The sequence below is a fragment of the Oncorhynchus clarkii genome, chromosome 13 (genome assembly GCF_045791955.1).
Source record: "Oncorhynchus clarkii lewisi isolate Uvic-CL-2024 chromosome 13, UVic_Ocla_1.0, whole genome shotgun sequence".
Classification (NCBI taxonomy): Eukaryota; Metazoa; Chordata; class Actinopteri; order Salmoniformes; family Salmonidae; genus Oncorhynchus; species Oncorhynchus clarkii.
Window position 1 is genome coordinate 27,135,225 of NC_092159.1, and position 72,089 is coordinate 27,207,313.

A 72,089-nucleotide genomic window follows, 5' to 3' on the forward strand; every position below is an offset into this window, starting at 1 on the left:
CAAAATATTTTAATAAATATTACTTTCCAAAACAAAACAAAGACTTGCCAGGAACAACCTCCCCCCAAAAATACTTTAATTCTTAAGTACTTAACACACTAAAGTGAAATGTACACATACTTTCTTATATCATGATTTTCAGGGCAAACAAAAAATAAATAAAAATGTTTACAGCCTTGTGGTCTCCGTCCAATCCAGAAAGGCTATGTGTCACATGACAGTTCTACAGTGTTCTTATTGGATCTCCTCGCTTCAAGTATCTCAATGGTCGAGTTAGTTTTGCATGGCCCAGTGACCCGAATTTGCTCATTGAAGACCATTCCATTGGTCCTTAAGTGAAATCTCCACCCACCTGGGGCATCGGGTCATGCAAAACGAATTCCACCATTTATTAGAGTTCATTACCATATATGCAAAGTAATCACATACACCGAAAGTTATTTTTTTTTACAAAGGATCTAAGGAAATGTTTTCCTGTTCTTGACACTTGTTATGCTGTACATTCAAACATCAGGCTACAAAAAAAAATAAAAAAATCCCTTAAAAGTATTTAATTGGCAAGCAATGTGTCTGCCACATTGCGTTGTTTCAAATGACCCTCCATGTTATTTTATCCTTTCCCCTGCCATTCCATTTCCATTTAAGTACTTACAAAATAGTCCTGGCAAATATACCATAGAAATGGTTTCAAACAGACATTGTACAAAAACATTTTTTTTTTTTTTTGTGTGGACAAAAATGGCCATCTAATTGTTCAAAAATAAACTATTCTTTCAAGAACACTTTTGGCATTTATGAAACAAAGTGAGGTTCAAAAGTATTTGGACAGTGAAACATTGTTGTTTTGGTTTTGTACTCCAGCACTTTAGATTTGAAATTATACAATGACTGAGGTTAAATTGCTGACTGTCAGCTTTAATTTGAGGGTATTTTAATTGATTCATGTGGATGCTACCATGATTACAGAAAAACATGAATAATTATGTGTGAGAAAGTTGAGGCATATCTCACACCCTCCACAAAATATGCTTTGCTCACGTTATTGGTAAGGGTGAGAAGTTAGCATGTTCTTGGTATAATCTGTGTGCTTCCAACATTCTCACTCATCATTCACAATTATATGTAATCATGGTAGCATCCACATTAATGTAGAAGTGTTCAGAAATATTCTATTCATATTTACAATAAGTGACTCAAATGACATTAATATTTAGTTAATTTAGCAGACGCTCTTAATCAGAGCGAGTGCATACATTTTGTACTGGTTCATACTGCCCCCCCCCCCCGTGGGAATCAAAACCACAACCCTGGCGTTGCAAGCGCCATACACATGGGACATTATTTACCATTCAATTCTATTGGGCAGAAAATAATCTGAAACAACAAACAGAAACTGCATCCAACAAGTTTGTAGAGTCACAAGCTTGATGTAGTCATTGCGTGCCAGGAATATGGGACTAAATACTAAACTTAAACACACATCAGTGAATTTGTCCAAATGCTTTTGGTTCCTTGAGGGGTAGATGGGTAGACCATGTAGAAAAAGTTCATTTAAAAAAAAAAAAAAAGGTTCACACGATATGGATGAAAATACCCTCAAAGTAAAGTTGACCGTCTGCACTTTAACCTCAGTCATTGTATAATTTCAAATCCTAATTACTGTAGTACAGAGCCAAAACAACAAAAAAAATGGTCAATGTCTGTATATATTGAAACAATATTTTCAAAAATAAGGAAGTTGTAAGCTTACAAAGCTGTCAAACCTTCAAATCTAAACAATGCATATAAATAAAAGGAATGATATTAAGGCTCTTGATTATTAAGTTAATAAATCAAATATACACAATGATTAATAAAAAAAATATTTACAGATCTATACATCATTCTACATTGACACAAATTCTTCATATCGGCAGCAACTGCTGACAGACTCAACCTGCCCCAAACAAAAATAAATAATCATGTTTTGATAGTTGCTGTGGTATGGTGCTGCGGAAGCGCGTACAAATACAAAACCAGTTAGAGGCTAAACCCACATTAATATTAAATTGTACACTTCGTATGACTACCGGGTAAAAGCCTGTAAAAAGCCTTCGACAGCAGCTTACCGAACAACGTAGAGATGTTCTTACACGTACATCGAAATGTCCATTTACAGAAGTGCCGCCTCGAAGTTAACTGGTTTTTCAAAAAAAACGCAAACGCAGCACCCGGAAATCCAGCCAAACCACAGCCAACCGTTATTGCCAGTGTGAGCCAGCTTGTCGAAACATAAATTAAACACATGGAAATTTGTCTTCTTTGTGAAGGGTAAATCACAACTTTTTGATTCAAAAATATGACAACAGCATCAACAACTTTGGAGCGCCCCTCAGCTGACCTTCCAACGATGAGAAACCAGTTGAAGTGGTCGGGCCAAGGTCGCCAAGCTGTGCGCTATACAATGAATTCCATTCGGTTTAAGCTCTGCGCCGACTCCAAGTCTCTGTTGTCCTGTTTGTTAATCCAGTTGGGGTGTTTGCCGGCCGTGCGGAGCGGCTGTGGGCTCCGCTCCTCCCGGTCCACTAACGTATATGGCGTATGCCTTGGGAACCTAGCCTTCTGAAACCTCTTCTCAGACTCCTCGTCATCCGAATGGTGGCTACCCACGTCAGAGTTGTTTGTTCTAATTTTGGCATTGATAAGAGAGTTCTTGTCCTCATAGTGATAGTGGTGGTGGTTGGGGTGTTCTTTAACTGGGGGTAGGCCATTGGTCAGACCGTGTTTATCGATGGGATTCTTGATCTGGTTGAGCTGCTCGCGCACGTTGTTGACTGCGTTGTTGGTGTCTTCGGCTGTCGTCGCTGGGGACGACGACTGGGTGTTGACACCCGTGTGGGTGCTGGGCTTTCGGCGCCGCTTGAGGCACCAGATAAAAGCAGAGACCACAGCCAGGAGCCAGATGACGATGACTACGGACACCAGCAGGGGGACCAGGTAGTCTGCTGGAAGGAGAAAGGGAGGGAAGGCGTTAGTTATCGAAGACTAGAACAAAGGAGGGAGACTCCGATATCGAGAACTATAGTTTAAGCAGGAAGTTGACAGCAGCAGAAATATGATCTACTCCCTCTTCCAATTAAAACATTTGAACTGCAAAATACTTCAACCAGGATTTCTGGAAAACATGAGAAATGCTCAGGAATTTTTCAAACCTAGGTACATAAAACCATCCCACTACTAGTGAAGGTCCTTGCAGAAAAAAAAATGGCTGCCTGTGCGCTCACCATTGGGGTTGTGGCTCTGCCTCCTCTGGACGCGGACCTCGATGACGGCTGTGGTGATAGTGCTGTTGCCGTTTCGCTTGCTGACCAGGTCTATGAACTTGTCCGTGATTTCCTTGATAGGGGCCTTGCCTCTTCTGGGGTCCTCCGTCGACTAAAAAAAAAAAAAGAACTAATAGAGTTAAGTCTTCGTACAAGAAACTTGTAACTTTCATATATCGCATTTGAAAGAATATTGCGTATATTGTGAGAAACAGGACAAATGAATCCTTATGCGAATGTAGTTATTCTTAGGATAAGACTGACTGCTAAATGACTAATGTATGTTTCAAAATGGTCATTTGCTTATTCTTGACAATCATTGAATTGAGGGCTACATTTTTGCCAAGCGGTACTTACGATGGCTACATGGATCTCGTTGTTGGCTGTGGCCGATGGCTCGCATGTCATGGACACCGAGTACTCTGACGAGAGGTTCCTCACCACATACAGACTCCTTAGCTCGCTGCAGATGTTCTCAACAGTCAAGCCCTGCCACACACACAGAGGTCAAAAGGTTAAATGAATAAGTTCACAAGTATTAAAGTATCGGCATCACAGTTAATCAAAAACTGCAAACTGCTCCTAGTCTTACAAAGGAATATGAAATGCTGCCAAACTGGATGTGACAATGGTTTTGCCATTGGTTAAATTGACTTCCTAGTTTAAGTTTGAACAAATGGTTTTTATGATGTGGCTTGCACCAACTCACCTGTGGCATGGTGTCCTTGTTGAAGGTGAAGGTGACATTGGCACAGTTGCTCTCGGGGTGGCACTTTGCGTGGGGCTTGGGACTGTGGGAGGCCGACCAGCACTCGCCCTGGCTGGGGCATGGTTTGACAAAACAGCACTCGTCCCGAACGGGCACACACATCTGACCGACCGGGCACTCGCCACCACTGTGGCTTTTACTGTGGACCCGGCAGGATTTGGGACCGCACCAGATCTGGAGGGGGACAGGAATGTGGTCAGTGGTGGTGATAATTTGTGGTCATTCAATGCATAGCTAGCTCACATCCCTATGGTGATTGAATACAGTACAAACAAAACAAAAAAAACCAGCTTGTCGTAAAACCTGTGGTTTCGTACCATTGTACAGGTGACCTTCCCATTGTGGCACTGGCAGGTGTTGCAATCGTCGTCCCATTTGGTCCCGTCCACGGCCACCAGACCACTGACAACACAGGGTCTCCCAGCAACTGCAAAGCAGGAGGTGGCGATTTTAGTCTCATCAAGATAGAACCTTAACATTTGCTATAGATGCCCAAAATCCTAGATGTACTGTGCTCTCTACTTCCGGCGCCAACAGAGATGGCCGCCTCGCTTCGCGTTCCTAGGAAACTACGCAGTTTTTTGTTATTTCTTACATTAGTACCCCAGGTCATCTTAGGTTTCATTACATACAGTCGAGAAGAACTACTGAATATAAGATCAGCGTCAACTCACCATCAGTACGACCAAGAATATGTTTTTCGCGACGCGGATCCTGTGTTCTGCCTTACAAACAGGACAACGGAGTGGATCCCATGCAGCGACCCAAAAAAACGACTCCGAAAAAGAGGGAAACGAGGCGGTCTTCTGGTCAGACTCCGGAGACGGGCACACCGTGCACCACTCCCTAGCATTCTTCTTGCCAATGTCCAGTCTCTTGACAACAAGGTTGATGAAATCCGAGCAAGGGTAGTTTTCCAGAGGGACATCAGAGACTGTAACGTTCTTTTCTTCACTCACTGGAGAGACGCTATCCGAGGCGGTGCAGCCAACGGGTTTCTCCACGCATCGCGCCGACAGAAACAAACATCTTTCTGGTAAGAAGAGGGGCGGGGGCGTATGCCTTATGGCTAACGTGACATGGTGTGATGAAAGAAACATACAGGAACTCAAATCCTTCTGTTCACCTGATTTAGAATTCCTCACAATCAAATGTAGACCCCATTATCTACCAAGAGAATTCTCTTCGATTATAATCACAGCCGTATACATCCCCCCCCCAAGCAGACACGTCGATGGCTCTGAACAAACTTTATTTAACTCTTTGCAAACTGGAAACCATTTATCCGGAGGCTGCATTCATTGTAGCTGGGGATTTTAACAAGGCTAATCTGAAAACAAGACTCCCTAAATTTTATCAGCATATCGATTGCGCAACCAGGGGTGGAAAGACCTTGGATCATTGTTACTCTAACTTCCGCGACGCATATAAGGCCCTGCCCCGCCCCCCTTTCGGAAAAGCTGACCACGACTCCATTTTGTTGATCCCTGCCTACAGACAGAAACTAAAACAAGAGGCTCCCACGCTGAGGTCTGTCCAACGCTGGTCCGACCAAGCTGACTCCACACTCCAAGACTGCTTCCATCACGTGGACTGGGATATGTTTCGTATTGCGTCAGATAACAATATTGACGAATACGCTGATTCGGGGTGCGAGTTCATTAGAACGTGCGTTGAAGATGTCGTTCCCATAGCAACAATTAAAACATTCCCTAACCAGAAACCGTGGATTGATGGCAGCATTCGCGTGAAACTGAAAGCACGAACCACTGCTTTTAATCAGGGCAAGGTGTCTGGTAACATGACCGAATACAAACAGTGCAGCTATTCCCTCCGCAAGGCTATCACAGAGACAAAGTAGAATCTCAATTCAACGGCTCAGACACAAGAGGCATGTGGCAGGGTCTACAGTCAATCACGGACTACAGGAAGAAATCCAGCCCAGTCACGGACCAGGATGTCTTGCTCCCAGGCAGACTAAATAACTTTTTTGCCCGCTTTGAGGACAATACAGTGCCACTGACACGGCCTGCAACGAAAACATGCGGTCTCTCCTTCACTGCAGCCGAGGTGAGTAAGACATTTAAACGTGTTAACCCTCGCAAGGCTGCAGGCCCAGACGGCATCCCCAGCCGCGCCCTCAGAGCATGCGCAGACCAGCTGGCCGGTGTGTTTACGGACATATTCAATCAATCCCTATACCAGTCTGCTGTTCCCACATGCTTCAAGAGGGCCACCATGGTTCCTGTTCCCAAGAAAGCTAAGGTAACTGAGCTAAACGACTACCGCCCCGTAGCACTCACTTCCGTCATCATGAAGTGCTTTGAGAGACTAGTCAAGGACCATATCACCTCCACCCTATCTGACACCCTAGACCCACTCCAATTTGCTTACCGCCCAAATAGGTCCACAGACGATGCAATCTCAACCACACTGCACACACACTGCCCTAACCCATCTGGACAAGAGGAATACCTATGTGAGAATGCTGTTCATTGACTACAGCTCGGCATTCAACACCATAGTACCCTCCAAGCTCGTCATCAAGCTCGAGACCCTGGTCCCGCCCTGTGCAACTGGGTACTGGACTTCCTGACGGGCCGCCCCCAGGTGGTGAGGGTAGGCAACAACATCTCCTCCCCGCTGATCCTCAACACTGGGGCCCCACAAGGGTGCGTTCTGAGCCCTCTCCTGTACTCCCTGTTCACCCACGACTGCGTGGCCACGCACCACGACTGCGTGGCCACGCACGCCTCAAACTCAATCTCTCCAACTCTTGATTACCAACAACGACGAGACGGCCTACAGGGAGGAGGTGAGGGCCCTCGGAGTGTGGTGTCAGGAAAATAACCTCACACTCAACGTCAACAAAACTAAGGAGATGATTGTGGACTTCAGGAAACAGCAGAGGGAGCACCCCCCTATCCACATCGATGGAACAGTAGTGGAGAGGGTAGCAAGTTTTAAGTTCCTCGGCATACACATCACAGACAAACTGAATTGGTCCACTCATACAGACAGCATTGTGAAGAAGGCGCAGCAGTGCCTCTTCAACCTCAGGAGGCTGAAGAAATTTGGCTTGTCACCAAAAGCACTCACAAACTTCTACAGATGCACAATCGAGAGCATCCTGGCGGGCTGTATCACCGCCTGGTACGGCAACTGCTCCGCCCTCAACCGTAAGGCTCTCCAGAGGGTAGTGAGGTCTGCACAACGCATCACCGGGGGCAAACTACCTGCCCTCCAGGACACCTACACCACCCGATGTTACAGGAAGGCCATAAAGATCATCAAGGACATCAACCACCCAAGCCACTGCCTGTTCACCCCGCTATCATCCAGAAGGCGAGGTCAGTACAGGTGCATCAAAGCTGGGACCGAGAGACTGAAAAACAGCTTCTTCTCAAGGCCATCAGACTGTTAAACAGCCACCACTAACATTGAGTGGCTGCTGCCAACACACTGACTCAACTCCAGCCACTCTAATAATGGGAATTGATGGGAAATGTAAATACATCACTAGCCACTTTAAACAATGCTACCTTATATAATGTTACTTACCCTACATTATTCATCTCATATGCATACGTATATACTGTACTCTATATCATCGACTGTATCCTTATGTAATACATGTATCACTAGCCACTTTAACTATGCCACTTTGTTTACATACTCATCTCATATGTATATACTGTACTCGATACCATCTACTGTATCTTGCCTATGCTGCTCTGTACCATCACTCATTCATATATCCTTATGTACATATTCTTTATCCCCTTACACTGTGTATAAGACAGTAGTTTTGGAATTGTTAGTTAGATTACTTGTTGGTTATTACTGCATTGTCGGAACTAGAAGCACAAGCATTTCGCTACACTCGCATTAACATCTGCTAACCATGTGTATGTGACAAATACAATTTGATTTTATTTTATTCAGGTTGACTGTTTACGCCAACAGTGACTCTTGTTAAGACTTAGGTTCTTGTGATTTTAATAAAGATATTGTACCGTACACTTATACATTGTTAATCTGATGTCCTGTTTATAGTTCGGTAAACACCACCTAAAGAGCTACAGCACAAGGAACAAAAATTTAGACTAAAAGTTTCCAACTAAAATTACAGTCCATTGTCATGGCAAAATCCAACAGGGATAATTACACTGCTGCTCATGATGGAAAATGTATTTATTGAAGCCAGTATGAGCCGCCAAAGGAACACATGGAGGGATATAGGTCTTACCTTCTTGGCATCTGGGGCCGGCCCTCCCTGGTGGACACAGGCAGCGGTAGCCGTTGATCTCATCTACGCAGGTGGAGCCGAACGCACAAGGCGACGACTGGCACTCGTTGATGTCTGAGGGGACCAGATTGGCAACTGTTAGGGTACTACTCCATTTCTGTCACTTCATCAATCTATATGCATCAGTCCATCTAGCCTACTGACTAACAGACAGTGACTACAAGACAGACTTCCAAATGAAAAACGATACGTCTTGGAACCATTTTCCTTAGACTGATATTTTTCCCAGAGCCACAGACCAAACTGTGCTAATTACAAAGTAGTATAACTTCATAACAAAAAAAAAAACATTTGAAGATCAAATACTTTCAAACTCTACCCTAGTTTCATTCCTAGTTAACAGTTGGACTAACTCTGGGTGGTCAAGTTATCATTGGGAATGAGTGCAGGTGATCAACTTCTCCATCTGAGCTCTCTTTAACTGGATCAAAGGGTTAACCGCAGCGTGAACTTTTCTAGCCATCTCATAAGACTCATCCTCCATTGTGTTGTCCTACAAGCACCACCAAATCCAAAATACAAACCTGATTCAGCCCCGACTTAACTGACGTTTGACACAGCTTAAGAATAGTAAGTGGGGTGGGGGGAGAGGAACGCAAATTGTTAACACTCACTAATCCTGCAGTCTGGTCCTGCGAATCCTGCGGCACACTCACACCGGTACCAGTTATCTCCGTCCACACAGGTTCCACTGTTATAGCTGCAGGGAAAAGGATAGAGACAGAGGTCAGGGGGTCATAGCTCTTAACCAATAAGAATTTACTAAACGGGTTGGAAATGTAATTCCATGTTTTAGGAAGTATCTAAATAAGCATCACTCAAGAATTCCCCTCTGCATTAAATGATTTCACCATAAAAACAGTTTAACAGATACATTTATATTATTCTTAAAAATGGCATTGGGTCGAAGAGGAAGTGGCTCAAGGTACAATGTCTGATTGTGAAGGCTTGAGCAAACAGGGTTACGTGAGTTGTTTGTGGCTCTTTGTTGACGACGAGTGTATGTGTGTTATCAGCAACAGGACATTCCTGAGGGCAGATATGTTTACTGGGTCTAACTTGGCTTGGGATTGACTTACCAAGGGTGAGGATTGCAGTCGTTGGAATCTGTAAAATGAGAAATATAAGAAAATTGTGTTAGACACAGTAGAGGTTGACTGATTAAAAATCGGGCCAATTAATTAGGGACGATTTCAAGTTCATATAACAAAAATCGGTAATCGGCCTTTTTGGACGATTACATTGCAATCCACGAGGAGAATGGGTGGCAGGCTGACCACCTGTTACGGAAGTACAGCATCAAAAGGACCTTGTGGCTGCAAGGAGCCAAGGTAAGTTGCTCGCTAGCTTTAAACTTACCTTGGAAAAAAAGCAATCAAGCAATCAAGCTTCACATAATCACCAGTTAACCTAGTAATATCATCCATGTGTAGTTAACTAAATTGTTTTGCGGTGCCTGTTAAATCATCATCATCGAATCACAGCCTACTTCAACTTTCCCAAACAGGTGATGATGTAATGAAGGCGCTTTCATGTAAAAAGCACAATCGTTGCACTAATGTACCTAACCATAAACATCAATGCCTTTCTTAAAATCAGTACACAAGTATATTATGTTTTTACCTGTATATGTAGTTAAAATAAATTAATGTTAGCAGGCAATATTAACTAGGGAAATTGTGTCACTTCTCTTGCGTTCAGTGCAAGCAGAGTCAGGGTATATGCAGGAGTTTGGGCTTGCTGGCTCGTTGCGAACTGTGTAATGACCGTCATTAATTTGCCAGAATTTTACATAATTATAACATTGAAGGTTGTGCAATGTAACAGCAATATTTAGACTTAGGGTACCACGCATTCGATTAAAAATGGAACGGTTCCGTATTTCACTGAAAGAATAAACATTTTGTTTTCGAAATTAGAATTTCCGGTTTTGACCATATTAAATGACCAAAGGCTCGTATTTGTGTGTTTATTATATTACAACTAAGTCTAGGATTTGATAGAGTAGTCTGAGCGGTGGCAGGCAGCAGCAGGCTTGTAAGCATTCATTCAAACAGCGCTTTACTGTGTTTGCCAGTGTAACAGTATAACTTTAGACGGTCCCCTCGCCCATACCCGGGCGCGAACCAGGGACCCTCTGCACACATCGACAACAGTCACCCACGAAGCATCGTTACCCATCGCTCCACAAAAGCCGCGGCCCTTGCAGAGCAATGGGAACCACACTTCAAGGTCTCAGAGCAAGTGATTTCACCGATTGAAACGCTATTTAGCGCGCACCACCGCTAACTAGCTAGCTATTTCACATCCGTTACACCAGCAGCTCTTAGCAATGCTTGAGACAGAACTGTTTATGACTTCAAGCCTATCAACAACTCCCGAGATAAGGCTGACAATACTAAAGTGCCTATAAGAACATCCAATAGTCAAAGGTATAAGGTACAAATGGTATAGAGAGAAATTGTCATATAATAAGTATAACCTAAAACTTCTCAACTGGAAATAATGAAGACTCATGTTAAAAGAAACCACCAGCTTTCATATGTTCTCATGTTCTGAGCAAGGACCTTAAAAATGTTGGCTTTTTTACATGGCACATATTGCACTTTTACTTTCTTCTCCAACACTGTTTTTGCATTATTTAAACCAAATTGAACATGTTTCATTATTTATGTATTATATTAAATTCAAATAAGTGTTCATTGTTCATTCAGTATTGTTGCAGTTGTAATTGTCATTATTACAAATATATAAACTGCTCAAAAAAATAAAGGGAACACTTAAACAACACAATGTAACTCCAAGTCAATCACACTTCTGTGAAATCAAACTGTCCACTTAGGAAGCAACACTGATTGACAATAAATGTCACATGCTGTTGTGCAAATGGAATAAACAACAGGTGGAAATTATAGGCAATTAGCAAGACACCCCCAATAAAGGAGTGGTTCTGCAGGTGATAACCACAGACCACTTCTCAGTTCCTATGCTTCCTGGCTGATGTTTTGGTCACTTTTTAATGCTGCCGGTGCTTTCACTCTAGTGGTAGCATGAGACGGAGTCTACAACCCACACAAGTGGCTCAGGTAGTGCAGCTCATCCAGGATGAGACATCAATGCGAGCTGTGGCAAGAAGGTTTGCTGTGTCTGTCAGCGTAGTGTCCAGAGCATGGAGGCACTACCAGGAGACAGGCCAGTACATCAGGAGACGTGGAGGAGGCCAACAACCCAGCAGCAGGACCGCTACCCCCGCCTTTGTGCAAGGAGGAGCAGGAGGAACACTGCCAAGATCCCTGCAAAATGACCTCCAGCAGGACACAAATGTGCATGTGTCTGCTCAAACGGTCAGAAACAGACTCCATGAGGGTGGTATGAGGGCCCGACGTCCACAGGTGGGGGTTGTGCTTATAGCCCAACACCGTGCAGAACGTTTGGCATTTGTCAGAGAACACCAAGATTGGCAAATTCGCCACTGGCGCCCTGTGTTCTTCACAGATGAAAGCAGGTTCACACTGAGCACATGTGACAGACGTGACAGTCTGGAGACGCCGTGGAGAACATTCTGCTGCCTGCAACATCCTCCAGCATGACCGGTTTGGCAGTGGGTCAGTCATGGTGTGGGGTGACATTTCCTCCATGTGCTCGCCAGAGGTAGCCTGACTGCCATTAGGTACCGAGATGAGATCCTCAGACCCCTTGTGAGACCATATGCTGGTGCGGTTGGCCCTGGGTTCCTCCTAATGCAAGACAATGCTAGACCGCATGTGGCTGGAGTGTGTCAGCAGTTCCTGCAAGAGGAAGGCATTGATGCTATGGACTGGCCCGCCCGTTCCCCAGACCTGAATCCAATTGAGCACATCTGGGACATCATGTCTCGCTGACTTATGCACCACAGACTGTCCAGGAGTTGGCGGATGCTTTAGTCCAGGTCTGGGAGGATATCCCTCAGGAGACCATCCGCCACCTCATCAGGAGCATGCCCAGGCGTTGTAGGGAGGTCATACAGGCACGTGGAGGCCACACACACACACACTACTGAGCCTCATTTTGACTTGTTTAAAGGACATTACATCAAAGTTGGATCAGCCTGTAGTGTGGTTTTCCACTTTAATTTTGAGTGTGACTCCAAATCCAGACCTCCATGGGTTGATAAATTTGATTTCCATTGATAATTTGTGTGATTTTGTTGTCAGCACATTCAACTATGTAAAGAAAAAAGTATTTCATAAGAATATTTCATTCATTCAGATCTAGGATATGTTATTTTAGTGTTCCCTTTATTTTTTTGAGCAGTAATATATATATAACACTGGGCGTGCAAAATTATTCAGCCCCCTTAAGTTAATACTTTGTAGCGCCACCTTTTGCTGTGATTACAGCTGTAAGTCGCTTGGGGTATGTCTCTATCAGTTTTGCACATCGAGAGACTGAATTTTTTTTCCCATTCCTCCTTGCAAAACAGCTCGAGCTCAGTGAGGTTGGATGGAGAGCATTTGTGAACAGCAGTTCAGGTCTTTCCACAGATTCTCGATTCGATTCAGGTCTGGACTTTGACTTGGCCATTCTAACACCTGGATATGTTTATTTTTGAACCATTCCATTGTAGATTTTGCTTTATGTTTTCGATCATTGTCTTGTTGGAAGACAAATCTCCGTCCCAGTCTCAGGTCTTTTGGAGGCTCCATCAGGTTCTTCCAGAATGGTCCTGTATTTGGCTCCATCCATCTTCCCATCAATTTTAACCATCTTCCCTGTCCCTGCTGAAGAAAAGCAGGCCCAAACCATGATGCTGCCACCACCATGTTTGACAGTGGGGATGGTGTGTTCAGCTGTGTTGCTTTTACGCCAAACATAACGTTTTGCATTGTTGCCAAAAAGTTCAATTTTGGTTTCATCTGACCAGAGCACCTTCTTCCACATGTTTGGTGTGTCTCCCAGGTGGCTTGTGGCAAACTTTAAACGACACTTTTTATGGATATCTTTAAGAAATGTCTTTCTTCTTGCCACTCTTCCATAAAGGCCAGATTTGTGCAATATACGACTGATTGTTGTCCTATGGACAGAGTCTCCCACCTCAGCTGTAGATCTCTGCAGTTCATCCAGAGTGATCATGGGCCTCTAGGCTGCATCTCTGATCAGTCTTCTCCTTGTATGAGCTGAAAGTTGAGGGACGGCCAGGTCTTGGTAGATTGCAGTGGTCTGATACTCCTTCCATTTCAATATTATCGTTTGCACAGTGCTCCTTGGGATGTTTAAAGCTTGGGAAATCTTTTTGTATCCAAATCCGGCTTTAAACTTCTTCACAACAATATCTCGGACCTGCCTGGTGTGTTCCTTGTTCTTCATGATGCTCTCTGCGCTTTTAACGGACCTCTGAGACTATCACAGTGCAGGTGCATTTATACAGAGACTTGATTACACACAGGTGGATTGTATTTATCATCACTAGTCATTTAGGTCAACATTGGATCATTCAGAGATCCTCACTGAACTTCTGGAGAGAGTTTGCTGCACTGAAAGTAAAGGGGCTGAATAATTTTGCACGCCCAGTTTTTCAGTTTTTGATTTGTTAAAAAAGTTTGAAATATCCAATAAATGTCATTCCACTTCATGATTGTGTCCCACTTGTTGTTGATTCTTCACAAAAAAATACAGTTTTATATCTTTATGTTTGAAGCCTGAAATGTGGCAAAAGGTCGCAAAGTTCAAGGGGGCCGAATACTTTCGCAAGGCACTGTATATAATTTAAAAAATAAAAATTGTCCGATTAACCAACAGTCTTTTTTTAGTCCTCCAATAATCAGTATCGAAAAATGATAATCGCTCGACCTTTTGAATATTAACTCAAGATGAGTGTGTGGCTAGCTGAGGCCACATACCATTAATCTAAGAAATAAAAAAAAGTACATAAAACGTTTCCTATTGTTAAGATTTAGCTAGATACATTCTTTACATAGTGGACGAAGGCCAGACTGTACTCATCTACTATGGCAGATTAAAATGTAGTGCAACTGAATATTACACTATCAAGTTGTTATGAACAACTAATAGTGCAAAAAAAACTACAATTCTCTACTAAAAATGTATTATCTACCGCAGTCACTGGGACAAGGGAGGACACACTCTGGGATCACTCACTTTGGTTGCAGGTCAGGCCCTCCCAGCCCTCTTTGCAGACACAGGTGAAAGAGTCTCCACTGACCACACAGGTGCCTCCGTTCTCACAAGGGCTAGGCAGACAGCTGCTGTTCTTAGCTGGAGAAGCAAACACAACCTTTAGCCAACATGCTAGCGAGCTGGAAAATGCTACAGAGCTAGCTGCAATAATTTAGCACTGCTGGCTATGCTACATACCTATATTACAGGTGGAACCCTCCCATCCGGCGGCACACATGCATTTGAAGGTGTCCCCTTCATCGTAGCACGTTCCGCCATTGTTGCATGTCGCCTCGTCACACTGGCTCTCCCCTGGAAGCAAAAAAAGACTACATGTTAGCAACTGTTCATAGTCAATGTCAGGAAACCATTAGGCCCTAACACATACAGGTTTAATTTATGCACAAACACACCCTTTCGAACACGTACAAGCATGCACACATGCTTACATCACAACACACGGCCGTCCCAGGGCGAAAAAATAAAATTAAAAAAAAGTGCGATACTGTAGTAAAGGGGGGCTTACTTGAGTGACATGTCTTGCCCTTCCATCCGTTCTTACACTCACAGTAGAAGTCGTTCACCAGGTCCCGGCACGTGCCGCGGTTACGACAGGGGTTGGTGTTGCAGTCGTCAATGTCTGAGGAGGCAAGACAGAGACAAACATGAAATGCCAAAACTAAAAAAAACTGCCTGTTCGGCTTTCACGGATAAAGAAAAACATGCAGAGATTTTTCTGCCATTTTAATCCTTGCCGGGCTGCCTAAACGCAGTTTTTTTTCAGGTCGCATAAGTCAAATTTTCAGAATGGAAAAACACTAAGTGTAAAATTCAATGACAACATCTGGTTTTCAATTATGTATAAAAGATAAATGGACCTATATATTTTTTTCATAACGTTATCTTTGTTAGTTCTCAAATCACCAAAATAAAAGCTAGACAGTCAGGGAGAATAAAACATTATTTTGGGAATTAACTCAGCAGTATTTCTTTTGTTATTATGTTTGAGCAAAAGAGCACCACATGATCCATGGCAAAAATGCATAGAATTGCAGGAAACTAGCTTTAAAACTGAAACATTTTCTCTCAACTGTATGGCAAAAATGTTATAATTCCAAGAAATTAGCTTTAAAACTGCAAACAAAAGAATCTCAGCTCCATGGAAAAATGTGTAGAATTGCAGAAAATTGGCTTAAATTCTAAAATGCCTCTACAATTTTCTCTAAAATGTAGCTGCGCCGACAGCTGACATCGCTCATTGCCACCCCCAACACCTAATCCTTTTTTTTTTTTAAACAGAAAAGTTACAACATGGGCCTAATGATCATCCCTATCCCCAGTCACTTGAAGGCTTGAAACAAGCGGAATTATTTGGTAGCACTGTGTGTTGCCTATGCATTAGGAATGCAATATGGAAGTGTTATGTTTAGCCTACCAGACGTTATAATGCGGATAACAAGTCTTCAATATTAAGAAGCAAGACAGATGAAGTCAATGCACTCTTCCACCTGCATGTAATGCATAAGCACATGTATAGATTTGTGTACCACTGTATGAATACCTTTGTAATAATACAAACAAAAAGAACCATGAGCTTTTACGAACACTTGTACCACGTTGTGGGGTGATTGTAGGCAACTTGTATATAACTTCAATAACGATGTATTATCCACCGGTGGGTCGAAGAAAGTGAAATCCATTAATTCATATAAACAAATACGACTACATAACAGTGCGGCGAGAGGAAAATTAAACTTACTGTTGTCGCAGTTGGGTCCCTCCCAACCCTCGGCACAGATGCACTGGTACAGGCTGACTTTGTCAATACACGTTCCCCCGTTCTGACACGGGCCGCTTTCACAGTCATTTATATCTGAGAGCGTGTGAAAGAAAGGGGGGAAACATGAGCAAAAGACTGAGGAATATGCACAATAATCAAGCCACGCCATCAAGGCGTGCACCATGAAATCCCTTCAAGGACTTATTTACCATTTCCATTTTTTTAATACAGTTTCTTAGAACACATGAACGATTCACATTGTTTCCACATTACACATCCAACGGAGGCCTTGCCGTTTCCCTAGTGCTCCATTTATTTTAGCCGTCGTCTCCGGTCAAGTAACCTCCCACCAAAAACCCCCATTCCCAAAACTCCCTCTTCTGTCACCCAAAACCACAACAGAGAGCTTGGTGTTGGGTGTGTGAGTGCGTGGGAGAGACAAGGCCAGGCAAGAACAGGCAGACTTCCTGGCTTAAGAAAATGAGAGTTAGGGGTGGGGAGGCATGGAACCCCCCCCCCCCCTCATTTAACAACTTCCCCACCCCTTGACAGGCTAGCGAAGGCTGGACAGGGTCATTAATCAAGGACTGCGTCTGAGAGACAGAATAGGCCTCGCCTGGGGCCTCCAGTCCTCCATTAGAGCTGATAACCCAGTGACTGGCAGGGCCAAGTCTAGCCCGCCTGACCTCTCTGGGCTAGGGAGCTGGCAGCTAAAATGGCCATCCATCAAACAGGGAGCTAATAATTATCGGGGGGGTCACCACTCTCCCCTGAAAGAAGTGTTGGTGAGAACAAAGTCACCAGGTTTGGGGGGAGCGAGAGCACGCTTTGAACCCAAGGATGCGTGTGTATTGACAGAGAGAGAGAGATCTTGTCAAGCGCCAGGAACAATCGTTATAACGGGGAGGGAGATTCTTGTGGTGTACTTGTGGTCGGAACGAAGCAGGGTTTTTAAAGAAGATCCGCTTCTCAAGAAGGGCCCATCCTGTCCTCTACCACATCTGCAATACCATTCTCCATCCATGCTCTGCCCTAGCCACCTCATAATTCTGCCACATTTTCTCTTCTATCCATGCCTCCATCACACCCCGACATTGATCCCTTAATTCACACATTAGCCATCCACCATCTAGCCAAGGCTCTATCCATCCACCACCCTAGCCATCCTCCAGTCAGCCATTCATCCACCGTTTTTCACCCATTGGAACTGGGGGAATCACTTACTCTCATGGCAGTATGTCCCAGTGAAGCCCTCCTGGCACTCGCAGCTGAACTGGCCCCCAGCCTGGCTCCGGCAGCGCCCGTGGGGCCCGCACACATTGGACGAAATCAGACGCATGCCCCCAGGGGTGCTGTTGGATGCCACGGCAACCGTGCAGCTGTCAATCACTGAGGGAGAGAGGGTGAGGTCAGGACAGTGTGCATATATGGCAATCACAAATGTTGATATGTATTGCACAGAGCTGACATTGCCACACATCGTATAAACATTCACAAGCACTTTGGGTGCTAAAGCTTCTAATAAATAAATATTCAACACATGCCAAAGTCCTCCTAACTTCTTCAATCTGTGGTGTGTGTTTTGATAAAAGTAGTCCAACTAAATACAAGCGTATAAACCCTTATCAGACTGTCGTAATTACTCAAAAAAATGTGCGCGAGCACACACACAGAGAGAGAGAGAAGATGGGGGTCTATTGTGTTTTTAGCAGGAAGAACACACACAGAGCACTTCAGTTTGCCAGATTTTTCTGGGGCGTTTTGGAGACAAACACAGTCTAGAAGGGAGGAGAGGAAAAATTTAAGAAGCAGAGGCAATTTGTCAGAAGGAGAAATGGGCGGAGGGTTCTTAAAAGGGAGTGTCCTGTCAAAAACGTAGTCTGGCAGCAGTAGCGGCTCGAAAACATGAAACCAAATCTTAACTCTTCCCATGGTAACGAGGCCCTGGGGGACCGGCGGAGAACGGGTTTGTGCCGCGCGGGCTTGCTCACCTTAGGTCTTCACACACTGGTGTGACACACACCCAGCACAATGGCCTCAAGTTAGCGGATTAGATTACAGGCTCTGCTGGTTAAAAAGCCCCCCTCTCAGATTTACAGTAAAAAAGCAAAGGGAGATGAGTGACCTAAATTTGTTTGGGTTAGCCTTCATTAGTATTAGCCAAGCTAGACAAAACTGGCTAGGCTAACACTGAAAACCAACAGACTTTTACAGCAATGTAAAAACTGCACAAGGCTGATCCAAAAAAGCAAATAGGAACCTTTGCAGGGTGTGGTACGACAGTGGTCCTTCAAATGGGAACAGTTCTTGCCCTCATAGTCTTCGGGACATTTGCAGAAGTAGTCAGTAGCCAGGTTGAAACACTGGGCCCCGTTTTGACATGGGTTCGGCATGCAGTAGTCGATATCCAGCTGAGAAGGCGAGAACAAAAACAGAGAATGGTTTAGACATAAGCCATGTAAAGTAAGACGTGCCATTTGACCTTTTCCATAATAACCCATTGTAGACTTCACCACAGAAACCTGCTAAAGACCCATAAACAAACGCTTAGCGGTGGGGAGTTGGAGGAGACGGGAAAAGAGAAGACAGACTTAGCCCAGACGGAAGGTTCACAAGTGTTAACAAGCGCGACAAAGCTCCGGTTTTGAGTTGCAAAGAGAAACGATTGCAGAGAGAAACACAGGTGCGATTACAGTGGGGTGGATGGAAAGGTGGCACAAAAAAAAAAAAAACTATTGAAGAGGATATCAATGAAAACAGATCATGGTGAGAAGATTCATGCAGGAGAGGGGGAGGTAGTCAAGGAAAGTTGGCCCTAACCACCAACCTAGGATCTCCAATCCTAACCTTAACCATTAAAAGGTATGGGGAAATACAGTATCTGACTGTGGATCAGTGGTTTGAGGTGACTGCAACTTACTCTGGATTTATTCAAGATAAGTTGGCCCTAACCACAGATCTAGGATCAGCTTATGCTACCTCCAATCCTAACCATAAACCATTACCAGGATGCAGCCATATCTGCTCCTGGATCAGTGTTATGGTTTGAGGTCACTTGAACCAACTCTGAGTAGGCTTCTGGGCACAGTGAGGGGGTGTGGTGCCAATCTCTGCTCACCTGACAGAAGTTGCCAGAGAAACCGGGCAGGCACAGGCACTGGAAGCCGTTGACGTCGTCCTTGCAACGGCCGCCGTTCAGGCACGGGCCACTGGCACACTCATCTACATCCTTCTCGCAGTGCTCACCGCCGAAGCCCGACGGACAAACACAGCGGTACCCGTTCACCATGTCCTAGGGAGGGGAAGAAAACAGAGAAAGGAGAAGAAGAAAAAAAGTGAGTGTGTGGTACAGAACGGTAAGGAAAACAAGCCATTGTGAAAGGGTTGGAAAATAATTAAGACATTTCTTTTTCCTGGCAGGGGACGACAATGTTTATGGTAATCTGATCTATTGTAGTCATGAAGACCTTTCCGCCTATTCCCTCCCTCCCATTCTGCCCTCCTCCACAAGCATTCATGTCTTTTTGCCCCACTCTTTGTTAGCATTGCCCGAGCAACTCATGTCTGTGTTCTGAAAGCATGTCTCAGCAGTTAGCCATTTTTAAACCTGCCATAAAGGAAAGGGGGAGGAAGAGGGGAAGAGGAGAGAAAGCAGCCAAAAACAACTCCAATATGCCAGGAAGTATCCGAAATATGTAAATCGACCAGGACCGGTACATTCCAGTAAAATAAGAACACATTGTCCCAAATGGCACCCTATTCCTCATGACAGGGTTCTGGTCAAAAGTAGTGCACTATATAGGGAATAGGATGCCTTTTGGGAGAAACCCAATAAACCTACCTTGCAGGTTCCCCCATTTTGACACTGGTCCCGGCAGTCATTAATATCTGCGGAAACAATTTGTAACAATCAAATAAAAATGAATAAACGTATACAATTTGAGCTCCGCCGAGGAGAGGCCTTGATAAGGCTTTCTTGTCAAGATTTCCCACAAGCTTTCCTCAAGATAAGCCTTGTTTGAGAATAGGTGGTAAAAAAAAAAAGAGGGTGCGATTCATGCGGGGCCTCGGTGCGCTGGGGCTTCACGCGATTGTTTGAGCGCCCATGTTATTTGGACGTTACCGGCTGTGCAAGCAGACAATGACTCGAGATAAAAACGTGCATTATTATTATTATTATTTGTATTTGTTTTTTTTCTGTCGTCCAATTTCAGACAGACCACTCCAGAACTATTAGTCCAGGACCAAAAAAACAACAAAAAAACACTGAGCCAGCCCCAGTCCTAACCGTCAGTCACAAACTCACTTCCAAAACTGGCCCTAGAACAGTTGTTTAAAGTTGCTACTGGCACTTGACGTAAAATTGCTTCATTTTAGAACAGGGGTGTGCAACTTTAGACTTTGGAGATTGAATGGCAGGGTGAGCAGGCTTTTGTTCTACCCCGGCACGAACACACTTCAACTAAATCAGGCTTTCAATTGCCAACCATGATTAGTTTAATTACCCATGTTAGTGCTGGGCTGGAGCAAAAGCCTGTTTCCCCTGCTGCTCCCTGGAACCAGACTTGCCCACCTCTGCATTAGAACAAGCGACAGGCCTTTTTATTGAGAGAGAGAGAGAGAAAGAAATAATAAAAACTCACTGGTGTCGCAGTTCTGGCCCATCCAACCAGGGAGGCACTCGCAGAAGTACCCTCCAATCAGGTTCCGGCAGGAGTTGGCATTCAGGCAGGGGTCGCCTTCGCACTCATTGGCGTCTGAAACCCACAAAACATTTAATTCCTTCATTCCTCTTACAGAGCATTCGGCATGCAACTGCGAAGTGTCGGCAGCCATAGGAATAGAATCGTTTCCCCCGTCACCCACCCATTGACTTGGGGATGCCTATTCTAGGAATTATATTTCTATGGTCTTTTCTGGTGGTCTGCATTCAAACCGCATCAGAGCCGGTCCCCATGGTGAAAGGCAATTGGGGACAAACAAACACAAAATGTGCCAGGTGGGGTGAAGGATTGTGGATCAAGGCAGCAGTGAAAACACACGATCATTCCTCAAAAGATGATCCCCCGGCTTAGGAAACCCCACATTATCTCTGCCCCCAGAGGAATCCCAAAAGCAGCCATGGAATGGAATGCCGAAGGAACTTTCCCCATCCTGGCACGCCGTTTCTAAATCTTCACACTAGAGCGCCACCAAAAGACAAGGGTGGTATGATGAATTTGCACTTAGAAGCTTAACTAAATGTCCGTTTGGAGATTTCCCCCCCTAATGGTTAAGGTTCAGATTTGGAGAGTGTAAGCTGGTCCTAGATCTGTGTCCTAAGGAAATCCTCTAATTGTAGCAAGGTGGTTAGAAGTTGCCCTCAACCACAGATCTAGGAAACTAACTTCAACCATTAGTGAGAGAAGATATATTTGATCCTGTATCAGTGGGCCAAATAAAGTATATAATCTACCAACTCCGTAGTGGGCATAGAGATCAATACTCTCTCTATGGTAGTAGGATATATAGGTGGTAGTGGGATAGAGATCAATACTCTCTCTATGGTAGTAGGATATATAGGTGGTAGTGGGATAGAGAAGGACTAGGTTGTTGTTGTGAGATAGAAGGTAGAGGTTTGTAGGATATAATAGTACAATTGTTTCTGTGATAGAGGAGATATAGGTAGAGGAGTTGCATGGGGATTGTGGGATATAGGAGGTAAAACAAAAAATTGGATAGAGGAGGACAGCAAACCTGGTGGTTGTATGATAGAGGAGGTGCCGGAATTTGTGGGATAGAGGAGTAGTTTTTAAGGGAGGGGGGGAATATAGAGGATGAATGAGAGCTCAGTGGTTATATGATAGGGTTCAAGCGAGATGGCCAAGATGCAAAGTCAGACTTTGCAACTTGGCCAAATAGTGACGACTGTATGATAGAGGAGGTGCAGGGTGTTATGGGATAGAGGACTGACTGACCGATGAGGCAGGTCTTGCCGCTCCACTGGAAAGGACAGGTGCACTTGAAGCCGTTGACCTGGTCCTGGCAAGTGCCCCCGTGGCCACAGGGGTTGGGGACACACTCGTCCACATCTGTTGGGGGGGGGGGGGGGGGGGGGTAGTGTGTTATGACTAAATGTGGAATGTCAAATCAAAAGTCCATGACAATGGCTAGGTCTCTAGTGCTTGAAAGGCTGATGGTGTCATAATGACACAAAATACATTTACGTTTTTAAAGTCATGTCCCCGCCATCCTTTCCTGAATAAGTCTATATTACACACTGTGGTTGTTCAAATCTTAACCCCTATTCATATCACAAAACACAACTGGAGTTATAACCAGTTTAACGAGGGCATGTCACTCATCTATTCAATTTATAATCTCAAAAACGGTAGCGGAGAAATGTCAACACGGACAATTTCTTCACGTCAGTCATTGGCGAACAAGTTGCTTGCAAAGAAAACAAGCCTGGTTGGCACCATTAACAAAGTGAGAATGGAGCTCCCTCCCTCTGTGCAAAATAAGGCACCTGCACATCAGCAGTACTCTACAACGGTGCTGAAGAATGAGTGTTGTCACACTTTACCAATGCATGGCAAGAAATACCGTTTGTATCATGAGCACCAGCGGCAAGGACACAAAGAGAAAACTATTATGAACTAATACCGAACAAAGATATTTCATCAGAATATGCATCCAGTGGTGTAAAGTTAAGTAAAACTACTTTGAAGTACTACTTAAATATTTTGGGATTACCACTACATTCCTAAAGAAAACATGTACTTTTTTACTCCCATACGTTTTGAATGCTTTTAGCAGGACAGCAACATGGTCTAATTCACGCATTTATCAAGAGAACATGTGGTCTTCCCTACTGCCTCGGATCTGGCGGTCTCACTAAATTCACAAACGAAGCATTTGTGTTATGTCTGGAGTGTTGGATTGTTCCCCGGGCTACCTCCCCTAAAAAGAATATCATGCCGTCTCGTTTGCTTTAACATAAGGAATTTGAGAGGATTTATAGCATACATAGATTTTTGATACTTAAGTATATTAAATATACTTTGAGACTTTAAAATAGATAATTACTCAAGTATGACAAGTGGTATTTTTTCCCACCACTGTACGCGTCGCCATATATAGATAGATCAACTTATACAACGCGTTTGTCCTATGAGAAAATAACCCGAATGTTGTCTACTTTATTCTATAGGTTGTGGATCTTTTGGATCAGATGGCACAGCTGTACAGTGAAAGGAGGAACTCGCCGCTGGCCTGTCACGGTTCTACAAACATGCTTGACTTGGCTGCTATCAACACACGTGTTGTTTACGCAGTGCATGAACCCCACGAGCAGGAGAGACTTCATCGTGAGTCTAAGCACACGGGCTAAGTGAGAGACATTCGAGGACCAAGGCAGCAAGCAAAGATTCCACGCGAGCAATTGCGCAAGCCAAGTAGAAACTGCCAGGTGGGCAGATGTACTCACAAAACAAACAAACAAAACCCGTTTCAGCTGCGAGCAAGCGACTTGTTTGTGCGAAGTATTGCAAGTGACAAAAATTTGTGATGACTGTTAAGAATAAGGGATAACACCTAAATAAAAGATCCAACTGATGCCATTAGGTGAAGATGCACAACAAAACTGTAAGCACGAGCGGGGCCACAAATAATGTGTGTTTAATAACTGACAATAATGGACTATTTTTGACTGCGGCTTTTAAAAATCGACACATTCATTATAATGCCATTCTGGCTTTTGTGCTGATTTTCACTATTTATCAAAGCACAAATGGTGCCAATACTGACGTTTATGCAACTGAGATTCTCTTCAATTGACGTCTTGCTGACAGATCATGTGTCTTGTTGGTTTGGGTTACTTTATTTGTTTTGTCATTATGAAAAGAAGCGGTTACCGTGTTCCCACGCACCTGCTTTTTGTTTCATAGTTTTAACAAAGGCACTTCACAAATAAAGTCGATTTCTACACTTGAAATTCTATGTGTAGTGATTTTTCTATACAGTACCATACACTAATAAAATATTTTGAGGGGGGGGGGGGGGAGAACATATTTTCATTTTTAATGTTGCCTAAGACCTTCATAAACACAACAAGATAGCATAGCATATAGCATAGCATAGCATACATGAAATATATTTGACTGTTAGAATGTTGACGTCCAAAAGATGCGTCAATTGGCACGAACAAGGCCAGTATAATATTGAATTTAAAATGACCTAAACCTCAGGTATTACACATACTATAATGTATTACTTACTGATGCTGCAGGAGGGGCCACTCCAGCCGGGGGCACACTGGCACTCGAAGCCCTGACTGGTCTCCAAACAGCTCCCTCCGTTAAAACAGGGCTCCGACAGACAGGCATGCTCTGCTATGGACCGAGAGAGAGCAAGAGGTAGATCGAGCGGGTAAGAGAGAGAGGGATGGGAGTGAGAAGGGAGAGAAAGAAAGGGGAGAGAGGGGAAAGGTGGAGAACAGATCGAGAGTTAAACTCCCAAACTCAGTTCTCACACTGCAGGAGGGTGGGGTGGGTTTTCCCCCTCGCTGCAGTAGGTTCCCAGCAGATTTCTCTGGCCCAGCTAGGCTACAGCCAGTGGAGTGGAAAGCCCCTTTGACCTCTCACTAACCAGCTCTGGACCACACCGCAAGACGAGGAGCGAGAGGGGGAAGGAGAGATAGGAAAAGATAGAGTGCTGAGTGCAAGAGAAATAAACAGAACAAGAGAAAGAACAACATTTCTCAATGAGAAAAAGACACAGAAAGAAAGCAAGAGACAGAAAGAGGGAGAGAAAGACAGAGGGTCCGATCTCCCACTAGGCCTACGTCGTTAGAAAAAAAACATCCCCTCTCCCATTTCACTCTCACTAGCCCCCCAGGGCCCAAGCCCTATAGCCTTAGCGTTTACTCTAGCCAGCTAGCAGGAAATCGTCTGTCACGGCATGCTGACCCCGCCGAGCGACGCGCCGTGACTTCCACCCAAGCGTAAATCATTGTCCATCCCGTCGCGGGAGGACGCGAGAAGAGAATAGCAAACTCAAGTCACGACGGATTCCTCCGCTCAAATCAATTAATGCTCTGCATTCTTTGGCTGGCAGATCGAGGTAGCGTCCCCAACGGCACCCTATTCTCTATATAATGCACTACGTCCCTGGTCAAAAGTAGTGCACTGAATAGGGTGCCATTTGGGACTCCTACCCGAGGGGGGAGAGGCGAGAGGGAGATGACTGTTGATTGGTGTCAGCGGGCTAGGGGCACGGGAGGAATAGAGGGGGATATAGGGAGGGAGGGAGAGAAGGAGCACAGGAGGGGGTTTAATGTTGTTGGTCTGGCTGGGAGAGAAAAAGAAAAGGAGAATTCAGGCTTGGCTGGAAGCTGGAATCCCCCTCTTCTTTTCCTCGTTCTCTCCCTTGTTCCCTCCCTCCCTCGCTCTCAAGATGACCGGCGATAGTTTTCAAACCCTCGCTACAAACAGAGTGGCAACTGTCCCAGACAAACACAGAGCGGGCGTGTTTGACTGCCAACGCCTACAGGGAGCTTTCCCCTCAATTAGCTGAGTCATGCCTCCATTGACCCCCATACAAAACAAGAGCCATCTACTTATCCTAATGATCAAATTCGACCCAACTTCATTGAAACATCCTCAACTAAAGAAAAATTAAAAAGACATACAACTCTATGACATCCCTATGATCAAAACTCAAACTTTATAGAAACCAACCTTGATTCTAACAATTGACACATTTTAAACAACTTGAAGATGTGAGGTAACTGTTAGATTTGTTGATGAAGCTGGAATTTACAATCCACCCTCAGAAAGGTTAGCTCCGTTACTGCGTCTCCTTCCGTTCCCGTTTCCCTTGACGATACCTTAATGAGGTCGTCACCTCCTGGCCGGAGTGACGCGTGAGACCGCCCCACGAACGGAACCTCCCTGGATGGGGTTAAGCACGGGGCTGACCCCCCCTAACCCCTGAACCATGACCTCTCGACTTCCCATCCCGTCGCACCACATGACTCGGATCTCACCGACCAGTCTTGAGAAAACAAATACCCTTTTCTCTCAATCGTCACCAGAAAATGAAAAAGTTGAGTGGGAGACAGGAGAGAGTTTCTCCAACATAGTAGATTTGCTGCGCTTGAGTGTCCAAGACTAATTTCACTCTGGGACAATACAGTTAATCTTATCTTCTACTCCAATTTCACTCTCATAAGGAATAAACATTGAGTGGAACCAGACCCTAGACACTACAAGCGACTTACCTATTTACACACACGTACGTGTCTCGTCAGGTGACTCACCTTTCTCGCAGTTGACACCAGAGTAGCCGTCAGGACAGGCACAGTGGTACTTGTCAGGTCCAGTGTTGCTGCAGGTCCCCATGTTCAGACAGGGCTGGAACGTACCACATGTGTTCAGGTCTGGAACACAAGGAGGGAAAAGTATGAGTGTGTTGGTATTTCACAGCAAATGGATGAGTGTGTTTGTGAGGGCACCAGTTATCAGCTGTACATCTACAGAGCAGAGGGGTATACCACTAAGCAGGATCAATGAGTTAGCCAGCTAACTTGCCTAAATATATCTATATCTCACACACACAAATTGACTCAACAAGCAAAAACATCTAAGTTTAGCTTAAACCAGAAAATCAGTAGGCCTATTTATGATTGTTATCAAAGTTAGCTGGCCAACTCAATGACTTTGTAGTGTACCTCTCTGGTGTGTATTTGCATGCGTGCATGTGTATGCTTACCTTTGTCGCAGAGCTGGCCGCCAAAGTTTGTGTCACAGAGGCACTGCCACGGTTCCACGCAGCTTCCATGCACACAGCCCGGGTGAGGGATGCACTTATCACAGTACTCGCCCTGCCAGCCGTACAGACACCTGCAGGACACACACGCACTCGATAAGTATTCAATGCAGGGGACAACCGATCTTAACAAAAAAAATACGCATTCAGTGCTCGACACTATCCCACTTAAAACACACACGAATGGGTTGGGCTGGGCCAAGGCTGCTCCTTGAGTAAGTAAAAGTGCTTGTCTGGACAGGGCACTAGCAGGGCTAAACTTTTCCTACTAAAGTCATTAGGATAACAGAGTGAATCGTATACACCCCCCCCACACATTCATTCCTGGTATCCATGCCCAGCCCACCTTTGCTACATGCATTGGATAACTATCCCAGATACCCAATATATACACCTCCTACCTACTGAAAGGCTTGAATGAAAGCTGCAAAAAATATGAAGCCGTCAAAAGTACCCATTTCACTGCAGCCTCCCGTAAGAATCAGATGTGTGTTTTGAGTTCAGAAGAAGCCATAGAAGCTTCTCCAGAATCGCCACAACATGCTAACTTCTCCTACCGCCACTTCCGATTGTTTCTTGGCTGCGAGACTAAAGGGCTAAATCAAAGCATTGCGCTGAAGGGAGGTGAAAAGAGGGTGGGGAAACAGACAGGTGAAAGAAAGGAGGAAAAAAAAATCCTTTGAATTTGACAGCGGTCTTCGAGGCCAGATTCCACCACCGCCGCCATTAAACTCTCACCACTCTGGCGGCCCCTTCCCAAAACATGCAAAGGTTCAGGCCCTTCACAGCTCTGGATGATGGGAGGGGGGAATTCATTGGGTTGTGCTTATTAGGCACGCAATGTAAAACAGTCACTTCCTGCTTCAGTCTGTTTTCTTCTGTTTGGTGCCTAACGAACACATCACAATCAAGGGTTGTGAGTTTGATTGCCACGTATAGTAACCTGTATAACATATAGTGTTAACTAAGACACCAGAAATGACTATATCTCCATCGAGTCTGATGCCAATCCAAAGTGGGCAGAACGCATGGTATCGGGAATTCCCCCTGCCAATGGTGTTATTTCCATGTGGAACAAGGGTGCTGCTGAGCGACAAGTCGGGAGCGAGATTTTGAGTCTGGCTCTTTTCAGAGAGTTTTTTTTTTTTTACTAACTAAGGTTAGCTGAAAATGGTTGCTTACTTGCAATCTCCGGGCAATTTACAGGAACCGTGTTCAGTGCTGCAGCCTTGCCTGCAAATAGCTGAGAGAGATAGAAAGAGAATGAGGGAGGAAGTAAAGGAGAAAGCGAGAGAGGGAGAGAAAGAGAATGAGGGAGGAAGTAAAGGAGAAAGCGAGAGAGGGAGAGAAAGAGAGAGGAAGTAAAGGAGAAAGCGAGAGAGGGAGAGAAAGAAAGTCAAGTGTTGTGACGGTGAGAGTCAGCAAGAAATTCACAGGGGGGGAAAAAAAGTAAGTGACAGAAAAAAAAACAGAAGAGTCAGCATGATGATGTCAGACAGCTCCCCCTCCCCCATCTCATCTCCAAACTCGTGGGAATGTCCTAAGCTCCAACCGGGGCAGTAATCCTACAAAATCCAAGACTTATCCCGGAGCCCTGCTATCGCTCCCCGCTAGGATACTAAGGCCTAGGGGGTGCGCTGGTGCGTTGCAAACAGCCCAAATTCCAAACGGCAACGCTAACTATTTGTAAAAGCCTGCCGGGCCAGCCGTGGCCAAAGTCTGCTGCGTTAAGACAATATGCCCTCGTGTCAATGGTTAAAGAGGCCAGCTTGACCCCACCCCTAAATTATATAATTTAGCCTAGTGTTCATTCGCTCTCTGGTCGGTTTCACCTCAACGCAATTGCTGTCAATTGTGGGCCAAGTCGCTAAAGCACAAGTTGCCCTTAAAGGCCCACTGTTATTTATATCATTTGAATTATATATTCCAATTGATTGTTGATGAATGTCACTTGATGAATGCCTTTTGAGCTTTGGTCAAATGTCTGACCTCATGGAAAAAAAATAACTTCTTTAGCTTGACTTCACATTGCTGTAAAATTACAAACTACTACTTTGGTTAAATCCCTCCCGCTTACCAGTGCTGCATTCTGGTCCAGACCACCCTTCGAGGCAGGTCTTGTTGCCGTTGTGGTCGCAGTTGTAGTGGCCAAAAAAGTCGTTGCGCGGACGGCAGAACTTGTTGCAGCCGAAACCATAGTAGTGCTCGTCGCAGCTGACCCGAATCTGGTACTCGAACTGGCCCACCGGGCCGTTGTGCTTCAGGCTCTGCCACTGGCGGCCGGGGTTGATCATGCCCGACTGAACAGCCTTCTCGATCCTCTCGCCTCCGCCGCCTGATGGAGGGAAATGGATTGCGGAGAGAGAGAGGAGTCAGAGGGACTGGTAGGAAACACATGTGCATAAGGTGGAGGCAAAGACAAATGCAGTCATACAATACATACACAGAAGTCAACGCATGGTGTGAATGCCCATTCAGCGAGACCAAGCGTCTTGCTTTGGGTCATTTTAATGCCACTTCTCAGACTTTACTAGTACAGGGTCTCCAAATATCACTGGGTAAATGCCCAAATATGAATTGCCATCCAAGGCTACAGCTGCCAACAGACATAAGAGGTGATGCCCCCTTCTGTCCTTGCCCACTTCGCCACCCTCTGCTACCCTTGCACCCAAACAAACTCGACTTCACCAGGGTCAGCCCTCGAGGGAAAGAGGACGGCATCCCTCCCATGCCAGCACTGCCATGTCACTATGTTAGGGCAGTCACTGCCTCCTAATCCCATTTTCCATGAAGAAGTCCTCTGGTAGTCAAGAAATACAGAAAGACAGTAATGCAAATGCCACATTTTTTTTATTATTTTAAACTGTCCAAAACAGTCTGCCCACTTAAATTCCGTTCAGCCTCTGCAAGCTTTGACAAGGGGGCGCGAAAATTAACAAAAACTTAAGCGTTGAGTTTGTTTACTCTTTTCTTGGAGGGAAAGCTGCTTTGTTACGGCAGTGCTAGTTGTAGTGGTGGGCCGTAGTAGTAATATTCCATGCCGTTCTAGAACCCTGAGCGCCAATGTGGTATTTCGCCAGTGGAGTGCAAAGTGTGGTTGGGGTGAGGTGACGCCCTCGCACTACCTGAGGCCCAGGAATAGTTTGACGGCGAGGGGGTTGTGGTTTGGCAAAACGGACAAAATTAACCCAGGGTCCTCGAGAAAAAAAAAAGAAAGACCTGGAAGCAAACTGTGACCCACCATATCAAACAGGAAAGCCCTGGGACGGTTGACGGTGTGAGAAACAGCCAACCCCAAGAAACTGTACTGTCCTGGTGATTTGACCAAACATTTAAACCTCTCAGTTCTGTGGTGAATACCGCTCGGGGCAATGAGTCGGCACCGACATGATAGTTACCACGGTAACTTGTAATTTAAGCTTATGTAAGCACAATTTAGAGACGCTAACTCTAGACTAAGGTTAGCCATAGCAGTGTATCTGGATAGCATTAGCAGCACAACTGTGATAGGCTTTTAATGTGTCTGCTTATTGGAGGCTAACTGGCCACGTGCCCAGGGCACTTAGCTTGTTGACGCTAAGTGAGACGGCCAATATTTGGCCTGTCCTCACTTGGCCCTCTTCCTTGGCAGACGTTTTCATTGATCTAGCTGGCTTGTTGTGTGTGCTTGTCGGCGGGAGGGCTTTCGAAAAATACAAGTCTTCAACCGCACACTAACCTTTCTGCATTTGGGCTTTATTGGCCCGAATGCGATGATTAGTTTCATGCTCGGTGTAGACTTGGCTGTGGTGGAACTACTGCCCTGCCCTCCTTCTGGGCCAAAGCACACCTGGACAGGGGTCAGCGTACCCTGGGGCCGATTTAACACTGGAACTATAATGGTTCCCTGAGGAATGCCAAATGCAACACACAGCCTTAACTCCCACTGACTGCCTAACGGTCGGGCTGAAAACAAACAACGCTCAAATCTGTAGTGTGATCTCTCTCCATCTCCTCCTCGCTCTCCCCCTTACCAGTCTATACTACCGTCACTGTTTTCTGAATGAGAGTATTGTGTAAAATGACAGTTGAGAGCTATATGGATGGTAGGGGAGTACGAGAGGCAGAGGGAACGACTCCAGGTTATTTATGCTTGGTAGTTCTGCCCAACGTTGGTCAGTAATGCCAACCAATGGCTTTTCAAATGGGGGAGAGGGGGGGGTGAATGTGAGTATCATAAAGGCCAATGTGTGAGTGTGGACCCCACACACAGAATGGTGGCATGACCATGGCCTACACCTGCCATCAGCCTTTAAAAACATTTTTATAAGCACAAGTAAAATTTCCCTCCCCCAAAATGTCCCTTACCAAGAAATTAAGCCCCCCACCCAATTTTGTCCTGGGATCACCACTTCCAGGTCACGGGGTCAGGTTGCCTTTGTAATGTGAAACCGAATGGAATATAATATATATATATATATATATATATATATATATATATATAATGGTGGGGGATAATACTCACTGCCCGTAGAAGAGTCATTGTTGAAGTCCAAGGCCTCCACGATCAACGTATAGGACCTCTGGAGAGAGAGAGAGAAGATTGATAAGACAGAGAGAGGTGTCAGATAAAATAAAGCCACAGCTGCGTTAATCCTTTCACCCCTGGCTGATACAGGTTTACTTTTAGATTCCTTTCTGCATAGTTCCTGTTAACAGAGTTGGCTGTAGGCTACTTCTTATTTAGCCTACTGTTTGAATGGACATAACATATTGGCAGAAATCTAAAGAATTGGGGAAGAGAAAGTCCCATCTGAGGTAATAACTGTTCTCAGATCTGGTATAACATTAAATGCAGCGTGTACCTTTATCAATAAAAGAAAACATTTCATTGTAGGCACACATTCACAGGGAATAGCGTAAATACAGCCAAACTCCTTCCCATTCGTGAGCACACACACACCAGAGAGCCGCAAGCGAGTGGGTATGGTGGCGTTTAACGCCGTGTCTGTCCATTGGCCGTTCTCCATATGTTGCAGATTAGAGAGAGCGCAGCTATCCCCCCCCCCGAGGCGCCAGCAGCCCTCTGATCCGGGCGGGCTAAGCCACTCTCCCTTCCAGCTACCCACCCCAAAATTAACCCACTGCTTTCTCCTCCCCGGATAGAGAGAGGTCAAGAGTGGCGATAGAGCAAACCGCTGGCATTGTTTAAAAACCATCCTGGGTTCCTTTCCTTTATTTTTCCCTTCCAGTGCACTGTGAGTAGTTGTGTGGAGCGACTTGAGGGCGCTGTAATAGATAGAATAGAATGGTTTTGAGGTAGTGGGTTTGCATCTCTGCAGTGTGTGAGTAAAAGGCAATTTCAGTGTGTGTATACTTGTGTGTGCGTCATGGGGACGGGGGTCCATTATTTCGGCACCTCTTTGAAACTGTCTCTCTTAAGGCCCCCATCGCTCTCACCGGTATCGGATAACAGACAGCGGAGAGCCGTGGAGGGCTGGGCTGAGGGGGGGGGGGAAGTGTGTGTGCCAAGAGTGAGTGTATGCGGGCCTTCATTCATTTGAGACTGTTGTGTACAGTATCATGAGTTTATCTGGGTGCATCATATATCGGTTTGTGTGCAAGCGCAATTGTGTGTATGTGCGAGCTAATAAGTGTAAGTGCGTGCCGAATGCAAGGGTGTGTGTGTGTGTCCATACTTGGCTCCAGTCAGAGGGCCTCTCTCCACTCACGACACTCACTTGCCAACATTCACATGAGCACTCCTTGTATCACTTGTCAATGAAGCTCCAAAAATATGAGAGGGGGGGAGGAAAGAGTGTGTGGTGGTGGAAACAGGGGGTGATGAGGGGGTTGGGGTGGTCGGGGCAGACAGCTTGTTCTTTCCCTCCCTCTCCCTTGGAGGCATGCCCGGCCTCTTGTGTGGGGCTTATGGCCTTGCCACTTTGTCCCATTTAAACAAACACAACGCTGGTTCACTGGCACACATAGCCCTGCACAGCCTAGCAGCTAGCGACATTGTTCCATTGAATCACTGATCGTTATCTTATATGGATGTCAGTCTAATTACTGGTTATTACTCCCAGTAAATCCAGATGATGTCAAGATTTGGGGAAAACCACACAGCAGCGCCAACTGTGTGTGCAGCCATTTTGCATATCATGATTCGTGATCATAACCATTGAAATGGAGAGACGTGCTAAACAGTGGTAGCCAAGTCAACTCAACTTTCTTAAACTAGCCAAAGCTTGGGAATTTCACAATTTAAAAAGCAATGCCCTTAAATAAACTCCAGTCAAAACTGTTATTTCCTCACAAATATCAAAGAAAAATTATTTCAAAACATTTCCCCCTGCCAAACCCATTCGGTTAGTACATGCCACCGGTAGACTGTGCCAAAGTAATGTTTACCAAAACGGTAAATAGCAGCCAGGTAAGAAAGCAAAGCACACCATCCCTTCTTTCCCCAGACTAGTGGTGCCTTGCCCACTTTCTCCCCTACGTCACTCCCTCCTTCAATATGATTGAGTAATTTTGGAACGGTGCCCAACTACATGTTCCGTACCCAGTTTTGGTTGAGGACAGAGGCACGGCCGGGCGCTTTCGTTAGGCTGAGATAAGTGTGGGAAAAAGCAAGTGAAATGAGCAGACAAGCCTGGGCACGTCCAGGAAGGGAGTCGGCAGGGTGAATAAGTGCCTGTGTTTTGCAGAGCAGTAGGAGCAAGGCTCACGCTATAGTGGCCTGATTGGCCTCTACCTATAAAGGGGAACTTTTGGGCGAAGGATAAAGTCATCGCTGCCCACATTGAATGAAACCACAATTGTGGATTTTTTAAAATCATGCTCTATTCACCACCCCGGAAGCAACTGATACGGGGCCAGTTTCACAGACACAGATTAAGCCTAGTCCTGGACTAAAAACACATTTCATGGAAATCCTGCATTGCAATCTTTTTTTGGTCCAGGACTAGTCTTAAGTCGGTGTCTAGGAAACCAGTGTTTTGACATTTACAAGCTTTCAATGCTTCTCAAAACATAAAAATGTCCAGTTTGACAAACACTAAAATGAAACTTCTATCTGGACGTGTTGTGCTGAAGATACAAGCAGGCTGTTCGGATTACCCTCACCTCATAAATCACTGTGTGCTTTTCAGTTTTGTACTGTCGGACCTCTCCCCCTTTATCAGGCATTCCCCTGCCTCACCTAAACACACACATACTAGGCCAGATGCAAGGTAGATGAGGCTTTTATGACAGTAAGGGAGATGGAGAGAGGGATGGAGAGAAACAGAAAGAGATGGAGAAACAGAGGCAGACAGATGGATTAGAGAGAGATAAGAGAACGAGAGATGAGCAAGACTAGTATAATAATCCTTGCTGAGAAGTGAGAGTGAAAAAACCCAAAATGAACAGAGAAAGAAAAGCCAAGCATCAATGTTGTCACTCTGGCTGAACTCCAGCCCGCTGTTTGACCATGGGTGGTGGTGGTGGTGGTGGTGGGGGTCTATCCCCACTGGCCTCTATCCTTCTCTAGGCTTTGGCTCTGGGGGCTGCTGGCTGGTAGAATAATAGGCCTACCGGCATTACGCGAATAAGGCAACCGATGGGCCATAGGGGCCGAACTTCAAAATAATGGCAACTTCAGCACAACGGTTTAGTCTGGGAGCCGCTGAACGAACCGCGGCACTGCTGAGTCTACTGCTGCATCCTGTTGCTTACCCCCAGCCACATTATTCCCATCCTGGCCTCCCATTATCTCCCATAATCCTCGCTGCCAGCCCGAGGCTATTGTTCAGCCCCCCTCCTGTTAATATAAGCTGTCACTGCTTCTGTCTGGCTAGGGCCGTCAAGCCAGGGGCCGAGAGAGAGGAGAGAGAGAGTAGAGAGCTCCTCTCTCCAAGCTCTAAAAAGAATGAGAGGAGAACAGTGGCCTGTGTCACATGTGAGAGTTCAAAAAGGAGAGGGGGAAAATAGGGGGAATGAAAGTTCAACAACCGCAAGTAAGATGTTGTTGGCGATACTTTTGGCCATGGCAAGAGGCTGCCATTTGAGGGCCCAATAAACAGACTGACGCAGACTGAGGTTGTCTTGGTTCACCAGTGCCAATTTGGGGTCGGGGTTGTGGACATATAAAACAGACCCAGGGCCACTCTAGCCTAGCCAAGCCTGGGGTGTATTTTTCACTAGGAACTAACAGAAGCAAATGGACCAACGTGGGGAGGGACGTAGCTAAAATCATTCAATAAGAAACTAATTTTTGTTGCAAAATGTTTTCCGTAGCTAAATGTTCTTCTATGGTGTGCACTAATGAATACGCCCCTGCTTCTTCGAAGTAAGGGGACGGTGACTGCTTCATTTAACACACCAGTTACTATAGGGTGGCAGGGTTAAAAAGATGGAATGTCTTGGGACCAGTCAAGCGCAACCGCCCAGGTTGACAAAGGGCGGTGGGGGAACAAGAGGCCTTTATACTGCCTGTGTTAAGGTCAGGGGCGAGGGTACACGCCCAGACCTTTGTGACTTAGGCCATGTCGACTGCCCCTATACAGTAGTGGCATCGTGTCCTAAACGCTGACTGACTGTTCAGTTTATGAAATATTATGGGAATATTCCATACTCGGGAATCTCAAGTGTCCACACCTGTGCTAAACAGAACAAAATGTTGGCATGGTTCCAAAAGCCCCCTATTTCTAGGAATATACTCTTTACAATCGACTTAGAATTAAAATGTTTTTATCCTGATTCTATATGAAAATCAATATAAATCCAACATTGCCCTTCCACAATACACATCATTTTTCACCCATTAGGTCTAGCCATGGAGAACAGGGTTTGGAGGGGGAAAAAAAAGCTGTCTCCATCAACCATGCCCCCCTTGCAGATGCTCTCCTCCCTCTCTTGCTCCCAGTTCCATTTCTCCCAGTGGGAGGCCTCGTTACCTAGCAACTCCCTCAAAACATCCAATCACTTCATCCCATTGATGACCTGGCACCTCTTCATTGAATGCTGATGAGGCACAGATTTACAATTCATACAAAACAGGGGTTATTGTACGACCACGAATTTAAGTGTGGAAAAAAAAGCCAATTCCCCATTCAATATTTCATTAAGTTTCCCCCCTGAGCTAGTCTTTGTTGTATTTCTGGGCAAACAATCTTGAGTAATTAACCAAATTGCTAGGTAGAAATTAGATGGAAAAGAAAATATGCAATAGGACAATGGCTTCTTAGCTAGGTCTTTTCATAGTGATATTGGAGCATGTCTAGAAAACCATTTGGGGGCCACATCCTTGTGTGTCCAAAACACATTTTGATGCTGCCAGGGCAACTTATCTACATTGAAATAGCATCAGTCCACTTTGGTTGTCATGTTCTTAGGTCAACTATAGCCTAATCCTTGACAATAATTGCTGGGTACAACTAGCCTACCTCATTCAAGATGTTTCCTATCAATTCTCAAAATCTACAGACTAATATCACAGAGCCACAGAAAAAAATGAACTCAAAACATGGATGGCTTCATGTCATGAAAATTGTGGCATGGTAAAAAAAAAAGAACGTACACACTTACACGAGAACAGTCAACCAGAGGAATGTGTATAGTTAAGTGAGTGAAGTCTCTGCTTCCTGGGAGCGCACTGTGTGTAAACGCCGTGGCTAGATAACCCAGCTGTTTTATTGCCTATTCTTGCACAAGCCATTGTTTGAGGCTAGGCTACTGGTCGCGCTCTTTAGGAAAAGACAGTGGGGAATGAATCCCGTTTAGGCAGCGCGTCACTGGTAGAATGATGCGACGCTACAGCTCTTCGTAAACGATTAAACCTCTTTGGACTTGCCCATTTTGGTTTAACATTTCAGCCTATTCCCAATAACTATCGCATGAACACTAGTGATGAGTATTCAGACAGCGCAAGTTTATGGACCACCTCACTTTATTCTCTGCCAATCTGACTAAACAATAATATACTGTTTTTGTAAGAATAAGGTTACCCCCTAAAAAACTTTACCGTGTCTTGTGGCCCATGAACTTGCATTGCCTTACCTGCCTCACATGACATGCTGACATTGACATATCCAAAAGTTACTTAATTTGCTCATCGTTTTTTGTAGTCTATCCATGTCTATTCATCTAAATTGCACTTTGCTGAGACAAAATATTTGAGGGTTCAAGTTCTCAGCAAACTCGAGAGCCCGAGTGGGAGAACGTGTTATATAAACATAACGACACAATCAACTCACCGGCCAAGCGAAGCTGAAAGGTAACACAATCCTCGACTTGTCACTCCTCGTGTTCCGCAAAGAAAAAGTATTCCCTCCGACCACGGGTGTTGAAGCCGTCCCGAAACTGCATGGGCCCGCGGAAGAGACCTTCAACTGGTACTCCTTTAGACACACTTTAAAATAGGTATCACACTCGTCCCTCGTGCATCTGCGATCTACGGCATTCCGAGATCCATCGCAGCACACACCAGTCTGCAGTTCGCCATTCACGTTCTGCATCGACACAATTTGCAATTCGAAGTGTCCTGATGCCACAGCCACCTATTTTTTGGAAAGAAATGTGCAACATTACTTTATTTGAATGCGTCTTGCCTTTTGATACCTTCCTTTCAAACTGTCAATCAACATGTATGCAAGCTTGAACATTTCCAACTGTAGAAGTAACGTTAGCTAACAGCTAAATAGAAGTAGATAGCTGCAACAAATCTTATCAAGCTAAAGTAGGTAGATAACGTTAAATGTTTGTTAGCAAGCTAATATCGAAATAAACCAACCATCAAATAAACCCCCGTACTGTTATTTTACCGAGGCACGCGTTACTGCTTATTTTGGAACTTTGGAAAATCAAATTGATGGTGACATGAAAACATGCTTAAGTTTTCTAGTGCATCCTCCTAAACCCACAAGCCAGTTTTTGAAAATGTGCATGTTGAAAACTGTAAAATTAGAGCAATACTGTATGGGCAAAAGGTTAGAAATAGGCTTGAATATTCACGTACCTTAATCCACATGCATTGCAAGAAGACATGAATAGAAAAAGCAGCACAGCTTGAACTCGGTCTCAAAATCATGCCTTCTGTTTGATAGTGCCGTTTGCTGCGAAACTAAAAGTCCGGCCGACCTACGGCTCTATATACTCCTCCGATTTGAACATGCACGAGTGGAGAACAACACCTTTTGAAAAGAGCATAGATTTCCAATGCAAAATGACCTGCCCCCTTGTCTCACTTTTTTGTCCTTTCGACTATTGTTATTTTTCTTCATATATTTCTGATCGCCTCTGACACAACAATACCAACGAGCTAAGAAAGCGCCGTCTGTGTCCGAATGACTGTCCCAGACTTTACAGCAAGTTCAGGGGAAGAGGGGGCGGGGGCAAATCAAGATAATGTTTAATATTCATAAGTAGGATAGATTCCCTGAGATCGAAGCCACACCTAATGTTGAATATGTATGTCTGTCGTGCATCGTGTGTTTACTTCACAATCAACTGTGCAAGTGCGATCATACATCATATTTTCAAATAAGTCCATAGAGCACACAGAAAAGTACTTAGCATTTGGTTCGTTATTATACATTGAGAGTAAGCCTTGTGCAGTGGGCTTATTGATCTTGTGTAGTGTAAACCAATCTGGTGGTAATGAGCAAGATAGTTAATTATTCTGCTTTTATTGGTCAACATTTACATATTCTAATTATGCTACTAAACCTGACCAAGATGATACAATGATGTGAAAACCCCTTGATATCTCTGACAAGTACATGAGATATGTCCCAACAAAATTCATGCATATTTTCAGGAAAGCCATTTGATGATGTAACCATCATCATCGTGTGTCTTATTGTCTTGTTTGACAAGGAACATGCCTGCATCCTCATACATCTACGGCCTATTTTCAGTGAGCTGAGATCCATATGATCCACATTAATATCGTATTATGTTGCGAATACCCCTATAGTTGACCCCACTGACACGGCCATTGTGGAGCCCAGTGACAAAGAAAGCCGAGCTATGTCTCCAAATCCCAAAACGGACAGCTGTGTGGTATAAGGAGATTTGCTGTTTTTCTGTGGTTGTCCCACAAATGATGATTGAAAAACCAGGAGGATACCCGTGAGGGTAAGGGGAGACTTACCGCCGGGTCCACCTATTGCGGTGACTGTGAGAGCCCTTTTTCCAACGAAGTCGCTCCTGTTCAAAATTTCAGCATGAAAATAATCACATAATGGGGAGTGCACTGGAGAGTGATGGGAGGGTGAAGGGGTGTAGTAAGGGGGTCATTGTATGAAATAGAGACAAAGGTGGGACAGTCTTTATTCTCAAATTAGAGCAGCTGGGCTCTTCCCCCTTAAAGAGCCCCATGAATAGATTATTTTCCCTTAACTCAATAGAGACAACCCCCTTTTTTCAAAAGAGAGACCCCCCCTCTTTGCATTGGGGAAAGTGTCGCCTGGATAACTGCGTGACATTTACCCGACTACAACAACAGAGAAGGAGGGTTTAATGAGGCAAAGATAGGCCCCCAAATGTTTTCAATGGATTAAGTTGATGGTTGTGGCTGAACGACGAACCTCTCTGCTCGTGCCTCGGTGATTCGGCTAAATCTGAAAAGGCAAGTGGGCTGCTACTGCCTGCCTGCCGCCCGCAGGGATCAAATCTCTGCGACGGTTGTCGTTCGTCCATTCACTCTGTTCTCAAGCCTACTTAGGGAAAGGAGACAGCATGCGCTCTATGATCCTGATGAAAGCTTTGCTTCGCTCCTGGCAAAGAAGAAAGAGAAGCTCATTGGAGCAAAAGCCAGTGGTTAGGGGTTAAGCTGATATGGCGCCCACTTGCATCTGGTGTTTTGGGCCTTGCAGTGCCCCCTCGGTCTAGTCAATGTGCGAACAAAAGCACGATGAGAAAATTGTATCCAACGCAAGCATGTGCTACAACCAGAAGTCTGAATATACTGTATGACATGTCGATTGATTCTTTTGTCTTCAGGATTCTTTTACAAACCAGATCATTTTGACCCATGATGTAGATAGAGTCCCTCAGAATTTTGGGGTGCATGACTCCTGGGGACCTCAAATCCTCAACCTTATGTGCAATAAGGTTGAGGATTTGAGGTCCCCGGGCGTCATACATCCCAAAAATCCGAGAGGCCACAAAGTATGGATGGTTGTGGGGTGGTACGGAGGTTTGAGAATTTAGCATTTTTCAAACACCTGAAACACCTTTTTTTTCCTGCAATCTAGAGCCATAATCATTATGCTTAATTCTATGTTAAAAAAATATGTTTAATTTTCTGAGTATCTCAACATACCTCTTGAGCTATCTGTATCCTCCTGACTGGAACCTAAATATGCTTCTCTGCATCTCTGCTAAAATCAAGGTAAAAGATTGAAGGAATGTGAGTCTTATACATTTAGGTATTGCTTGCTTTTCTAAAGTCTACCAACATTGACAGCAGGCATGCCAGCTAAGATAGTTTGACAAGCTAGCTACTCTAACTTCGTCGGTAGCTAGTTATGAGGTTGGGAGATTGGGAACCTATCTGGGCTATCTAAAGTCAACTTCATAATATTGCCAGGTGGCTAGTAGTATTACAGAGATAAAATACATGTGCTGAGCACTTGTTGGCTGCTTTTCCTTCACTCTGCAGTCCAACTCATCCCAACCATCAAGGCAAATGGTGTCTACTTTGAAGAATCTCATATATTTTCATTTGTTTAACAATTTTTTTGGTAACTACATGATTCCATATGTGTTATTGATGTCTTTACTATTATTCTACAATGTAAAACATAGTAAAAATAAAGAAAAACCCTTGAATGAGTAGGTGTGTCCAAACCTTTGACTGGTACTGTATATACATTTATGTATGTATATTTCATACAGATATATTATACAGAAGTATGTGGACACCCCTTCAAATTAGTGGATTTGGCTATTTCAGTCACACCCATTGCTGACAGGTGTAAAATGAATCACACAGCCATGCACTCTCCATAGACAAACATCGGCAGTAGAATGGCCCGTACTGAAGAGCTCAGTGACTTTCAACGTGGCACCATCATAAGATGCTACATTTACAACAAGTCAGTTATTACATTTTCTGCCCTGCTAGAACTGCCCGGTCAACTGTAAGTGCTGTTATTGTGAAGTGGAATCATCTAGGAGCAACAACGGCTCAGCAATGAAGTGGTAGGCCACACACGCTCAGAGAACGGGACCAATGAGTGCTGAAGCTCGTAGCGCGTAAAAATCGTCAGTCCATGGATGCAACACTTACTACCGAGTTCCAAACTACCTCTGGAAGCAATGTCAGCACAAGAACTGTTCCGTCAGCTGCTTGATGAAATGGGTTTCCATGGCACACAAGAACTGTTCCGTCAGCTGCTTGATGAAATGGGTTTCCATGGCACACAAGCCTAAAATCACCATGAGCAATGCCATGTGTCGGCTGGAGTGGTGTAAAGCTCGCCGCCATTGGACTCTGGAGCATTGGAAATGCATTTTCTGGAGTGATTAATCACGCTTCACCATCTAGCAGTCCAATGGACTAATCTTGGTTTGGCGGATACCAGGAGAACGCTACCTGCTCCAATGCTTAGTAATAACTGTAAAGTTTGGTGGAGAAAGAGTAATGGTCTGCGGCTGTTTTTCATGGTTCGGGCTAGGCCCCTTAGTTCCAGTGAAGGGAAATCTTAATGCTACAACATACAATGACATTTTAGACGATTCTGTGCTTCCAACTTTGTGGCAACAGTTTGGGTAAAGCCCTTTCCTGTTTCAGCATGACAATGTCCCAGTGCACAAAGCGAGGTCCATACAGAAAAGGTGTGGAAGAAGTTGACTGGCCTGCACAGAGCCCTGACCTTAACTCCATCGAACACCTTTGGGATGAATTGAAACACTGACTGATATATATATATGTATGTATGTGTGTGTATATACACTACATGACCAAAAGTATGTGGACACCTGCTCGTTAAACATCTCATTCTAAAATCATGGGCATTAATATAGAGTTGGTCCCCCTTTTGCTACTATAAAAACCCTCCCTCCACTCTTCTGAGAAGGCTTTCCACTAGATGTTGGAACATTGCTGCAGGGACTTGCTTCCAATCAGCCACAAGAGCATTAGTGAGGTCGTGCACTGATGTGGGCGATTAGGCCTGTCTCGTCTAGAATGCCATTGTATGCTGTAGCATTAAGATTTCCCTTCACTGGAACTAAGGAGCCTAGCCCGAACCATGAAAAACAGCCTCAGACCATTATTTTTCCTCCACCAAACTTTACAATTGGCACTATGCATTTGGGCAGGTAGCATTCTCCTGGCATCTGTCAAACACAGATACGTCCATCAGACTGCCAGATGGTGAATCGTGATTCATCGTTTCAACTGCTCCAGAGTACAATGGAGGCGAGCTTTACACCACTCCAGCCGTCGCTTGGCATTGCGCATGGTGATCTTAGGCTTGTGTGCGCCTGCCCGGCTATGGAAACCCATTTCATGAAGCTCACAACTAACAGTTTTGTGCTGAAGTTGCTTCCAGAGACAGTTTGGAACTCAGTAGTGAGTGTTGCAGACAATTTTTTATGCGCTACGCACTTTAGCACTCAGATCCAGTTCTCTGAGCTTGTGTGGCTACATATAAAACAATGGATGCACCTCAATAGTGTAAAGTTGCTTGCTCTCCTCATCTCTTCTCCTTAATCTGCACTTCATCCACAATATGGAGGGTGACTTTCACGTAGTTCCTTTCATTCACCCTCAAGTTATTTCCCCATTAGTGATGATGAAAGAAAGAAGACGAGGAGAGGATGCCACTTCAGACTATTGAGATGCATGCAGCCAGTGTGTAGCACAGGGGGGAGCGGAAGGTAGTTGTGGTTGCTTTTAGATGGCTCCATTACGTGTGGCTTTACGAGCTGAGAGAGAGACTAAGGCAGGATGGTGTAGGAGGATATTTTTTTCTGAGCAGTTGTTAAACAAGTTGTGTAACCCTTTGTTACCTTACTTATGCTTCCCCGGTCAAGGTTTCTCATCATAATATTGTACAGGATTGTGCAAAAAGGTTTGCCAATTCCAAATATACCAACCAATAAGCTTCAGAAATGGCTTGGGCTACTTCCCACATGACATTTACGTAATTTAGCTGACACTCTTATCCAGAGCGACTTACAGGAGCAATTAGGGTTAAGTGCCTTGCTCAAGGGCACATAGACACTTTTTTTTCACCTAGTCGGCTCAGGAATTCTAGCCAGAGATCTTTTGTTTACTGGCCCAACATTCTTAACTGTTTGGCTACCTGCCACCCACACACAGCACACTAATTCCAGACCTACGAAATGTTCGGGTTTCATGTGCTGTCTGTCCAATATAGAGCTCACCAGTTTGTAGTCGTAAAAAACGGGAATGAGTTACCTCTGGTTTGTTCAGCCATTTCTATGGGGGAAATTAATGGGGAAAGAATAGGGTTTGGTATAAATGCCGAAAATAAGGTCTGAGGTTAACACAGGCTTAGGAGATATGTTTTGTTCTATGAGATAATATCAGTGGGTTATGAAGCCTTTAATGTGTTTTATGTCCTTTTTCTTCAGACATAAATGCTTCAAAATTCACAAAAAGGGAAGTTAGCTGATTAAGATGATCTCATAGAACAACATGTATAAGATCTCTTAAGACTGTGTTTACCAAAGACCTGGTTTTTGGCATTTTTCCAAAAACCCTCCATAAACTCCAACGAACCATGGCGGAGTTAGAGCATACAAAAATTCACCATTACTATTGCTCTCTATTCACCTTCCTTACCCCACGGTTCAAATAACAATGGGGCTAGGCACCCCCATAGCAAATCACCCCCCCCCCCCCCATAACAATTTAAATATCATTGTTGGCCAAAATGTAAATATCATTGTTGGCCACCTCCCAAATTGTCAAAGATATCTACCTCCCCCGAGAGAAGTACTCTCAAGAGAGGGAGCACACCCTCAAGTCTATTTTTAACTATTCTCCTTACTTACACCACCCCCTGGTGGTGGTGTGTAAAGATACCTTATTGTCATACATCGCTAGATGGACAATATCATTGATGGGCTTTCTTCTTTTGCAAACGACTAAAGCCTTGCCACTGCTGGCTTTAATGCTCAAATCAGTTTTGTCTTTAGATCTGTTTGGGACTACTGACTGTCCGAACAGCAGTTACAAGTGGCCAAATCGGATTTTTGTGTGTTCAGACAGCAGTCATTTGCTGACACGGATACGCTAGTTGTCATAGAAATGACAGGTGTGTGTGCAGTGGGGTAGGCTGATTGGTGGTGGTGCTTCCTATCACTCAGAAGTTATGTGGCAAGCTAAGGTGACAAAAATGCCTGTCATGGACGTTTCCTAGTTGCTTTGAATGTTCAAAATCATAGGGTAAGAACACTTTGAAAGCCTTAAAGGATAAAACGATCCAACTTTCAAAACAAGTTATTTTCAGCTAGCCACAACAGTCAACTAGCTAGGTAGATGTTTAGCTTTCTAGCACATTCACTAATTTGTTTGTAAACAATTAACAAGCTAGTTAGCTACAATGTCATGTTCTTGTCAAACTGTCAACAGAGGAGCCAGCAAGCAACAAGATATGCCGAATAACAGTATAAAAACCACTTGAGGGTAAATAAATCAGATTTGACCGTCACATGGTCAGGGATCAGATTTCTATCTGACTTCAAACCGCCTTTATAGGTGGTTTGAAATGTGGCTTGAAATATCAGATTCCATGTGCTTTTTGGATGCTCAGACTGCAGGAAACAGAACAGATTTGAATCAGATATACAAATAGGATTTGAGTCACTTCAAACTGCCTCACTCCCATAACTCAAGTCTCATACTGATGACTCACACTCTTTGCAGCGACTGCCTGTCCTATTGGTCACCTTCCTCTTTGTTTAGTCATCCCTCTCTCCCACCCTTCCTTACAAACTTTAGGGTGGATTACCAAGTGTTGTTTTACTGTATTTGAAAGGTCACGAATTCGCCATTGCTGACTCTTAATATGTCCGTGTGTGTCTGGTCTCGTTTTTATGAACAGTCAATAAGAATGCTGTCCTTTTTGTCTCTTCCACTAGGCATTAGGCCTGCCAATTTCATGATTTAGTTTGTTTTCATTGCAGTTGCCCTTGTTGCAACAGAGTGGACATTTTCTGTAAATCTGCAGTGAAGTGGGCCGCCACAAATTTTTGAAGTTTGGACATCAGGTCTATTACTTTCTAATTCTCTGCTGCCCAGTGCTTTCTGTATTTTGGCCCCAGTTTTCCACACTGTATTTTTTTCTCTCTCTCTCTGTCTCTCTCTATCTCCTCCCTCCGTCCCCACCCCCAGATGAGACAGCGCTACGTTCTAAGAACTGAGCAGCGCAGCCGGCTCTGTCCATAAATAAATGACTGATTCTCTCTACACTAAGGTCAAACACTTTGGCTGTGTGAAAAGTTCCCACGCTTTCCCACTTCACTTCTCTGCCTACAACGTCAGTGCCATTCCCTCCCATAGGGAGGTGGCTGTTGGTTGCGAAACGGCGGCTCTACAGGTGGGTTAATCAGCTACCAATGTAATGTTCCAGCCTGCAACCGCATCAATGATTCATTCGGTTACTGGCTCACGAAGCCAACACACTTTCTCAGGATAGCCAGACAGATTGTCCAATAGAAAGACAGGGGTGATGGCTGAATGGCTGACTTCATTGGGAAATCATTGTGTAGTCTTAATGTGGTCTGTCGTCAGTACTGTAGTATGTAGGTTGTGCATCACATGCAAGTCAAACAAATGCATTCCTCAAGTAGTCATTCAAGTAGTCATGTATTGACCAGAGGGTGTATAGTAGTCAAACAACTTTTGATACACTTTATTGACCATAGTAGCGTATCTTTAGATAATTGAAATGTTATCAATGCCTGGGGGGGGGTTGGGTTATGTTAGTTTAGCTAGCATTGGCATTCAGAGTATCCCCCATCTACTTTCAATTACATGTTGTGAGTCGTGTGTTTACTGACAGGGACACTGGCTGCTCATCTGGATTGACCATTAGGTACTTTGTTGGAACTGCACAGGTTAACCTCTGCCTGTTGCGGGATGAAAGGTGTCTCTTTGTGCACAGGACTTTGGGTCATTGGCTTTTTCAGATGTTCCCTGAACATCAGTCCACTCTCAATGTGTTGATAAAGGTCACATAATTCTGCCATTTCTCAGACAGGCCTACTATCCAATATAACAGGAATTTAGGCAACCCAGGCTTAATTTCCCATATAAAAACAGTATTACTGTGTATTTGCAATGCTAAAATGAGACCCCAAAATGTTTCAGTTCAGATAGTGTGTTCTAAGTTAATCTAGCCAGCCCTCCTTTAGAAGAAAACTTCAAGCTCTGTCTTTTTTGGCAGGGCTAACCAATATGCCAGTGTTTACTGACAAATGCAGAGAGAGCCCTCGAGTCTGTTTGAAAGGAATGCAATTAAACTAAGCTCCTTCTTTGTTTTGTCAAATTAAGTTGCTTGGCAGGAGCACCCATCGGTAAATAGCATTCTTATGACAAAGGGTTTCCCTTTTTGGTTCACTCTAGATTTATCGTATTCATTTGAGGAATCATAGTGGGTAGCTAAAGAATGGTTCCAGGGCATTCCAGGACTTCAATAATAATGAGGTGTCAACTACCTGGCTCAATGTAACACAGAGAATGTATATAAAATTGTCTGTTTAATGACAAAACTTTGTATAAGATAGTACTCTGGTTTCGCGGTTGTATTGGTGCAGTATAAATAGAGGCAAGTATGTTTACTGACAACACTCCATATAAAAGAACACTATGCATCTCAAATGGCACTCTATTCCATATATAGCGCACTACTTTTGACCAGGGCCCAAAGGGCTTTAGTCGAAAGTAGTGCACTATACAATATAGGGAATAGGGTGCTATTTGGGACGTAGTCTCTCCTTTTCTGGTTGTATTGGTACAGTATAAAAAGAGGCAAGGGAGGGGTTTCCTTGGTATGCATTCTTATGAATTGACTAATTATTTAAACAAATGAATTATAAACATGAATAAAAACATGGTCATTATAGATAAACCACACAATATACACCTCTGTTATTGACTCCATTCCAGGCATTACTATGAGCTGTCCTCCCCTCAGCAGCCTCCACTGGTGTGAGTGCACATGAGCCATATCTCTTCATTAACGATCACCCAGCCCCGTATGAATGAATTACGTTTAATGAGTTACAAAGTCATTACAGGCCTTGGAAGACATCCCTTTTGATGCTTTGTTCCCGCAGCTCTGAGAGATGACACAGTCATTAACATGCTCCTTGGCTCTCTACCTCAATAGGCTCCAATACGTAACTAATGAGGGCGTGTACGGGGGGGGAGGCCCCATCTGGCATTCCGAGCACTGTTGTCTTACTCTGCTTTGGTCCAGATAGACCATTTACCAACAAGGAAGGGGACTCAGAACATTTTTTGAATTGAAATCCAGTGTTAGTTGCTCTATCCATCCCCCCAAAATGTAAGATAAAACCGAATCCACCCCAAAGGACATTTGGTGGGGACCCACTCCACCCCCAATCTAGATTTGCATATAACCAGATACCTCAAATCTCAGGTATTAGGCATTGGAGTCCAATCTCCCACTGCCCTGCTCAACTCAGTTTATAATTCCATACATTTTTGACAAACTTGCCATTGCATAATGTTGAGCTAAGCATCAACCATTTTGCATTGTGGCAAAGTGATCAGGTGATTCAATTGGTTGGTTTGAAGAGTAGTTTATTGAAGGTATTCTTTAGCTTTTCTGTTCTCATTGTAATGAACATGAAGGGAGACAGAGTGCTGATTTCAAGCGTGGGGGTGCAGCAGGTGTTTATTGCAAAGGACCACAGGAGGAGGCAGGCGGTTGGGTCCAGGGGGAGGCAGAAGGTCGTACACAGGGGGTCCAAAAGGTTAACAGTACAGGCAGGGAAAAGGCTAGTAACGTAGTCTGGGAGATCAGGCAATAGGTAGATAACAGGAAAACCGATAGGCTAAAGTACAGGCAGGTAGGTAATAGGCGTCATTAGTGAGGCAGGCAAAAACTATCATACACGGGAGGAGTAAATCACAGGAAACCCAGCGCGCTGAAAGCCGTGTGTCACAAAACAAACAATACCTCACATTGATGTGGTGCAAATAACTGAACTAAATAGTGTGTGATAATGACATACAGGTGTGTGAACAGGTGATTAGAATTCAGGTGACTGGGATCTGGAGAGTGAGCTGTGTTCAAGAGATCTAGGTGTTTGAGAGTGTGAGCTGGAAAGTGGGCTGGAAAGTGAGCTGCGTTCAGGGGATCTACGTGTTTGAGGGTGTGAGTTGGAAGCAGACGTTACACTCATTGTGCAAAGAAGTTTACCTTACATTGTGTTATTTTCTCTCATCTGACAAAAGGAGATCCAAATGAGATAATGAATATTAATTAGTCATATGCAAATTTCACAACACTGAAATTGCTACTAAGCTGCTGTATGACTGTTTGCCACTGGCGTGTAAAAGCCTTATTTGTGCATGGAGCAGAATTCATGAACACAGAGTAATACATCTCCGAATATTGATGAGTAGTTATGTGAGTGTTTATGTTGTCAAAAGGGTTTATTCGCTGGAAGTTATTCTGTCAAATCAAATCAAAGTTTATTTGTCACGTGCGCCGAATACAACAGGTGTAAACCTTACAGTGAAATGCTTACTTACAGGCTCTAACCAATGGTGCCAAGCACCATTGGTTAGAAGACCGTAAGACGGCGGCCATCTCCTCCAGCGCCATCTTGTCCCAAGCATGTGTGTTTCATAGTGTGTGACATCAGTCCCTCTTGGTTTAGCTTGCTCATTAACAGAGGGAGATTGTTTGAATGTCTGGTGACAAATGTGCCTGGGGCCACTTGAATTAGCTACAATGTCTTCAGAAAGTATTCATACCGCTTAACTTATTCCACATTTTGTTTTGTTACAGCCTGAATTCAAAATAGATTAAGTTGATTATTTTTCTCACCCATCTACACCCAATACCCCAAAATAAAAAAAAGTGAAAACATGTTTTTAGAAATGTTTGCACATTTATTGAAAATGAAATACAGAAATATCTATTTTACATAAGTATTCACTCCCCTGAGTCAATTCTTTGTAGAAGCACCAATGGCAGTGATTACAGCTGTGAGTCTTTCTGGGTAAGTCACTAAGAGCTTTCCACACCTGGATTGTTCAACATTTGACCACATTTCTTTAAAATATTCTTCAAGCTCTGTCAAATCGGTTGTTGATCATTGCTAGACAACCATTTTCAGGTCTTGCCATAGATTTTCAAGTAGATTTAAGACAAATCGGTAACTCGGCCACTCAGAAACATTCACTGTCTTCTTGGTAAGAAACTCCAGTTTAGATTTGTCTTTGTGTTTTAGATTATTATCCTGCTGAAATGTGAATTCATCTCCCATTGTCTGGTGGAAAGCAGACTGAACTAGGTTTTTCTCTAGGATTTTGCCTGTGCTTAGCTCCATTCTGTTTATTTTTTTATCCTGAAAAACTCCCCAGTCCTTAACGATTACAAGCATACCCATAAAATTGTGCAGCCACCACTATGCTTGAAAATATGTAGATTGGTACTCAGTATTCTGTTGGATTGGATTTGCCCCAAATATAAAACTTTGCATTCAGGACAAAAAATGTATTGCTTTGCCAATTGTTTTACAGTATTACTTGAGTGCCTTGTTGCAAACAGGATGCATGTTTTGGAATATTTGTATTCTTTGTAGGGTTTCTTCTTTTCACACAGTCAATTAGGTTAGTATTGTGGAGTACCTACAATGTTGTTGATCCATCCTCAGTTTTCTCCAATCACAGCCATTAAACATGTAAACGTTATTTGTCACATGCGCCGAATACAACAGGTGTACGTACACCTTACAGTGAAATGCTTACTTACGAGACCTTAACCGACAATGCAATACAAGAAATAGAGTTAATAAAATATTCACTAAATAAACTAAAGTACTGTATATATATTTTTTGGAATCAATCAAAAAGTAACACTTTAAATTTACAGAACAATAACGAGGCTATATACAGGGGGTATACAGGGGGTACCGGCACGGGTCCCCAACAACAAAAATACAGAAATGTAATAAATTGATTTGCATTTTAATGAAGGAAATAAGTATTTGACCCATCTGCAAAACATGACTTAGTACTTGGTAGCAAAACCCTTGTTGGCAATCACAGAGGTAAGACATTTCTTGTAGTTGGCCACCAGGTTTGCACACATCTCAGGAGGGATTTTGTCCCACTTCTCTTTGCAGATCTTCTCCAAGTCATTTTCGAGGCTGACATTTGGCAACTCGAACCTTCAGCTCCCTCCACAGATTTTCTATGGGATTAAGGTCTGGAGACTGGCTAGGCCACTCCAGGACCTTAATTTGCTTCTTCTTGAGCCACTCCTTGTTGCCTTGACCATGTGTTTTGGGTCATTGTCATGCTGGATTTGACGGTACATGGCCCCGTCCATCGTCCCTTTGATGCAGTGAAGTTGTTCTGTCTCCTTAGCAGAAAAACCCCCAAAGCATAATGTTTCCACCTCCATGTTTGACTTTGGGGATGGTGTTCTTGGGGTCATAGGCAGCATTCCTCTTCCTCCAAACACAGCGAGTTGAGTTGATGCAAAAGAGCTCCCACCTCTTTTTGGCAACAATGCAAAACATTATGTTTGGCGTAAAAGCAACACAGCTGAACACACCATCCCCACTGTCAAACATGGTGGTGGCAGCATCATGGTTTGGGCCTGCTTTTCTTCAGCAGGGACAGGGAAGATGGTTAAACTTGATGGGGAGATGGATGGAGCCAAATACAGGACCATTCTGGAAGAAAACCTGATGGAGTCTGCAAAAGACCTGAGACTGGGACGGAGATTTGTCTTCCAACAAGACAATGATCCAAAACATAAAGCAAAATCTACAATGGAATGGTTCAAAAATAAACATATCCAGGTGTTAGAATGGCCAAGTCAAAGTCCAGACCTGAATCCAATCGAGAATCTGTGGAAAGAACTGAAAACTGCTGTTCACAAATGCTCTCCATCCAACCTCACTGAGCTCGAGCTGTTTTGCAAGGAGGAATGGGAAAAAATGTCAGTCTCTCGATGTGCAAAACTGATAGAGACATACCCCAAGCGACTTACAGCTGTAATCGCAGCAAAAGGTGGCGCTACAAAGTATTAACTTATGGGGGCTGAATAATTTTGCACGCCCAATTTTTCAGTTTTTGATTTGTTAAAAAAGTTTGAAATATCCAATAAATGTCGTTCCACTTCATGATTGTGTCCCACTTGTTGTTGATTCTTCACAAAAAAATACACTTTTATATCTTTATGTTTGAAGCCGGAAATGTGGCAAAAGGTCGCAAAGTTCAAGGGGGCCGAATACTTTCGCAAGGCACTGTATGTACTTTCTTGAGCAGGGGGACATTGCGGGCGCTGCAAGATTTCAGTCCTTCACGGCGTAGTGTGTTACCAATTGTTTTCTTGGTGACTATGGTCCCAGCTACCTTGAGATCATTGACAAGATCCTCCCGTGTAGTTCTGGGCTGATTCCTCACCGTTCTCATGATCATTGCAACTCCACGAGGTGAGATCTTGCATGGAGCCCCAGGCCGAGGGAGAATGACAGTTCATTTGTGTTTCTTCCATTTGCGAATAATCGCACCAACTATTGTCACCTTCTCCCCAAGCTGCTTGGCGATGGTCTTGTAGCCCATTCCAGCCTTGTATAGGTCTACAATCTTGTCCCTGACATCCTTGGAGAGCTCTTTGGTCTTGGCCGTGGTTGACAGTTTGGAATCTGATTGATTGATTGCTTCTGTGGACAGGTGTTTTTATACAGGTAACAAACTGAGATTGGGAGCACTCCCTTTAAGAGTGTGGTCCTAATCTCAGCTCGTTACCTGTATAAAAGACACCTGGGAGCCAAAAATCTTTCTGATTGAGAGGCGGTCAAATACTTATTTCCCTCATTAAAATGCAAATCAATTTATAACATTTTTGACATGCGTTTTTCTGGATTGTTTTGTTGTTATTCTGTCCCTCACTGTTCAAATAAACCTACCATTAAAATTATAGACTGATAATTTCTTTGTCAGTGTACAAAACAGCAGGGGATCAAATACTTTTTTCCCTCACTGTATGTTGACAGCAGGGGATCAAATACTTTTTTCCCTCACTGTATGTTGACTTAAACTGGGATAAGCTTAACACCCCGGCCGTCCTACAATCTAAACCAGATGCCCTCAATCTCACACAAATTATCATGGAACCTACCAGGTACAACCCTAAATCCGTAAACACGGGCACCCTCATAGATATCATCCTGACCAACCTTCCCTCTAAATACACCGTTGCTGTCATCAACCAGGATCTCAGCGATCACTGCCTCATTGCCTGCATCTATAATGGGTCCGCGGTCAAACGACCACCCCTCATCACCGTCAAACGCTCCCTAAAAGACTTCAGCGAGCAGGCCTTTCTAATCGACCTGGCCCGGGTATCCTGGAAGGATATTGACCTCATTCCGTCAGTAGAGGATGCCTGGTTATTCTTCTAAAGTGCTTTCCTCATCATCTTAAATAAGTATGCCCCATTCAAAAATAATTGAACTAAGAACAGATATAGCCCTTGGTTCACTCCAGACCTGACTGCCCTTGACCAGTACAAAAAGATCCTGTGGCGTACTGCATTAGCATCGAATAGCGCCCGCGATATGCAACTTTGCAGGGAAATTAGGATCCAAAATACACAGGCAGTTGGGAAAGCAAAGGCTAGCTTTTTCAAACAGAAATTTGCATCCTGTAGCACAAACTCAAAAAAGTTCTGATACACTGTAAAGTCCATGGAGAATAAGAGCACCTCCTCCCAGCTGCCCACTGCACCGAGGCTAGGAAACACTGTCACCACCGATAAATCTACGATAATAGAGAATTTCAATAAGCATTTTTCTAAGGCTGGCCATGCTTTCCGCCTGGCTGCCCCTGCCCCGGTCAACAGCTCTGCACACCCCACAGCAACTTGCCCAAGCCTCACCATTTCTCCTTTACCCAAATTCAGATAGCTGATGTTCTGAAAGAGCTGAAAAATCTGGACCCCTACAAATCTGCTGGGCTAGACAATCTGGACCCTCTCTTTCTAAAATGATCCGCCGCAATTGTTGCAACCCCTATTTACTAGCCTGTTCAACCTCTCTTTCGTATCGTGTGAGATCCCCAAAGATTGGAATGCTGCCGCGGTCATCCCCCTCTTCAAAGGGGGAGACACTCAGACCCAAACTGTTGCAGACCTAAAATCAGCAAAAAAATGAAACGGCCCTTTAGGACCCTGTCTTTCAAAGATAATTCGTAAAAATCCTAATAACTTCACAGATTTTCATTGTAAGGGGTTTAAACACTGTTTCCCATGCTTGTTCAATGAACCCTAAACAATTAATGAATATGCACCTGTGGAACGGTCATTAAGACACTAACAGCTTAGGCAATTAAGGTCACAGTTATGAAAACTAGGACACTAAGAGGCCTTTCTACTGACTCTGAAAAACACCAAATGAAAGATGTCCAGGGTCCCTGCTCATCTGCGTGAACATGCCTTAGGCATGCTGCAAGGAGGCATGAGGACTGCAGATGTGGCCTTGGCAATAAATTGCAAGGTCCGTACTGTGAGACGCCTAAGACAGCGCTACAGGGAGACAGGGTGGACAGCTGATCTCCCTCACCGTGGCAGACCACGTGTAACATCACATGCACAGGATCAGTACATCTGAACATCACACCTGCGGGACCGATACAGGATGGCAACAACAACAACAATAGGGTGAGAGAGGCTGGACTGAGGGCTTGTAGGCCTGTTGTAAGGCAGGTCCTCACCAGACATCACCGGCAACAACGTCGCCTATGGGCACAAACCCACCGTCGCTGGACCAGACAGGACTGCCAAAAAGTGCTCTTCACTGACGAGTCGCAGTTTTGTCTCACCAGGGGTGATGGTCGGATTCGCGTTTATCATCGGAGGAATGAACGTTACACCGAGGCTTGAGCAGGATCGATTTGGAGGTGGAGGGTCCGTCATGGTCTGGGGCAGTGTGTTAGAGCATCATCGGACTGAGCTTGTTGTCATTGCAGGCAATCTCAACACTGTGCGTTACAGGGAAGACATCCTCCTCCCTCATGCGGTACCCTTCCTGCAGGCTCATCCTGACATGACCCTCCAGCATGACAATGCCACCAGCCATACTGCTCATTTTGTGCGTGATTTCCTGCAAGACAGGAATGTCAGTGTCTGCCATGGCCAGCGAAGAGCCCGGATCTCAATTCCATTGAGCACGTCTGGGACCTGTTGGATCGGAAGATGAGGGCATGGGCCATTCCCCCAGAAATGTCCGGGAACTTGCAGGTGCCTTGGTGGAAGAATGGAGTAATATCTCACAGCAAGAACGGGCAAATCTGGTGCAGTCCATGAGGAGGAGATGCACTGCAGTACTTAATGCAGCTGGTGGCCACACAAGATACTGACTGTTACTTTTGATTTGGTCCCCCCCTTTGTTCAGGGACACATTATTCCATTTCTGTTAGTCACAAGTTTGTGGAACTTGTTGTTGAATCTTGTAATGTTCATACAAATATTTACACATGTTAAGTTTGCTGAAAACCAACGCAGTTGACAGTGAGAGGACATTTATTTTTTTGCTGAGTTTATATCTATCCTACTTTGCCTTTCTAAAATGTTCGAAAGCAAAGTTAACAGATCACCGACCATTTCGAATCCCACCGGACCTTCTCCGCTATGAAATCTGGTTCCCGAGCTGGTCATGGGTGCACCTCAGCCATGCTAAACGATATCATAACTGCCATCAATAAAAGACAGCACTGTGGAGCCGTCTTCATCGACCTGGCCAAGGCTTTCGCCTCTGGCAATCACCACATTCTTATCGGCAGACTCAACAGCCTTGGTTTCTCAAATGACTGCCTCGCCTGGTTCACCAACTACTTCTCAGATAGAGTTCAAATCGGAGGGCCTGTTGTCCGGACCTCTGGCAGTCTCTATGGGGTTCAATTCTTGGGCCGACTCTTTTCTATGTATACATCAATGATGCTCTTGCTGCTGGCGATTCTCTGATCCACCTCTACGCAGACGACACCATTTTGTATACATTTGGCCCTTCTTTGGACACTGTGTTAACAAACCTCCAGACGAGCTTTAATGCCATACAACACTCCTTCCGTGGCCTCCAACTGCTCTTAAATGCAAGTAAAACTAAATGTATGCTCTTCAACCGATCGCTGCCCGCACCCGCCCGCCCGTCTAGCATCACTACTCTGGACGGTTCTGACTTACAGTGCCTTGCGAAAGTATTCGGCCCCCTTGAACTTTGCGACCTTTTGCCACATTTCAGGCTTCAAACATAAAGATATAAAAGTGTATTTTTTTGTGAAGAATCAACAACAAGTGGGACACAATCATGAAGTGGAACGACATTTATTGGATATTTCAAACTTTTTTAACAAATCAAAAACTGAAAAATTGGGCGTGCAAAATTATTCAGCCCCCATAAGTTAATACTTTGTAGCGCCACCTTTTGCTGCGATTACAGCTGTAAGTCGCTTGGGGTATGTCTCTATCAGTTTTGCACATCGAGAGACTGACATTTTTTCCCATTCCTCCTTGCAAAACAGCTCGAGCTCAGTGAGGTTGGATGGAGAGCATTTGTGAACAGCAGTTTTCAGTTCTTTCCACAGATTCTCGATTGGATTCAGGTCTGGACTTTGACTTGGCCATTCTAACACCTGGATATGTTTATTTTTGAACCATTCCATTGTAGATTTTGCTTTATGTTTTGGATCATTGTCTTGTTGGAAGACAAATCTCCGTCCCAGTCTCAGGTCTTTTGCAGACTCCATCAGGTTTTCTTCCAGAATGGTCCTGTATTTGGCTCCATCCATCTCCCCATCAAGTTTAACCATCTTCCCTGTCCCTGCTGAAGAAAAGCAGGCCCAAACCATGATGCTGCCACCACCATGTTTGACAGTGGGGATGGTGTGTTCAGCTGTGTTGCTTTTACGCCAAACATAACGTTTTGCATTGTTGCCAAAAAGTTCAATTTTGGTTTCATCTGACCAGAGCACCTTCTTCCACATGTTTGGTGTGTCTCCCAGGTGGCTTGTGGCAAACTTTAAAAGACACTTTTTATGGATATCTTTAAGAAATGTCTTTCTTCTTGCCACTCTTCCATAAAGGCCAGATTTGTGCAATATACGACTGATTGTTGTCCTATGGACAGAGTCTCCCACCTCAGCTGTAGATCTCTGCAGTTCATCCAGAGTGATCATGGGCCTCTTGGCTGCATCTCTGATCAGTCTTCTCCTTGTATGAGCTGAAAGTTTAGAGGGACGGCCAGGTCTTGGTAGATTTGCAGTGGTCTGATACTCCTTCCATTTCAATATTATCGCTTGCACAGTGCTCCTTGGGATGTTTAAAGCTTGGGAAATCTTTTTGTATCCAAATCCGGCTTTAAACTTCTTCACAACAGTATCTCGGACCTGCCTGGTGTGTTCCTTGTTCTTCATGATGCTCTCTGCGCTTTTAACGGACCTCTGAGACTATCACAGTGCAGGTGCATTTATACGGAGACTTGATTACACACAGGTGGATTGTATTTATCATCATTAGTCATTTAGGTCAACATTGGATCATTCAGAGATCCTCACTGAACTTCTGGAGAGAGTTTGCTGCACTGAAAGTAAAGGGGCTGAATAATTTTGCACGCCCAATTTTTCTGTTTTTGATTTGTTAAAAAAGTTTGAAATATCCAATAAATGTCGTTCCACTTCATGATTGTGTCCCACTTGTTGTTGATTCTTCACAAAAAAATACAGTTTTATATCTTTATGTTTGAAGCCTGAAATGTGGCAAAAGGTCGCAAAGTTCAAGGGGGCCGAATACTTTCGCAAGGCACTGTATGTGGAAAACTATAAATACCTAGGTGTCTGGTTAGACTGTAAACTCTCCTACTAGATTCACATTAAGCTCTCCAATCCAAAATTAAATCTAGAGTCAGCGTCCTATTTCGCAAGAAAGCATCCTTCACTCATGCTGCCAAACATACCCTCGTAAAACTGACTATCCTAGCCATCCTTGACTTCGGCGATGTCATTTACAAAATAGCCTCCAACACTCTACTCAGCAAATTGGATGTGGTCTATCACAGTGCCATCCGTTTTGTCATCAAAGCCCCATATACTACCCACCACTGCAACCTGTATGCTCTCGTTGGCTGGCCCTCGCTTCATATTCATTGCCAAACCCACTGTATTCAGGTCATCTATAAGTCTTTGCTAGGTAAAGCCCCACATTATCTCAGCTCACTGGTCACCATAGCAGCACCCACCCATAGCATGCGCCCCAGCAGGTATATTTCACTGGTCATCCCCAAAGCCACCTCCTCCTTTGGCTCTCCTTTCCTTCCAGTTCTCTGCCTCCAATGACTGGAATGAATTGCAAAAATCACTGAAGCTGGAGTCTTATTTGTCCCTCACTAACTTTAAGCATCAGCTGTCAGAGCAGTTTACCGATCATTGCACCTGTACCTAGCCCATCTATAAATAGCCCTCCCAACTTCCTGATCCCCATATTTATTTTTTGCTCCTTTGCACCCCAGTATTTCTACTTGCACATTCATCTTCTGCACATCTATCACTCCAGTGTTTAATTGCTCATTGTAATTATTTTACCACTATGGCTATTTATTGCCTTACCTCCCTAATCTTACTACATTTGCACACACTATATAGACTTTTCTATTGTGTAATTGACTGTATGTTTGTTTATCCCATGTGTAACCCATGTGTTGTTTGTGTCGCACTGCGTTGCTTTATCTTGGCCAGGTCGCAGTTGTAAATGAGAACTTGTTCTCAACTGGCCTACCTGGTTAAATACATGTGAAATAAAAAAATGTAAAGATCCAACGTCTGTAATACTTGAATGAAATGGAGCTTAATCCAGTTTGTTGAGGTTATCTTTCTCTCGTGGCAGTGTCTCTCAAATCGGCCTTGTCAATGTATTTCAATCAACAATCTCATGTGGATGACTGAGTCTTCCCATAATATACGCCCTGGATGTGGTGGCATTACCTAATAGAGTTGCAATCGACTGTAAATGTCCTAAGGGTCTTTAAGGTGTGCCAATGTGAGATAGAGAGATAAAGGTAGAGAGCAATATTCTTAGCCAACATGTGGCTTCTCATTTCAAGAGATAAGGAGGCCCTCAAGGAGTGCCGTTCTCTGATATACTCTTTCCCCTACCAACCTCTCTCCTCGCCTCATGCCACCATTACGTTTTTTCCTACTCTATAGTCGATACGGAGAGGCATTCGGCGGGGGAAGGGGGGGGGGGGGGGGGGTCATGAAACAACATGCCCCCTCTCTGCTTCCCCGCGCTGCACCGTGAAGAATCACATGATCAACCATCCACTTGTATAGGAACCTGGTACGGCTACACATTACCGCGGCTTGGTCATTCCAGCAAAGGTGGAGAAAGGAAGAGAGTTGAGTGGTGAGTCAATGAAAAAAAATGCAGGGTTTTAATGTGATGTCGTATTATCGGAACCGATTCAAAGTGCAGGAGTTGTTCATTGTCTTGAGCCAATAAAATAACAAGATCTGGGAATCTCTTGAGTTTGACTCCCCGGAAATACTTGATAAAATTCCCATATGAGTGGTGGAGCATTACTAGTTCAGACTTGAATAGGGATGGTCGACCTTGTTCCTACATTCGTACAAACTGGAGAGCTGCATGGATAGGCGGAAAACCACCAGTGGTGTAGTGCTATGTTTTTAGGTGAAGGAGCGCATTTAAAAACATGTTTTCATGTTATAATTTCTCAATCAACGTTTGTACTGATGGATGTAGCCTATTGAATATCATTGTAGGATAGGCCCATGTATAAAATTCCAAGAAAATGTTATATTTTTAATATCCTCAAACAACAAATTAGGCATACCTCATTTCTAAATAGGCCATCTTCACTGTCAATCGTGAATGATAATTCTTCATGTTTTACCAGTGAAATGTCCAAACTGCAAGCCTGCCAATCATTTGATCTCAATCAGTTTTATGGGAATATGCCTTTAGATCTTCTTGAATTACTGTTTCGTGACCAGATGGTCTTAACAAACTATTAGCCTTTCTTATAGGCTTCTTTTGTTTCAATCTTTATGTTTCAATCTAAGTATATATCCTGCCTATTGGCATGCGGTGTTGAGTTTTGGCGCAGGATTTTTGTTGTTGTTGACTATTCAGCTTCAGATAAGAAATGACTGAGGAGGTGTTTTTGGTGTAACATATTATAGGCCTACTACGCTACCATATATGCTGTTATATTCAGTTCTGTTAGGCTATGTAAAATACTAATGAATCATTATGTGATCTTGCGAGATATTGATTCAGTTTTGATCTAACATTAGGCCTACTAAATGCGCACCATTGTGAGTAGTGATAATATTCTATTTGTAATATAATCAATCATAAGTGGTGAATATGACTATTAGGCGTAGGCAACAGATCTTGACGAGGGTTATTTTAAGCAAATTGAGCGCCCTTCGCATAGTGGTGCTGAATGGACAGCACCTTAACCAAGTGGTCACACCCAGAACGGGTTCCACTGCGCAAGACGGGGCCCATGGAGTTTTATGAACTACAAGGCAGACACGCAGTGAATTTGGATCCTAGATCTCGTTGGGGTGATGATAAGGTTCATGCGGTGGATCAGTTTGTCTGCATACACAATAGAGGTGGTGCGTTTCTATAAGCTAAGCACTCAGACAGTAGGGCGAGTTGAAGTGCGTCGTACGTGAGCCCTAAATTCATAACAAACTGTTTTGAGGACAGACATTTTTGCAACTCTTCGTAGAGTTTTCTGTCTGTGGCTGTTCTTGTTACATCAGATTTGGCCTGCTCATTGTGGTCAAGACTCCAACCGATGGGCCTTTGCAGTCTGCACACATGCCTACAGCTATTTATCATTTGCGCCACCGCCAGAGAGAGAGAAGACAAGGAAGAAACCACCATTTACCTACCTATAGGTTGCTATAGCCTACATATTTCATTTGTTTGTAATTTTCATGGAATCTTTGTGGTAATTAAATATTATTTATTTATAATTTATCTGAATAAATTTCTCAGAGATTTTTTTACCAGCTCTGTGTAGTCTCAAATTGAAAAAGGTGAGGGGAGCACCGCTCCCCCAAGCTATGGCAGCACTACATCTCTGAAAACCACATTGACCGTTTGATTGCATATGACAAATCTAAGAGGCGGGGATGTGTGTATAGTTGAGAAACATCTGGGTCCTCAAGTAAACGTTCGTCAGAATGATTTGACTAGTGAAAAAGTCATGTTTCAATCATCTTGGGGTGATCAGGTTTTGCTATAACCAGGTGTTTTGAGGTTGATTTTCCATAACTTTCGCTAAATATTCTCACATGTGAAGCACCGTGTCTATAAAATGTGCTTTTGGTTGTTGGAGATATTGCATATAAGCCAACCTTGTTAGACACAGAGTCTGACAATTATTAAACTTAACTTCTCTATTAACAATTACATTCCACAGACAAGTTAGAGACTGTTTAATTCAGAGCTGGCTTTACATCAGTTGTAAAAATTACACAAAAAACATACACCGACACACACAAACACAAACACACACACACACACAAACGCTTTTGTATGACTTCTATAATTAAAGACTCACAAATCATACATCCATTTGGTGTTGGTCTAAGGAAAAAGCCTGGTGTGGCAAAATGTTAAATCTGGGTGCAAAATTATAACAAGGGCGGGATAAAATAAACAAAAGTTCCTCAGGGGTCAAAGTGAAAAACAACTCTTTGAGAACACATCACTCCCCTTCATTATTCACCCTCCAAGAAGTAAACAAAGCGTTTTTGCAACATCGTTGTTTGTTGTGTCTGCTGGCAAAATTGAGTCTGGTCCTTAAGTCCACCCTCCAGGCCATCGATAATATTCGAAGGAGGAAATGTAATGCTCTGTATATTTTTGGTACAGAATTAAGTAATGCAACTCGGGAGTAGGTGGAGCAGTGGAGTAATCCATGTGCATTCATGTCTGGCCATCTGGACTGGACTGGACTGGACACACACACACACACACACACACACACACACACACACACACACACACACACACACACACACACACACACACACACACACACACACACACACACACACACATAACCACATTTGGGGCTGGGCTAACCCTCAATAGAACATAGAACTAGTTCTACAGGCCCAGACCCACCTCACACCAGATCACTCCAGTCCAGACGGCTGTGGGAAAGAAGGGGGAGGGGAATGTGTAAGAAAACAAAATAGTAAGTTATACCTTTGAAACACAAGAAGGAGGAAAATGAATGTTTCATCTTGTAATGTGTGTTTCATCAGAACCTGCTGACTGCTATAAATCCATGTCACACCAAGCATGTCAACTCTAAGAGATAAATGTGTATGTCTGTAGACCGAGTCCCAAATGGCACTCTATTCCGTATTTAGTGCATGACTTTTGACAAGGGCCCATAGGTCTCTGGTGAAAGTACACTATATAGGGAATATGGTGCCATTTGAGACAGACCCTCTGTGTCTGTGCAGGTGGCCTACATTAATGAGAGGAGGGCACATCCGAAATGCAACCTGACAACACACATATTTGTATTATTTATTTAACCCTTATTTAACCAGGCAAGTCAGTTAAGAACAAATTCTTATTTATAATGACGGCCTACCCAGCCAAATCCTGATGACGCTGGGCCAATTGTGCACCACCCTATGGGACTCCCAATCATGGCTGGATGTGATGTATTCATTAATGTGTTTGTATGTTATTACAAATACTTTAACTGTACGTGCTTATGTATGATCATGCACAGTATGTATGATTACATTTTTTTTTGCCAACGGGGCAACAAACTGGCCTGTTCTCCTTAAAGGCTCAACCCTGTAAGTAGTAAGAAACACCACTTTCCATTTGTTTTGTCCAAGGGTGGAGTCCTAGACGTGTAATTTAAACTTCCACAGAGACAATTCATTGATGTCAATGAGACATTTACGGTAAAGTTTGAGTGACCCTCGCAAGTATCTTAAAGAAGGACTTGTCCCTATTCCAGGGTGGGGTGTGGGTAACTCCTGTCCTGGGAGGGGCCACACTGTGTGTAGGTTTAGTACAGCTTAGCTCAGCACAGTTCAGCTTGACTAAGCACAGCATAGTTTGGCTCGGCACAGCTCGGCTCAGCACAGGTTAGCTCGGCTTTACCCAGTTCGGCTCAACCCGACACTGTTCAGCCCAGCACAGTTCGGCTTTGCCCGGTCTAGCACGTTTTGTCACAGTTCAGCTCGGCACAAAAGCAGCCTGTTGTGGCCATGCCACAGCCATCTGATTTATGCAGCCCTGCTGACAAAGAGCGAGAGGATGAGAAGAAAAGCAGCTAATGCCCCGCTAACCCCCCCCAACAGCTGCCTTCCCTGTCCGCTTTCCTGTCGGCCAATGGAGGGCTGAGTTGAGGAGCTCACTTCAGAAGGTACACATATTCACTCTCACGTGTTTTTGTACACATACAAGTCCACATGTGTACATACGCTCACACAGGCGTCCGGTAACATCTCAGACGTGCTAAAAGGGATGACCGTGGGGCGTTAAATTTCCCCACCACTGCACATTCCCAAAGAAAGAGTAAGTGAATTTCGAGCAGCACGGTATCACTCACGCTTCTCAGAGATACATGACATGCCCGTAATGAAGACAAATCATTTTGCACTTGAAAGGCTGCCATTCCTTTGCTTGGTAGGCTCACCTATTCACACCACCAGCCAGACACAGAGGCAGACAGACAGACAGGCTTGAATTTAGTTGCACTTGAAGCAGAGAAAGGAAACATGGCATCCCACACGCACGCCCAACTTCAGAGAGAGGACAGGGTTGAAAGCGAGAGAAAAAGAGAGAGATATTAGATATGACAATGTGTTCCTATATTTATGCGTTGGCAATGTAAGATAAGGTACTTTCATGCCAGTAAAGCTAATTGAATTGAGAGAGCGAGAGCGCGAGGGAGAGAAAAATATAGAGAAAGAGTATCGTTGGAGCTTATCTAAATGTTGACTTTGAGTGGTGTTTCGGAACCAGATTAATAGGGAGAGTCCAACTTTACCAGCCAATGACCCTTGGCTTGGTTGACCTCTCAGAGCCTTTCACATGAGGTCAGACACACAGACTCTCTCTCTTTCTTGCACATTTCTGGGATATTTTATTTTTATTTTTTTACATTGGAGTCATTCCACATCCCTTTTGATTAGCTCAGGAGATTTGGGCAGGTGTGAAACGCTCAATAGAAACGATTGAATGTTTCAATCCTTGATTGCGACACGGGTTTGGAAACATTAGACAGAGAGTCGGAACAGTTACATGTTGGCCCCGCTGTGGTCATTCGTTCAAATGAGAACCCTATGGATGAATGGCCTTGGGTTCTCAAGAGCTATGATTAGGTTAGATTTCAATTATAAAGCCAATCTCAGTGACTTGGATCGAAAAGGAATAGCATTGAGATGGGGTGCAAATGATATGGTGGAAGGAAACTCTCTCTCGCCCATGTTTACACCAATCCAATGCTTTTTAAGTTTAGTAGTACATGTAAGAAGAATCAAGTCAGCTACCTAGATGTTTTTTTCTCTGTTAGCTAGTGATAGCTAGTAATAGTGATGCACAAGCGAGGCCCTTTTGAAACATCGCCATCTCCTGGCCGCATTTAACAGTGGAGCAGGTTGAGAGCTTTAAGTTCCTTGGTGTCCACATCACCAACAAACTAGAATGGTCCAAACACACCAAGACAGTCGTGAAGAGGGCACAACAGAGCCTATTCCCCCTCAGGAAACTAAAAAGGCATTGGCATGGGTCCCCAGATTCTCAAAAGGTTCTACAGCTGCAACATCGAGAGCATCCTGGTTGCATCACTGCCTGGTACGGCAATTGCTCGGCCTCCGACCTCAAGGCACTACAGAGGGTAGTGCGTTAGGCCCAGTACATCACTGGGGCTAAGCTGCCTGCCATCTAGGACCTCTACACCAGGCGGTGTCAGAGGAAGGCCTTAAAAATTGTCAAAGACCCCAGCCACCCCAGTCATAGACTGTTCTCTCTACTACCACATAGCAAGCAGTACCGGAGTGCCAAGTCTGGACGAAAAAGGCTTCTCAACAGTTTTTACCCCCAAGCCATAAGATTCCTGAACAGGTAGTCAAATGGCTACCCGGACTATTTGCATTGTGTGCCCCCCCATCCCCTCTTTTACGCTGCTGCTACTCTCTGTTTATCATATATGCATAGTCACTTTAACCATATCTACATGTACATACTACCTCAATCAGCCCGACTAACCGGTGCCTGTATGTAGCCTCACTACTGTATATAGCCTGTCTACTGTATATAGCCTGTCTACTGTATATAGCCTCGCTACTGTATATAGCCTCACTACTGTATATAGCCTCACTACTGTATATAGCCTGTCTACTGTATATAGCCTGTATACTGTATATAGCCTTGCTACTGTATATAGCCTCGCTACTGTATGTAGCCTCACTACTGTATATAGCCTCGCTACTGTATATAGCCTGTCTACTGTATATAGCCTCGCTACTGTATATAGCCTGTCTACTGTATATAGCCTGTCTACTGTATATAGCCTGTCTACTGTATATAGCCTGTCTACTGTATATAGCCTCGCTACTGTATGTAGCCTCACTACTGTATATAGCCTCGCTACTGTATATAGCCTGTCTACTGTATATAGCCTGTCTACTGTATATAGCCTGTCTACTGTATATAGCCTGTCTACTGTTATTTTTCACTGTCTTTTACTATTGTTTTTATTTCTTTACTTACCTATTGTTCACCTAATACCTTTTTTGCACTATTGGTTAGAGCCTGTAAGTAAGCATTTCACTGTAAGGTCTACACCTATTGCATTCGGCGCACGTGACAAATAAACTTTGATTTGATTTGAACAGATTCAGTAGCATGAAAAACCCCCAAAAGCAAGATTTTTGCAAAGTTAAAATTTAAAAAAAATAACAAAAACATAACATAATTCGTGATGGTTTTCATTTGATTATAGTTAGTTTTGGAAACAATTGTATGTTGCAACAAAAAATGATATGGTATTGAATTCATAAGCCTAAAGATTATAATGTTGCAACTTTCAGAACAAATGATGATACAATGGCATGGATGGAAGTTTACCAAGGAAACTGCAAGCAAAGAAAGTGTTTTCAACATTGTAATTCATCCTACAGTATGTTTGGGCCCAGTTTAGCCAGTGTGTGTGTGTGTGTGTGTGTGTGTGTGTGTGTGTGTGTGTGTGTGTGTGTGTGTGTGTGTGTGTGTGTGTGTGTGTGTGTGTGTGTGTGTGTGTGTGTGTGTGTGTGTGTGGCCTGAGGTCTGGCAAGGTCTGGCACGGTGCTTTGCTGGGAATGTGTAATTACGCAACAAAATGCTTTGATCCAGGTTTTTCCATCAGGCCCAAATTGTCCTCACATTGTGCAGTCCTGTGGATCCTTGGGACTCTCAGAGGGATGGAGGCTCCTTTCATGTGCACCCCTCTGGAACTCAAAGTATCCCGCCCTTGAAAACTGAGCTCCCTCTCTTTCTCTTTCTCCACCGCTCTCTCTTTCTCTCCTGCGCACTGGCATGGACGAAGGAATGTGTGTGGGAAAAAGAGAGGAGAAAGTAAGTGTGTCTGAGAAAAAGAGTGAGTGAGTTGGTGAATGGGCGAGAGAGTGTGTGTGTGTGTGTGTGTGTGTGGTGTGTGTGTGTGTGTGTGTGTGTGTGTGTGTGTGTGTGTGTGTGTGTGTGTGAGAGAGAGAGAGAGAGAGATGTACATAGCCTAAAACAGACAGAGAGGTCAAATACAGTGGAGAGGACATCGCCTTACATGCCTGTATCAACAATGAAGTCAGTCAGCGTGTTTCATCATTATCACCCCACAGAACAGGAAAACACCCCTTGGATCGTCATGTCCTTAATTACATGACACCCTTCTTCTGAGAACACTTCTCCCCCTTTCCATCTGTTCAAACTTCACACAGTCTCTGGACTGAAGGAGCAAATTGTGTGCCCTCTCGGTGTAATCTCCAAATGAGCAACAGATGCTCGGATTATAAAATCATAAGACTCACTTTAGATGTGCACTCTAAACTGTAGAGTCCACAGCAAATCTACAGTATGTCATGGACATTCACTTCTACTCACAGAGACTTAGTACACGTTTACGAAAGTACAGTAAAAAACGTAGATGTAGACTGTATAGATAGGCATCTACACAACATATGCTTCTGGCTTATAAAATCACAGAGGTTCTCTGTAGGCACTGCACAGCAAGTCCATGTCATGAACATGGACTTCTAATAAACACGTCCATTAACTTCTATTCTCTGAGACGGAGAAATGTTCAATGTGGATGCCTATAATGTTGCAACTTTCATCTGATGATCAAATACCTTTTACTGCAAAATGGCAAAGATTGTGTTTCCTTTTGAGTGGCCCCTGCCAGGGCTTGAAAACCAATCAAGGGTGTGACATGCTTTATGGGAAATATGTTATTTTTGGCTCATTCTATGTGATCTGAGGCCAAAGGGGGAAAGAGCCCCAAGATTGTAATTGTATTGGTATTGTTGAGTTGGAGCTAGTTTACATAGGATTGGACACTATGTTAAAAAAAGTGTTCAATATCTATTTAGTGTTAGTTACTTTGTTGAGGTGGTGTTTAGAAACCTATTATCATTGGTTGCAGTAATAAAGCTAGTTACTCTGAGATGCCACAAAATGGACGATGGTCCTCTGTTTTCCCAGTATGCGCCCTAATACAATGTCGTTTGTGCGTTTCTCGAGAGCAGTTGGAGTTACTAGACACATGCTATGCTCAATCTCCACCCCTTCATGCTTGCAAGGCTAGCCATCCCCCACTCCACACCCTCCCCGACGCACCCACCCTACAACACCTCACCCAGCTCAGTCCAGACATATAGGAAACCTTAGGAGACCGCAGTGTGCAGAGAGGTTTTTTATCCCCCTCGCCCACAGACCACACCGCACCACTGTAGTCACCACTCTGGGGTTGACATGCATCTAATGCTCTGGTAGAACTGGTTCCCATTTAGATTTCAGGTTGAGTGAGAAGAAAGCCCTCGCTCGATCCCTACCTGCTAATGGAATCTGAAGGGTTGCCTGTAGCGTGCCTGGAGTGGGAGCTGTGGTCCTGTATTGAATCAGCAGTGTGGTTTCTAGCCGCAAATCTGGCAACCCTGTGTTGTTATGAGTCTATTACCCTCTCGACAGGGTTTTGTTGCCATGTTTGTGACGGACTCAATCGAATCGAATCTGTATTGCCGCATTTGGGCAATAACAATTTTTCCATGGTAGAATAAAATCGCAGAGTGATTGTGGGTACTGTGAAATGGTAATAGAAGTACCCCCACACACAGGTACATGCTTCTAGTTATCATAATAGGACATGTGGGTATGGGCAACAGTTTGTAAATGTCACTGAGTACACAAACAATAAATTATTATCTTTATTGATCCATTAAACAGAGACAACAGTAGGGTGTAAGGTCAGGTGACAATATCTGAAAGCTGAGTTAGAATTCTACTGTTTGACTGGTGCTCACTTTATAAATCATGATATTTTGACCAACTGTGAATTAAATTGAAATAATCTTTGCACAAATGTCTTCCTTAATGTGTTGTGAATAATGTGTGTAAATGTCAATGTTAAACCGTTCGTGAGCATGTCTGTGAAAAAGGGGAGCTCCCTCAATCAGTGTGGCCAGAGCGGTTTGATGCTTCTGACAACCACATTTCGAGCTCTCCTGAAAATACTACTTTTCACATTCATCCATTTCGGCAGATTTGATTTTGTCCAATCATAAACAAGTTGAGTACCAACTCAAAGTGTAGAAGTTGACTGATGCCTGGAAGGGGTTTTGTTGCGAAAGCTAAAAACTTGCCGGAGGGAGAAGGTCAGCAAGCTTTCATCTACACTGTTTGACCATATACATTAAAACTTCTTGGTGACAGGGGGCAGTATTTTCACGTCCGGATGAAATGCATGCCCAAATTCAACTGCCTACTACTCATCCCCAGTAGATAAGATATGCATATTATTAGTATATTTGGATAGAAAACACTCTGAAGTTTCTAAAACTGTTTGAATCATGTCTGTGAGTACAACAGAACTTATGTAGCAGGCGAAACCCAGAGGAATAACCATTCTGATTTTTTTTGGGGGTCACTCTCTTTTCAATGACGTTTCATTGGGAATCCAGATTTCTAAGGGACCTTCTTGCAGTTCCTACCGCTTCCACTGGATGTCACCAGTCTTTAGAAATTGGTTGGGGTTTTTCCTTTGTGTAATGAAGAAGTAGCCCTGTTCAAAACGAGGGTCACTTCAAGTGTACTGTTTGTTAGAGGCGCGTGACCAGAAAGGTTGCGTCAGTTTGTTTTCTTCCTGTATTGAACACAGATCATCCCGTCTTCAATTCTATCGATTATTTACTTTCAAAAATACCTAAAGTTCTATTACAAAAGTAGTTTGAAATGTTTTGGCAAAGTTTACAGGTAACTTTTGAGATATTTTGTAGTCATGTTGCGCAAGTTGGAACCAGTGTTTTTCTGGATCAAACGCGCCAAATAAATGGGCATTTTGGATATATATCGACGGAACTAATCGAACAAAAGGACCATTTGTGATGTTTATGGGACATATTGGAGTGCCAACAGAAGATGCTCGTCAAAGGTAAGGCATGATTTATATTTCTATTTCTGCGTTTTGCGTCGCACCTGCAGGGTTGAAATATGCTTCTCTCTCTTTGTTTACGGAGGTGCTATCCTCAGATAATAGCATCGTTTGCTTTCGCCGAAAAGCCTTTTTGAAATCTGACATGTTGGCTGGATTCACAACATCTGTAGCTTTAATTTGGTATATTACATGTGTGATTTCATGAAAGTTTGATTTTAATAGTAATTTATTTGAATTTGGCGCACTGCATTTTCCTTGGCTTTTGGCCAGGTGGGACGTTAGCGTCCCACATATCCCAGAGAGGTTTTAAGAAACTCTAAAAATCGTATATAACTACACAGATCAGATTCTTTGTGAACATTTAGATAGGCTGCTGTCAACATTTCAGGCTGAATTGTTGAAGCAATCATACAAGTAACCGAGTAGGTGACTAACAAGCTGTTTAGCTAGCTAGCCACCGTTCGCTAACGGGACAGAGTGGGGCGTTCTGCTTGGCTACAGAGGAGATTTCTCTCTCAATGCGCACTGTCTCTCTCGCTCTCACAATTTGATGAAACTAAAATAAACTTTAATGCATTTAAACCTCAGGATTTTAGGAATAATTTGATATGCAGCAATTGAGACTGCATTTAGAATTGCTGATGCGACCAGAGATTAACCAAGGAAGTGACAAGCTGATTTAGCAAGTCTGCTAGCTAGCTAGGTAAGTAGCTGAGGGGGAGAGAGAAACATTGCTTTGTGCCTGTCTCTCTTGCTCACACACACAGGAGAGAGAGAAAGGAAGGAAAGGGGGAAAGTAGGGTGAGGAAGAGAGAGTAGTAGGCAGGGAGGGATGGGGAGAGATAGAAAGATGGGGAGAAAAGATGGGAGGGAAGGAGAGGACCACTGGCTGGCAAATGCCCTCAGCAAGCACTGGCAGTCTGTTTTCATTTGTTTGATATTAATAGGCTTGTAATTCTTACCATCTTTAACAGATATCTTGCTCGTCTGAATGGCCTCCTCTACCCCTCTGACCAATTAGTCTGTATAATGTTAGTGCACGCACGCACGCACGCACACACACACACACACACACACACACACACACACACACACACACACACACACACACACACACACACACACACACACACACACACACACACACACACACACACTCTGACAGTAGTCTAAGTCTATGTGGGGAGGGTAAAAGGTGGGACAGATGTCCAGTTAATGTGTTAACCCATGATCATTATGCTCAGAGCATAAACTCTCAACACAGTCTACATTTGAACAATCAAAAGTCATCTTTCCCTCTCTCTTTCTCACACACACTTTGGTTGTTGTGTGACATTACAGATGCTCATGTTTTGTTATATTCTCCCAATGTTTAACAGATACAGTTGAAGTCGGAGGTTTACATACACCTTAGCCAAATACATTTAAACTCAGTTTTTCACAATTCCTGACATTTAATCCTTGTAAAAATATCCTGTTTTAGGTCAGTTAGGATCACCACTTTATTTTAAGAATGTGAAATGTGAGAATAATAGTAGAGATAATTATTTATTTCAGCTTGTATTTATTTCATCACATTCCCAGTGGGTCAGTTTACCTACACTCTATTTGGTAGCATTGCTTTTAAATTGTTTAACTTGGGTCAAATGTTTTTGATAGCCTTTCACAAGCTTCCCACAATAAGTTGGGTGAATTTTGGCCCATTCCTCCTGACAGAGCTGGCGTAACTGAGTCAGGTTTGTAGGCCTCATTGCTCGCACACGCTTTTTCAGATCTGCCCACAGATCTTCTATGGGATTGAGGTCAGGGCTTTGTGATGGTCACTCCAATACCTTGACTTTGCTGTCCTTAAGCCATTTTGCCACAACTTTGGAAGTATGCTTGGGGTCATTGTCTATTTGGAAGACCCATTTGCGACCAAGCTTTAACTTTCTGACTGATGTGTTGAGATGTTGCTTCAATATATCCACATAATTTTCCCTTCCTCATGAAGCCATCTATTTTGTGAAGTGCACCAGTCCCTCCTGCAGCAAAGCACCCCCACAACATGATCCTGCCAACCCCGTGTTTCACGGTTGGGATGGTGTTCTTCGGGCTTGCAAGCCTCCAAACATAACGATGGTCATTACGGCCAAACAGTTCTATTTTTGCTTCATCAGACCAGAGGACATTTCTCCAAAAACTACGATCTTTGTCCCCATGTGCAGTTGCAAAGAGTACTCTGCCTTTTTTTATGGCGGTTTTGGAGCAGTGGCTTCCTCCTTGCTGAGCGGCCTTTTAGGATATATTGATATAGGACTCGTTTTACTGTGGATATAGATAGTTTTGTACCTGTTTCCTCCGGCATCTTCACAAGGTCCTTTGCTGTTGTTCTGGGATTGATTTGAACTTTTAGCACCAATGTACGTTCATCTCTAGGAGACAGAACACGTCTCCTTCCTGAGCGGTATGACGGCTGCGTGGTCCCATGGTATTTATACTTGCGTACTATTGTTTGTACAGATGAACATGGTACCTTCAGGCATTTGTACATTGCTCCCAAGGATGAACCAGACTTGTGGAGGACTACCATTTTTTTCTGAGGTCTTGCCTGATTTCTTTTGATTTTCCCATGATGTCAAGCAAAGATGCACTAAGTTTGAAACTAGACCTTGAAATATATCCACAAGTACACCTCCAATTGACTCAAATGATGTCAATTAGCCTATCAGAAGCTTCTAAAGCCATGACAGAATTTTCTGGAATTCTCCAAGCTGTTTAAAGGCACAGTCAACTTAGTGTATGTAAACTTCTCACCCACTGGAATTGTGATACAGTGAAATTATAAGTGAAATAATGATATTAAATGGCCTGTATTCTTTGCATGTTCATAATGAACTTTGGAACTTAAGATATGCACCTACTGTAATGACATCAGCCTGTATTTAATTTTTTATTTTCGCTGCTAATAAATGTGCATAAGACCCAATCAATAATCTGTTTGGAAAGCGGTCTGTTGTGCACGCATTTATGAACACTTGCAATCTCACCTTATGCTAGAATAGCTAT

At 43.9% G+C, this 72,089-nt stretch overlaps 1 protein-coding gene across 2 annotated transcripts; it reads right to left on the reverse strand.

Moving 5' to 3' along the window:
- Positions 1-711: 711 nt before the first annotated feature.
- On the reverse strand, positions 712-38,451 carry LOC139424733 (protein jagged-1b-like). Of its 2 annotated transcripts, none has more exons than XM_071176842.1 (26): positions 38,104-38,451; positions 37,343-37,645; positions 31,630-31,687; positions 29,203-29,460; positions 28,308-28,368; positions 27,069-27,199; positions 26,617-26,736; positions 24,575-24,688; positions 22,274-22,387; positions 20,960-21,073; positions 20,158-20,204; positions 19,435-19,608; positions 18,577-18,727; positions 17,541-17,705; positions 16,296-16,409; positions 15,063-15,176; positions 14,735-14,848; positions 14,519-14,635; positions 9,460-9,487; positions 8,995-9,080; positions 8,321-8,434; positions 4,389-4,498; positions 4,012-4,245; positions 3,660-3,791; positions 3,264-3,414; positions 712-2,981 (listed from the first exon to the last, which is right to left on the reverse strand). In XM_071176842.1, the coding sequence occupies exons 1-26, from the start codon at positions 38,173-38,175 to the stop codon at positions 2,437-2,439; spliced, it is 3,741 nt and encodes a 1,246-aa protein (XP_071032943.1). In that variant the 5' UTR covers positions 38,176-38,451; the 3' UTR covers positions 712-2,436. The 2 variants fall into 2 exon arrangements, with proteins under 2 accessions (XP_071032943.1, XP_071032942.1); XM_071176841.1 differs by having other exon boundaries at positions 2,246-2,984; positions 38,104-38,326.
- Between the last annotated feature and the right edge of the window lie 33,638 nt (positions 38,452-72,089).

Bases quoted from the DNA above. Each gene is read 5' to 3' on its own strand.
- LOC139424733 (XM_071176841.1), bottom strand. From the start codon at position 38,175: ATGATTTTGAGACCGAGTTCAAGCTGTGCTGCTTTTTCTATTCATGTC. The intron at 19,609-20,157 runs GTAGGTTTATTG...TCCCCTCCCTAG, and splicing joins AAAATGGGGGAACCTGCAAG to GACATGGTGAACGGGTACCG. The intron at 15,177-16,295 runs GTAAGTTTAATT...TTGCCTCCTCAG, and splicing joins GGGACCCAACTGCGACAACA to ACATTGACGACTGCAACACC.